We start from the raw sequence: 72,089 nt of genomic DNA, 5'->3' as shown, positions 1-72,089 counted from the left end.
GCAAAAAAAAAAAAAAAAAAAAAAAAAAAAAAAAAAAAAAAAAAAAAAAAAAACTAGTCAGACATGTCCACCCATGGTTGATTATCTCTCAGTATTATTTGGTATCGCCAGCGATCAGTTGTTGGCGAAGTATTATACTTAGTAACAGGGGGTGCATGATATGTTCGCATTTATGCATCAGGCTTATAGTGTATGTTTTTGTGTAAAGGAAATGACTATGTCTAGTCGTAAGCAAGGTATGAATTTGACGTGGAGTGTTGTGATAGCATGGGAGGAGTATATCAAGTTCTAAGAAAGGTGCTGATATTTCTCTTTCCAGAGCCACAGCCGTCAGCAGAGTGTATTTCTGATACTTCACTCATTGTGGAATGTTTTTCATCTGAGACTGCGATCATAACATTTAGTTGTAAGTACAGGGATAAAATATATATGTGACCAGTTTCTTAGGATAAACATTCTACCTGTGGCTGCTCGACCTGCAGTGGGAATGATTCGCGTTTCTTGTTAACAGTAGGAGCTGTCAGACAGGAGGTGCCCGATGGAGTGGAGGAATGTAGATGAATTAATCATGTTTGTCCTCTAGACGACCGAATAGCTAACTAATACTTATTATGTGTTGGATAGCTTTCGTCACTGGACTCTGAAATTTTAGCGAAAGATGACGTTGTGTAGGCAATAGACTCTATCATCCTATGGCATTTTGTTTTCCGAAGGGGTTATTCGGACTCAGTCACAGTTGCTAAAGCAGAACTACAGATACTGGTTCCTTACTTTTTTGTGAGTTACAGTCCCAGACACTGGGCTTGAGATTCTGGTTTCAAACTTCTGGTGAGTTACGACACTATAAGCTCCTCCTGTGGCTTTCATAAACTTTATGCAGTAATACGAAATATTAGATGGGTACATCACATAACTAATGACGAGGTAATGAATAGAATTGGGGAGAAAAGAAATTTTTATCACCACTTGACTAGAAGAGATCGCTTGGTAGGACATGTAGTGAGGCATCAAGGGATCACCAGTTTTGTATTGGATGGCAGAGTGAAGGGTAAAAATTGTGGAGGGAGACCAAGAGATGAATACAAAAAGTAGATTCAGAAGGATGTAGGGTGTAGTTGGTACTGGGAGATGAAGAAGCTTGCACAGGATAGAGTAGCATGGAGTGCTGCATCAAACCAGTCTCTGGGCTGAAGACCACAACAACAACACGAAATGCAGGAAAGCGCCAACTTAAGTGGTATAGGTATACGTATTCAAATACAGAGATATGTATTCAGATGCAATACGGCGCTGCAATCGGCATCGCCTATATCAGACAGCAAGTGTCTGGCGCAGTTGTTCAGTTGTTAGATCGCTTAGTGATGCTACAATGGCAGGTTAGAATTTAAGTGAGTTTGAACGTGGTGTCACAGTCAGCGTATACGGGCGTTGGGACACACCGATCAAGTGGGGAGTTTCCCGTACGACCGTTTCACAAGTGTTCCTTGAATATGAGGAATCCGGCAAAACATCAGATCTCCGACATCGAAGAGGCCAGAAAAAAATACTATAAGAACGGGACCAACGACGACTGAAAAGAATCGTTCATCGTGATAAAAATGCACCCGTTCCGCAAATTTCTGCAGATTTCAGTGCTGGGCATCAACAAGTGTCAGCGTACGAACCGTTCAGCGAAACATCATCGATATGGGCTTTTGGAGCGAAGGCCTACTCGTGCACCCCTGATGACGGCACGACACAAAGCTTTGCGCCTCGCCTCGGCACGTCGAGTCCAGCGTTGTACTGCTGATGACCAGAAACATGTTTCTAGGTTGTACAAGTGTCGTTTCAAATTGAATTGAGCGGATAGACGTGTACGGGCATGGAGACAAACTGATAAACTCATGGACGCTGCATGTCAGCCTGGGACTATTCGAGCTAGTGGAGAGTCTGTTAGTGTGTGGGCCATGTCCAGCTGGAGGGATATTTGACCCCTGATACGTCTCGATACGTTTCTGAAAGTTGAAACTTATGTAATCATCCTCTCTGATTACCTGAATTCATTCACGAAATTACTATGAAATCCAGAACATTAGTTTCTTACAGGCATTGATAAATATCAACGGGGAGAGTTGAAAATGTGGGTCCCGACCGTAATCTACTGCTTACATGGCGGACGCTTTATCCGACTGTGCCACGGAGGGTACGGAGTATAGCCAGACTGCAGGGACTTAACTCTGGGACGCTCTTCGTGAACTACACACTTACAACTTCCTGACCACACACTACTTTTGTAGTGCCACTGCCTATTATACTCATTACTCTCGGCAGTCAATCTACCGATTCACAAAAAAGTTCGGGGAGTGTGAGTGCATCCGCACTGAAGAAGATCTTTGGCCGGTAAGCCTTATCTATGATGGTGGTATCTGTTCTTTCGTACTTGTCCGAAAGAACAGATACCATCTTCATATAGATATTATCCATTAATGTCCATTGAGCATTCCGACGGACTTGGGTAATTCCCGCAGGACAATTGGCACCCCGCACGCTCAGAATTGCTACAGAGTGGCTCCACGAACACTGTCCTGAGTGTAAACTCTTCCGCTGCCCACCAAACTCATCAGACGAGAACATTATTGAGCATAATGGTAGCTGGGATCGACTGTACTGCACGAACTACCAAAGTCCAATGGTATCACCAGCACAAATTTCAGTTCATATCTTCAGCTCTTTGTCCCCATGAATAATCAGCGTTGGTATAATTACCAGCATTTCCACCTGGCCAGGAAAAAGATCCGGGCTCGACTCCCGCCTGTGGCACAAATTTTAATTCATTTCTACCGCTTTCATTACTATCGTAGACAAAGTTGAGACTTAAATATCTCGGGAAAATTTAATTATGATTCGTTATTGAGCATATCTGCGATGCTTTGCTACGTGCTGTTCAGAAGAGATGTCCACCCCCTAGTACTGTTGAGAATTTATGGACAGCCCTGCAGGATTCATGGTTTCAGTTCTCTGCAGCACTACTTCAGACATTAATCGAGTCCACGCCATGTCATATTGCGGCACCTTTGGTGCTCGCAGGGACCCTACACGATATTAGGCAGGTGTACCAGTTTATTGCACCTCAGTGCATGCTCCTGGTATTCAGAATAAATCTGGGCAATCAGCACTTTTCATCACCCGATAGTACTACATCAGCGTTAGGTATTTCAGACTGAGTTTGGGAAATCACAACTTCAAATAATTCGTACGAACTACGGGTACAGTACATACCGGCAGTTTTAGTTAATATTTCCTTGGGCAATGATGTTTACAGCTATACAATAAGTAAATAAATTACGTTGCAGAACCACGACGTGCTCTCTGTACTTACGCATTCTGGGCCACTAATTGTACAACTGATCCCAGGAACCAATTACATTGACTTGTAGAATACATGAATCTTCTGGCAAGAAGAGCTACAAATTCACATCAGTGAGAAAGTCGTCGCTACTAAATAAAGAGACGACTGACAGTCCAGCAGTCTGAAAGGTGACCAGTTAGGCATAGTACTGTGACCACGCTTCTTGTAATTGGAAATGACCCTACTTCAGCGACTTACGGTAAATTGCTACCTGAAGGGGAGCCAGTACTGTGTAACCTCTATAAAGTTCATTCGTCTTTCCGGTAGTGTGATATCTTCGTTTATATCCTAATATTTTCCGCAGCTACTAATCTCAGTGCAGATTCCGCCATATCATGGCCGAAAGTTTATGGGCATTTCTTTTTTTGTGAACCTACTCTTCCCTCAGTTGGAGGAAGATGAGCCAGAGAACTTAATGTAAGATGGTGCACCACCTCACTGGCATAGCAAAGTATGCGATTGGTTGACCTTCACTGGACCCAAGTGCTGGATAGGCCTCAAGGGGCCCAATGACAGGGCTTGCTTTGCATGGCTTCAACGTTCATCCTAACGAAATTCGATTTTTTCTTTTGGGTCTTTATCAAGGATCGTGTGTATGTGTCTCCGCTACCAGCAGACCTCCCTGAATTAAGAAACCGGATTGAATCAGCTGTTGCTACCATCACTGAAGACACACTTATCAACGGCTGGGAAGAACTCGGCTGTAGACTTGATGTGTGCCGTGTGATAAATGGTGCTCACATTGAACATTTATATGGTGCTTGGGAAAACTGTTTGAGTTGCTGTTTCATTTTACATATCATTTATATTTGTAAATTTAATATGATAAATATTACAGAGCGTTATAACCCAGATATTCACTCTGTACTTCTGTCATATATCGGAAGCTGTTAGTGATTTCGGAAAACTAAGTCAATAACAGGTACCAACTCCAACATATCTACATGAGAGTGGCTTTCTGAAAGCAGTTTGATTTTACACAGAATTGCAATACACCATATTTTCCCCCACTCTGTTGGCTATAAAACCCTTCTTCTTTTTATAATCTCCGTTCACTGCAATGGCCTTACATCACCTTAGCTGGACGACTTGTATGCCCGCATGGTAAAACTCTACTAGTCGACGCCGGAGTCAATGTCATGCTGCATTAATACACTCCCATCATCCACGTACTGCTTCCCACGGAGTGTATCCGTCATTGGGACAATCTGAGGGACGTATGAAGCTGTGAGACCCGGGCTGTAGGGTAGATGAAGAAGATCACAGCAGTGATGATTCGTTAGCTCCTCTCGGGTGCAAAGACCTGTTTTTGGCCTTGTTATGGAGAAGTTCTTTCGCAGTTTTGTGGTAAATAACACGCGTAAGTCCTTTCTTCATTTTCTTGAGGTTACAGAAATACAATTCAGAGCGGATCGTTGCACCATGAGGGAGGACATAAAACGAAAGAACCCCTACAGAGCCCCAGAAGACCGGCTGAGGGTGCGGCTTTGAAGTTTTTCTTTGGAGGGGAGATGTGTAGCGCCACTTCATAGATTGCCGTACGAAGTGATGAATCCATATTTCATCGTCTGTGAGAACGCCCAACAGAAAATGGGCCTCGTATGGCGCAAGCAGTACCGAACAGATCGTCCATCGTTGCAGTTTATGGTCATCCGTTAGACGGCGAGGGACTCAGTGGATACACTACTTCGATTACAACAAATGCTGGACGAGAGTGTGAGTACTACTAAGAGAGACATCCACCTCAGCAGCTAGCTGTTTTACTGTGATCTGTCGAAAACCTCGAATGAGAGTGTCCGCACGTTCCAACGTTGCAGGAGTAACAGCTTTGTGCCACCGGCTGGCAAGCAGGCAGGAGATCGGACCGGATTGAGCGACCGTGTTTTCGGTGATGACAGACGCCTAGCCTAACGACTCATCGTTCTTCCGTTCACTGGCAAGCCTCCGTAGACATTCTACAGTTTTCCCAAAAAGACAGTGTGAGCCCTCTCCTCGGAACACATCTCCGTTACAGACGTCATTTTAAAGTCTACATATAGCGCCATCACCTACCGGAATTTCATGAACAGGAGCTGAAGCAGGGATATAGCACGATGTCCCACAACAAATTCTGTGTTATTTTTTTCAACCGAAATTGGGCGGGAAAAGATGTATTATATTGCTGAATGCCACTAGTGCAAATTTCACACTCTTTAACAATTTAGCAATTTTCTGTGTGATACTGCTTTCATTTCGCTTTGTTCAAAAATCCTAATCCATAGAAAGGCACATAGTTACTACACTGATTTTCTGATCCCAGTCTAAATAGTTAAGGTTGCTTATCACGTATGTCAACTTTCAGCTTTTACAATATTCCGCGGTTTCTAATTCACAAGCATTTTTACATACATATAACCTGTGATCAGTAACTGATGACCGAGATGAACAAAGTTTTTGCTCGGTTGACGTGAGTAATGTCAGCATCGTTTTTTGGCGAACAGTGTCTCGTCCAATAGAAGGTCAGCTGGACGTTGGCCGCAAAGAAAATCTTTGCATTCGAATTGGACGAAGACGTTTAGTCGGAAGAAAGAATCAGGTCTACATGGACGGATATTCTGGCTGGCGGTTGTTGCCCATGTGTTATATGTGCAACATTGTAAAATGTTTAGATGTGAGTGAATTCCTAGGGGACCAAACTCATGAGGTCATCGGTCCCTAGGCTTACACACTACGTGCTTGGGTAGCTCAATTGATAGAGCGCTTAACCGCGGAAGGCAATGGTCCAGAATTCGAGTCTCGGTCCGGCACACAGTTTTAATTTGCCAGGAAGTTTCATATCAGCGCACACTCCGCTGCGGAGTGGAAATCTCATTCTGGAAACATTTACGTCATCAAATACTCCTGGCATTGCTGATGCTATGTTTCAGTCAAGGCATAGGTATACAATCTTACGATTGAGTGCATAGGCGTAACTCACTTCTGTGTTTCAAATGAGACAACCGGTGTTCGAAATGATTTCTCTTACTCTTAATTAGTTTTTTTCTGCCTACCTCAGTTTCATTCACTGGTTTCACTGTGTTTCAAACGACATGTTTATTTAAACAACTGTAGTGATTCCGTGAAGCTATATATCCAGACAGGGATTTCCGACACTGGCTCTTGTGTCATATAACAACATAGTTAAGCAAAAAAGTTTTAGCTGCTCTTCCAAAAGAAACAAACAATTGTCATTTTCTTGAAGGATTATAATGATGTGTGATAGACGTCACTGTTACATAGATAAAAAGGGTTCCACTGAATGTAGCTTTTAGTTTTGTTTCCCAGTTACGGAACAAAGGCGAGGAGAAGTACGTCCTGTGATCAATATCAGCGCCGTATAAAGAAGACTCGGTGAAGCGGTGATAAATAGCTTAATTAAAGCAAACAAAAATTGAAACCATTAATCAAGTGCAACGGCCGTTATACTAGACAGGCTATTAAATTAGAGAGGAATTCGAATTCCTGCATTACGCTTTATGTAGGGAAGTGAGAACCATAACAATTATTTATACGCTACCGCAACTCATTGATCCTGTATTCAAAATTCACCGCTTCCAAAATACACAGGATTGGGCATTTTTCTGGGAAAATTTTCATTAGTTGTGAACAATAACTTACAAACGACTGTTTTTTGGACAAACTCTGCAAAAGCATCTTCGATACGTATAAAGGAAAGGCAGGTACGGAAAAAATTCCAGTTTAATAACTTCAAGCAATGATTCATGTTGACCGCTTCATAGATCCACCTTATATTTTAATCATCGGTTCTGACATTAGTCTCACTGCTGTCACCAAGAAATAGGCTTCTAAAACTTGACTTCGCATCATGATCTTTTGATGATTCTCAGTGCAGTGTCAATACAACGAATCTAAGAATTTTCACTTACTAAACTATATACTGGGAAGGAGATATAGAAGTTATTGCTCCGTTCTATAATTATATAGATACCTCGAAAGCTTGTGTACCGTGGATAGCAGATGATCATCGTACTCAACAGGGTTTTGCGAGAACTTTTTCGTCTCTCTTTATTTTTAAGTTGCCCCCTTATTTCCACTGTATTTTTTGTTTGCGCTATATCCACCTGTCACGATTCTAGTAGTGCGTTGCTAGAGCACTAATCTTGTAATTAGATACATTGTTGTTCCTTCTCTTTCTTAAAATCATAACATTACATGACGTCGAGGTCATAACAGGTATAGCTACATTTGTAAACAAAAATGATGGTGAGAATTAGTGAACACAGAATAAAGTCCCCAGTTGCACAATATCAACTTCTATGGTTTTTCCTTGTAAAGATACAGAATGATATACCAACAATAAATCAGTATTTAGTCGAGTTGCTACCTTTCTAGTAGAAGAGATGTGGAGGACATCAAGAAGAAGTTATTAGCAAGCAGTGTATACGACTGGGCTACTTAATCTCCCTGTCGGGTTCAATGAGTGCATTCAGAAGCCAATAAATAAAGTTAAAGAGAAACTAGGCACTGTAGAAGGAATTAAAACTCGTGGTGAGAAGAAAGACAGGTGGTGGCTTGTTGATGATATCGCACTGCCAAGTGAAGGTACGGAACAATTAGAAACGAGATTGTCCGAGTTCGTTTTATTACATGTCATAGCCCGCATCTCGTGATCGTGCGGTAGCGTTCTCGCTTCCAGCGCCCGGGCTCCCGGGTTCGGTTCCCGGCGGGGTCAGGGATTTTCTCTGCCTCGTGATGGCTGGGTGTAGTGTGTTATCCTTAGGTTAGTCAGGTTTAAGTAGTTCTAAGTTCTAGGGGACTGATGACCATAGATGTTAAGTCCCATAGTGCTCAGAGCCATTTGAACCATTACATGTCATAACACTAAAATTAATAAAAGCTAAAACAAACAATTTAGTAGTGAGTAGAAAAAGCTGCGTTGTCTAATGATCGCTTAACAATGAGCGACTGGAAACCGTCGAATCCTTTGGCATGCCTAGGGAATGGAATTACATCAGATGGAAGGTCAAGGAACGATTTTCAAGCCGAATACGCCAGGCCATAGCTGTTTTTAAAAAGAGGAGTTACCCTTCCATATACATCTGAATAGGCAAACATCTCAGTAAAGATATTTGTTTCGAGTGCGCTGCTGTACGGAAGTGGGACATGAACACCCGGAGAAGCAGATGCAGTTCTACCGCAGAATGCTCAAGATTTGCTGTGTAGACTAGAAATCAAATGAAGAGACGCTCCACAGTGTGAAGGAAAAGAGGACATCTCTCTTGAAGCTTATTCAACACAGAATGGAGACAAGTGTCGGCCATCTCCTGAGACATCACAGAACGAGCGTTAGAAGGACAGAACACGAGAAACAGATGGAGACTATAATACATCATCCAGATCATGGAGGATACCAACCGCACCAGTTATCGCTCTTAAGAGGGAAGCCAAAGTGAGGAAGCCGTGACAAGCTGCTGCTAACCACGTTGTTGGTGCAAGACCTAATAAGGAAAAAAATGATGTTTCTCACAATTCGTACTGTACTCTGTAGAAAAATTAATTGCAACTCTCATTTGTGTTACAATATTATGCTGCTAATTGACTTTTGCTATGAAAGAAAATGTTCCTCGAAAGTTATCCGCTATGATTTTCTTCTTGCTATCCACTCATAGTGCCATAACCCTCTCAGGTTCTTCCCGCGCTGGTATTCCGCCCCTGCGATAGCCGTGACTTGCATTTCTCTCGCTCTGGGAAGATGGCGCCCTTGTCGATAGTGTCAAAAGCCGTCAGCGATAACGAGCCGCTCTCGACACGTCATCAGGGGAGCCCCATTAGCCCCACACGAAGCCGTCAGGCAACTCAGTACGCCTTTTCTTCATTAGAGTCACCTTCTGATCCAATGAAAGACTAACCAGTCTGGTGGGAAAACGATTACGCATTCCTTTCATGCCAGCACTGCTAACGTTTCGACGTTGACGCGAAGGGGGCAAAGGAACACATCGATTACTACGAATCGCTGGATGGGATATAATATCTCTACAAAGGGAAGGATTTAGGCGGTTTTCTATCAGACACTGCAGAGTTGCATTAAAGATTATTTACTCCAGGATGTTGTCATGGCACACTGAATATTTGTGAAAGAAAAATTCAAACTTTGATCCCGTATGTTATCATGCTGGAGAAATAAGAGTGCCGTGACGCACTTTCGTGAAAATACAGATCGATTGCTAAATGTTTGACCCTATAAGTATCCTTCGTTATGAGCATAGCGGTTTAATATATCTACTCGTATTCCTTCTGATCTATAGGCTTGTTTACTTATTTATGGAAAGGGGACTTAAAAGAAACACTAGCGTACTACTGCTGTACATTACAAAAATTGTTTTAATGTCTTGCACACGAGTTTCTGTTATCCACAAGATCCTCGGCTAGATCTGCGGGTACATCATCGTGGCATCATAATAAAAGCAAATGCTGTACATGAGCTTTGTTATGCGAAAGCGGATTTCCATGAACGCTGTAATATACACTCCTGGAAATGGAAAAAAGAACACATTGACACCGGTGTGTCAGACCCACCATACTTGCTCCGGACACTGCGAGAGGGCTGTACAAGCAATGATCATACGCAAGGCACAGCGGACACACAGGGAACCGCGGTGTTGGCCGTCGAATGGCGCTAGCTGCGCAGCATTTGTACACCGCCGCCGTCAGTGTCAGCCAGTTTGCCGTGGCATACGGAGCTCCATCGCAGTCTTTAACACTGGTAGCATGCCGCGACAGCGTGGACGTGAACCGTATGTGCAGTTGACGGATTTTGAGCGAGGGCGTATAGTGGGCATGCGGGAGGCCGGGTGGACGTACCGCCGAATTGCTCAACACGTGGGGCGTGAGGTCTCCACAGTACATCGATGTTGTCGCCAGTGGTCGGCGGAAGGTGCACGTGCCCGTCGACCTGGGACCCGACCGCAGTGACGCACGGATGCACGCCAAGACCGTAGGATCCTACGCAGTGCCGTAGGGGACCGCACCGCCACTTCCCAGCAAATTAGGGACACTGTTGCTCCTGCGGTATCGGCGAGGACCATTCGCAACCGTCTCCATGAAGCTGGGCTACGGTCCCGCACACCGTTAGGCCGTCTTCCGCTCACGCCCCAACATCGTGCAGCCCGCCTCCAGTGGTGTCGCGACAGGCGTGAATGGAGGGACGAATGGAGACGTGTCGTCTTCAGCGATGAGAGTCGCTTCTGCCTTGGTGCCAATGATGGTCGTATGCGTGTTTGGCGCCGTGCAGGTGAGCGCCACAATCAGGACTGCATACAACCGAGGCACACAGGTCCAACACCCGGCATCATGGTGTGGGAAGCGATCTCCTACACTGGCCGTACACCTCTGGTGATCGTCGAGGGGAAACTGAATAGTGCACAGTACATCCAAACCGTCATCGAACCCATCGTTCTACCATTCCTAGACCGGAAAGGGAACTTGCTGTTCCAACAGGACAATGCACGTCCGCATGTATCCCGTGCCACCCAACGTGCTCTAGAAGGTGTAAGTCAACTACCCTGGCCAGCAACATCTCCGGATCTGTCCCCATTGAGCATGTTTGGAACTGGATGAAGCGTCGTCTCACGCGGTCTGTACGTGCAGCACGAACGCTGGTCCAACTGAGGCGCCAGGTGGAAATGGAATGGCAAGCCGTTCCACAGGACTACATCCAGCATCTCTACGATCGTCTCCATGGGAGAATAGCAGCCTGCATTGCTGCGAAAGGTGGGTATACACTGTACTAGAGCCGACATTGTGCATGCTCTGTTGCCTGTGTCTATGTGCCTGTGGTTCTGTCAGTGTGACTATGTGATGTATCTGATCCCAGGAATGTGTCAATAAAGTTTCCCCTTCCTGGGACTGAATTCACGGTGGTCTTATTTCAATTTCCAGGAGTGTATTTTAACCCACCAATTTCTCTCTGCCTTAAATCAACGCACTTGTAAAATTACATAGCGAGTTATTTGAACACACAATCATATTAGGCACCTGAATGAGAATTTTTACCACTAAACTATGGACAGCTCTTTTTCTTTGTTTTGTTTTTAAAGGAAGCGTACTAAAGTTAATTTTTGTTGGTTACCGTTATGAAGTATACGATTTTTCTTAACGTAAGATACCGGAATAGCATACATTGATACCGTAAGTTTTTGTGCCAACATGTGTAGTAGCTCTAGACTGTAATGTCATTGTGGATATTTACTTTATTGTTCATTGTTTGTTTATTTATTTGTGTATTTTTTATCATCAGTCCGCTGAGCGGTTTCTTGAAGCCTAGTGCCCATCAGGAGTTTCTCTCCTGAGTCTGCCTCTTCATCGCATTACAGCATTCTGACCCAATATCCTCAACTGTTTGTGGGATGTATTCAGATCTTTTTCTCCAGTTACAGATTTTACACATTACAACTTATTTTAGTACCCAAAAACGTAATAATCGTCCTACCCATTCTTCTTTTCAGTGTCCACCACAAATTTCAGGCGCCGGCGACTCTGTGGATTTTCACCATCCCTCTGTACCTCCACATCTCAAATGCGTCAATTGACCTTTCTTCTGTTTTCCCCTCCAGACCATGGTTCACTTCCGCTCAATTCTGTCTACCAGATGTACATTCTCCGAAATTTCGCCGTCAACTGGAGCTAATATTTGTCACTAGTACATTTATTTTCGACAGAAATACTCTATCGGCTGCTGCTAGCCCGCCTTTATGTCCTTCTTACTTTATCAATCATATGTTATTTTGCTTTCAATTTAGCAGACTTCCTTCGTCGAGGCTGAAGCCCCCAATTTAGATAGCAAGTTTCTTGTTAATCTCCTTTCTGCGTCTCCTCGTTACTTTCATCTGTCTTCGGTTAGCCCTCGGTCTATGATTCGTGATTAGTAATCTTTTCCTTTCTTTCAGTACGTTCTTGTAATTTTCCTCGCCTTCATCAGTGAACCCTATTATTGATATCTCTTCACCATAAATTTTAATCCTACTCCGGACAATATATTTCATTTCCATTATTGCTTTCTTAATAGAAAAATTGAACAGAAAGGGAGAAAGATGTACCTTTGTTTTACGTATTTCTCAATTCGAGCACCTCGTCCTTGGCCTGCAATTGTTCTTTCTTGCTTCTAATACATGTCGTATATAGCCTAATTCTCGGAGAAGTAGGTGTAAAGCTATAGATCTTGTAATGTAGCAGATTTTGCACCTTACATGATGCTAAATCAGTACTAATACATCGAATAATAATTGATAATTGGCCCACCGGTAGAAGAGAATGAACCCAGGAAAGGGAGTTGTGTTTGTCATGTCAGACTAACGATATGGGCTCAGAGGCTGGAACACGCCCGGAACCCCTAAGGAAGGTGTTTATGTCATGTAAAACTAACGGGATGGCCGCGGCCAGACCCCTTTGTCGGCTGGCACTTCAGACCACCAAAGACATTCGGAGAGCTTGGGCCATCACAACGAGAAGAGAGACGGAGCTATGTGCGAAAGAGAGAAACACGATTTCACGCCACAGTAGAAAATTTGCGGAAGACTGTGACGGAATTGGCGCAGAGCGCGTAGAGATACTTGTTAAAAGTTTGGCGGCAACAGTAACCGCGGGAGATTTCTTTGTCGTGGTTGGATACAAACGCGCAGGGAGACATGGAAGTCTGTGTCGTGATTGACTATCAACACGCACGGATCCATACGGAAAAGAACGACATCGTTTGCAAAAACTCTGAAGGGAGACTCTGGGGTCGGCTGTGGAGGACAGCAGTCGCGGGGTCTGGCTGCCCTGCTTGGAGAGCGTGGAGAGAAGTAGGTTGGAGAAGTTACCGGCATTGTGTCCAATGGTTACTTTCCAAGTCTGAATAGTTTAGAGCATACGACTCCACGCACGTAGCATTATCTCTTCCTTTGAGAAGAGAAACAGATTTGTACTAATGTGTGGGGTTCGTATGCAATCTGAAGTGTACCTTTGCTGCCGCGCACTTGAGTCGACCAACTACTCTTGGCATATGTGCAAGTAGCTTTAGAATTGACTAGTGACGGATTCCGCAATTGAACACTTACGTACAGGAGTTTACGGGTGCAAACCACGTCCACGGTGGGGATTAAAGCCAAGGTCGATCACGGGAAAGACGGCATCACGACGTTGGCTCGGCCGACCGTCGTAATTATCACGGATAATTACGGTGATATTACCAATCGTCAGCCAAAGTAGGGCACTGTTATTCTAAATGAGTTCGTATTCCACTAGCTCTTTGACTGGCGCTCTCTGAGTCTGTGTCCGTTCAGGCACAACTGCAATAGTCACTTGCGGGTTCAGTGTTGACTACAGTTGTTAGGAAAAGAGGATACATTGTGCCAATGATAGGCTAGTTAGGTTACCGAGTGTATTGTATTGTCATGTTATGCTAGAAACAATACTTATTCTGTTATGAATAAATCTTAATTTGGTATCAGATGCTAATCACTGCATTATTGATTTCATAGCTAGAAACCACCATATTTTTGTTTAATAATTATAGTGTAATGATACTTTTGATGCAAATGATACGGGGGGCATAACCACACGTTTAAAGAGAGCCAACTTAAGTCAGATAGCAACTCAATGTCGACTAAGACTACCAATACATTTTTTCAATATGTCGATAATTTTACAATATACCCCCGCACGTTGCAATCTTACGTCTATTTTTCTGAGAATGTCCATTTTCATTGTGGAAAGGTTTCTCTGGATCGACAACTACTACGTAAGCGTCTCGGTATTTTAAAATGTTGCTACCAGTGTGAAGCACAAGATCAGAAATGCCTGTCTGGTGCCTTTACTGTGGTGAAGCGAAACTGTTCGTCACTTAAGAAATCCACAATTTTCTTTTCGACTCTTTTGTAAATTATTTTCGCCAAGAATTTTGATGTCTGAGCAGTTAGGCTGATTGTGCGACAGTTATCGCCCTAAGCTGGCGCTGATATTTTCGGAATTATGAAGATTATATTTTTCCGAAAGCCTGGTTCTACGTCTCCAACTTCAGTAGCCAGTTGGTAGACATTTCCGCCAATGGTTTAGGTATTACGAAGGAATGATATCTATGCCTTATTTTGTGCACTAACACAAAAATATGCCCCTACTATGACGACTGTTCCTCTTGTAGATTACCCCTCAGAGCTTCAGGCGGAACAGTCCTGGAATAGAGACTTGCCAGTGTCAGCCGGCCGACACGTGGCTGCGAGGTGTTAACGGCCGGGTGGGGTCTCGCCGTGAAACTTTACAGCGGCCTGTGGCGGTGGGCGGGTCCGTGTAATCACCAGCCCTAACTCCGTCGGTGACCGCACAGTGGCGGCCCCGCCGCCTCCGACGTGTCACACGCAATCACTGTCCACGGCACGCCGGCCCCGCGTGCATTACGGCTTGCTCCGCGCTGCGCCTGTCTCTTGTGCATGTCACGTTTCCCGCCGGGTCTCTGTCAACAAGCTACGGTTGTGCGTGTCAAATGGTTCACAGACAGCTGACGTGGCTCTGCGTACCATTACTTTCGCTTTTCAGTATGACTGACGAAAATTACCAGCTCATTATGACGCAAAGGTAATGAGAAACATCTAGTGAAAGTATTAGCATGCGAAACATTCAACGAAACATCATTGGTACGGGCTTTCGAAGCCTTAGGACCACTCATGTACCCTTGATAACCGCACGACACAAAGCTTTACGCCTCGTCTTTGCCAGCTCAGACGAGTCTCGTTTCAAATTATACCGAGAGGATGGACGTGTAGGGATATGGAGACAACCTCATGAATCCATGGACCCTGCATGTCAGCAGGGGACTGTTCAAGATGGTTGAGGCTATGTAATGCTGTGGGGATTGTGGATTTGGAATGATAGGGGACCCCTGTAAATGTATACGACCCTGACAGGTAAGAGGTACGTAAGTATCCTGTGTAATTATAAATGAAAATCATGTAATAGTGATCAGTTTAGATTCATTGCATAGGGCAAATTAATTCTTTCATTGAAAACAAAATTAATTGAAACTTTAAAAGGAGTGCAATCATATTATGTATGAAAATTCAAACAATTCCATCAGTAATTTATCTGATGAGAAATTTGTTGTTGCTTTTGAACGAAAATTGGTCTTAGAAACTAAATAATAGCTTCTGTATGGGAAATATTATTCTTTTAAAAATAGCTGTAAAATATTATAGGTGAACGTTAGTTCAATAAATCACGTTTTTGCAGATTAAGTGTGGAAGTTAAAATGCCCATCAGATGTGGAGGACAGTATTTGTTACTCAATAACGATGAAACTGTGACAATTCAAATGAGTGCTCATGAAAGTTAATAACAGCAGCTGAACACTGTGTATTTAAGTTACCCTGAGAAATAATTATGGATATATAGAATATTTTTCTTTCAGATAACTTAAATTGAAACAAAATTATGTATTGATTAATGCGAAAAGGTGCAATTCATGAGTTTTCGAAATACTTCAACACATGAAGCAACTTACTAAACCCAGGTACATGCCAAAAGGAAACTCACGACGGCATAAAACCAGAATGCAGCTGTCTAAGATCTCTGATTTTTTATTTATTTCGGATTTTTATACCCACAGCCAAGATATCTAAATACCACTGGAGATACTCTTGCATGTCAGTAACTTCAATAACAGTTTACTGTGCTCTAATACTGATTACTGCGGTTACTTGAATGTAAATTAGTGCACATTAGTCACATAAAAAGTATCTACTACACTTCGGTTCCGTGGTTTCTATGTCAATATAGAATCTTTTCTGGTTGCATTCGCGTGGTCATACAGTTATTTGTCCAGTTACTATGTATCTATTATTTAGAGTTACCATTCTAATTTTAGAATAGACTGGCTGTACGTGACTCATTGATATTTAACTTAAGATGTTTAACGGCGAGTTATAACATAACATATTTTGCTGTATTCCATTGAAAATTCTTGCTCTACAATACAAAGGCACATACATCACATTAGTTCACGTGTTTTCTTCTAAGGAGGCACTGGGTATTTTGTACATTACAGGGAATGTATTTGTAGTCGATTTCGTCCTTCTGCTTAAGCTATACCCTAAAGACTTCATACAGCTGATGGGCTACGAGTAGTGTTTTCAGAACCAGTAATCTCACATGGAATAACATTTTCGGGCTTTATATATATATAGAGAAACAATAACGCAATGCATAACATATCCTTAAAGGCAATATATGATCTACATCACTAAACGTTCGGTAGGTAACCTTGCGAGCCAGTTGACTTCCTATTATGCATATATAGTGTTTCAAAAAAAAAAAAAAAAAACACTGACACCGCTTAGCATGTTGTGCGCGAAGGCAGACTGATCGTTCTTAAGAGATAACCCATATCCGGAAACGAACGGTTTGAGTTCTGGAGAGCGTCGAAGTCTGAGAACGAAAGAAGGTGACGTTTTATTCCAATTTGTTTTGGAGTCTGAACGTGGAAGGAATGCGGACTGAGCTCAATAGCATTCTTGCGCATCCGCTACATTCTTCCACACAGCCCTTGTACGTGTACTACGGCGAACCTTGAGTGGTTTGAGAGTACAGTAGCGTCGTTGACAGCAGTTCGGCATTTACCAGTACACAGCTGCTGTAGTGACGGTCATGATACGTGCTTACAACATAGCAGGTTGCAATAAGAGTGTTGCAAAAATCTATCCGGAACGTTTTCCAAACAGACATACGTCACAACATTCCGTGTTCGAGGCCATCGAGAAACGGCTCAGAGAAGTCGGAATGTTGTACATAGCTATTTTCTGCCTCAGATGTGTCCGTTGTACAGTAAAGCTGCAGCACTATGTGCTTGGTACTTGCGAATACTATCCCCAGTCTGCTGTTTGTGCTCTGGTAACGGCCGAAACGTGATGCCGCTTTACCACGCTCGGCTCGAAAATTAGAACTGGAGGATGATGTGCTGTTAACGTCCGAAGAGGACCCAGCCACCAGTACTATTCCTGTGGAAAATAAGCTACCCACGGATAAAAGTGCCACGTGACGTGTTGTCCATGAACAGAGGCGCCATCCTTACCATCCGCATAAAGTCCACATATTACGGGAGGAGGACTACCCACGACATAGTTTGAGCAGTGATATTTACAACAATCAGCACTCCAGCAACAGTTCTCGAGTTTGGAGTCATTCACGGATGAATGCACGTTTACTAGGGGCATGATATGGAACCAGTCAAATTGGCATGTCTGTCCGGGTGAAAATCGGCATGCCCAGGTAATTCAAAATCACCAAAACACGATCGGTATTAACATCTGCGCCGGCATAATTGGTGTCTGTATCATTGGGCCATATCTACTGCCAAGCAGCCTAACAGGACCGATATGCCTCACACTGATTCGAGATGGTTTGACTACCTTGTTTGATGAAGCATCGCTAAATGTCTCGACGGCCATGTGGCTGCAACACGACGGAGCTCCTACATATTTTGATGTCGATATGCCGATTCACATAAGCTTCGCATGTTATAATCCCCGGACTGGTAGAGGTGGACCAGGTCCGCAGCCAGCACACTGGACAGATGTGATACCTCACGATTATTTTCTGTGGGGTAGTATGAGGAGTATGGTGTATACCACACCTGTAACGTTAACCGAAGACGTTACTGCGGGAGCCTACAGAATAACTAAAATACTTCAAAGACAATCTCATGTACTGGCTCATGTGCGTGATGCACATCACTGCCTACGTAGTTCTGCACTGACGTAGAAGGTATGCCGTACGAAGTCCGTCTTTAAAATTGGCAGGACGATGAGCTACTCACTTTGCGTTTGTTGCCGCACACCCAACTCACACTTCGATGCTCTGCAGTGTCCGAGTCATGCGTTTCCGGATATGGGTTGTATCCTGAAAACCAATCATTGTCCCTTCACGCACAAAGATACTAAGCGTTGTCGCTGTTCATTTGGGACACCCTGTTTATCTCTATTTCAGGGCGTACTTGTGGTTCTTTTGCGTGTGTTGTGTGTGTGTGTGTTCGTGTGTCCGTGTGAGAGAGCGAGAGAGAGAGAGAGAGAGAGAGAGAGAGAGAGAGTGAGTGACATAGTTAAGTGGAAACAGGTGTGTTTAGAACAGAAAGGCAGTAACGAAACCCATAATACAAATGCTCAGGATAGTATTTATATTTTCACCAAGTAAAAGTTTTCTTTTAGTAAGCTAATCTCCACAATATATATTATATATGAGTGCTGCGAATCATTACGTATCAGAGTAGCTTGCACTTTATACTTGGATTGAAGGTCTTGTACGTCAGAGAGTTAAGCATGGCTTTCCCTATCCCTCCTGTGGATTCCCTGCAGCTGTCACCGCAACCCATGTAGCTGTCGCCATCGGTTTCTTTCTTCCCATACTACTCCGTCTCCGACATCTCTTTTTCTCATGGCCGACTACATTCCATCTAAGCATGCAACCTACGGTCTAAATATTCTCCTTCTGTCCTGAAAATGGTACGTCAAGATCTTCTTTGCCCATTTGTTGTCTAGATCGTGTGTCCGCATTAGGCGTGGTTCTGCCTATGATCATGAGTCTATGTAATTTCTCTAATCGTATTTACTATGTGTTCTCATTAAGATAATCTAAACGATAGAACACTTCTAAACCTATCTAATTGATTTTAACTTCCCAGTACGCTCTCAGAACTCGCACCCACAGGTTGTTACAGGCTCTGCAGTACTTCTGTAGAGCACCTCCTTTATTTTCCAATTTAACTTAGAAGAACATGAAAGAGGATTAGCTTGTGTATTGACGTTTTACCATGGGATACTCGTTGCTCTATTTTCTAATCTGTCTTCCGATAGAATGCAACACATTAAATATTTCATATGTTTTGATGTGCTGACACTCTACTATATTGTTTCCTACATTTTCTTCACTCCACAGGTACTCAGTCTTTCGAAAACTTTATTTCAGTCCCCACTTATCAAATTCCTCTAAAAATTTGCTTAGCATAATGCAGATATCATCCATGCTGGCCATCTGAACATCTGCTTACAGAAAGGTGCACAAACATTGATCGTACGTTATCTGCATGTCAAATCCTACACATTTCCGACTCCAAAAGTCCAAAGCTTCTCGGATATACTTCTTAATCAATGTAGACGATAAGCAGCATATCTGTTTTAAACCTTTTGTAATTCTTAGAGTGTGTGACGAAATTTCATTCCCATCTTTGATTACACACTATGAAAACTGGTATAGGTCTTATATACTTCGAACATAAATCTTTTCAGGCTCACTACCCTCTCAGGACTCTAAACAGTTTCTTCAGCGGCAATGTGCCACACGCCTTCTTTAGATATATGAACACTAAATGGTTGCTCAGATTTCTTTAAAGTCAATTTGTCGTTGGTTTTGTGAAAATAAAAACGTTGTCATTACAAAATCTTCCTTGACTTCTCTGTCAACATCCATCAATAATGCCTCTACCTTATCTTTTACTCGTAGGACCCGACCATAGAACCTAGAAATATGGTTTGTAGCACTAACTCTACAATTGTTTCCACGTACCTTCGTACTACATTTATTATGAACTGGACATAGATATGCCAAATTCCATTACACAGATACATCTCCTCCGTCTAACATGCATCTATTAAACAACTTGATCAAATATTCCAAAACATTCAGCCATTGCTTCGCTAATGCTATTGGTAAGTTCCCTGGTGAGGGAGGTTTCCCGTTTTTCAATTCTTTCACAGAAGTTCCAGTTTTTGCCGTTGTTATTGGGCTACATTTGCTATAGATAATTAATTCTGTAAATCCAGTTGTAGGTCGTTATATCCGGCCCTCTCTTCCGATATCAGTGCCTCGAAATGATTTTTCCACTCTCTGATGTCGTTAACTCTTATTTTTGTCCTTTCTTCCACATCCCTTCTCAAACACCTCATGGTTTTTCAGGCTTCTGTAACCTGTTTTCCATGTGTCGGTTACCTTTGCAACCCACCATACCTACCGTCTCACATCTCGTTTCCCACATCTCATTTCTCCTTTTAATAATTTCTTTTAAACGTCTCTTTTCTGTCCTTCTGCTCTCTTACCATCATGCATTTATATTCTTGTTCACTCTATATGTTTTCCGCTATGTTCGCCCTCCACCATATTGGCCTTAAATTTTTTCTACGCTTTGTTGAGCCTACCCTTCATATCCTGCCTTGTGAACGCATCTTTCGATTTGTTGAAATCTGTATTCAGTATTTCCGCCTTCATCAAATAATTGCGGCTTACTTGCCACTCTCGGTATATAAAGAAAATTGACACTTTCATCATTGAGATTATTATAATGTGTTTAACAGTATGTATAATTTCAATGGGAACATTATCTTCCTGAGATTTCCTTCTCTCTGGAGCCGAGCGACCGCTACGATCGCAGGTTCTGATCCTGCCTAGGGCATGAATGTGTGTGATGTCCTTAGGTTGGTTAGGTTTAATTAGTTCTACGTTCTAGCGACTGATGACCTCAGAAGTTAAGTCGCATAGTGCTCAGAGCCATTTGAACCATTCCCTTCTCTCACATGATGACAAGACAAATTTTACTCTAAGCAGGAAGCCGTCGGAGCAACATTCCGGACTTCTGTGTACCTTTAAGTAACTCACACCAAATCGAGAAATTTTCTTTTGTATAATGTAATCGGTTCTCAGATCTCGTGACTGACTCAGCCACGTGTATTTATGTATCCATTTGTGTGGGAAGAAATCGTTTAAACTTTTCCATTGCAGTGGATACATTTACTAGACTTTTGTGATTTTCATTAACGATATGTTCTCCATATCTAAATTCTACTGCATCATCCAACTCTAAACCTCCCCTTTCGTTAAAATCTCCCGTAAGTACTATTTCCTTCTGAGCATTTACTTTTCCTGGGAACTTCTCAAATCCTCATAAAACGCATCTTTGATTTTGCTACCAGCGTCATTTGATGGGATATACACTGCCACAAACATGCGCTCATGTCCATACTTAGAATGGCTTAGACTCATAATTCTTCCATTTATTTGTTCCTAATCCTAAATGCTTCCACATTTTGTGGACCACAACTGACACACCTCTCGTGGCCAATTCCTCTGGAAATGAATATAATTTCCTACCCTTGCATTTCCCTTTCCCTTTACTTCGTTTGTTATCAGCCACACATCAAATTTTAATATTTGGAGCTCGTAGAAAGCTTATTTACCTTGATAATCGGCCGTTGTACATGTTTCCATAAAGAAAGTGCTTTCCTGTAACCATGTTCGTCTCTGTAATGTTCAACCTTCCACCCACGGCTTTTGATAAATATCTAGTTCGGTGCACGCGACTTTTATTAAAGTTGATTGAAATGCAGATTGTTACTAGTATGCATCCTCCTTTCAGCAAATTTTTAGCCTTCTCACGATTTTTAAAATATCATGAAAGTTTCTTATCCTTCTGTTCTGAAATATTCGATGCAGGAGACCTCCGTTCAGAGGTGAGTTTGTTTGATTTTTGGAACGTGTCTTCATCTGTGGACCAGTGAATCACAAGACTGCTATATCACTGTCAGATTTCAGTGCAGTGTGTAGCACAGAGACGCATGGTCAGCATGTGAACAAGGGAGCAAACGTATGTTTTATCAGGCCCCGAGAAAGGGGAGCAGTGTTTGTACAGTGTTAAATGTAGCAGTTAGCATAATTGCCCAGCCTAGGTACTCTCCCGCGCATTTGAAAGGGTGAAATACGTAAATCTGGAATTAATGAATCGAAAGAAGCGGCAAAGAAATTTTTTAAGTATCCGTCACTATTTTTTGTTCAGTCCATCTACATATCCACTGTCTTAGTCGCTATTTTCTCTGCTCATCTTCGACGACAGTTAACGAAGCTACTTCAAGCACGTCCATTTGGTAATTTGCTTGTCAGAAATAGTCGACAACTGCCGCTGGAGTGCGTTGCGACAAAAAAAATCACGTTTAGGACCACATCCCCTGTAGCATACATGCTCGTATATGAAAGTGCACCAAGCAGGTTAATAACAACGGTGGTGTGTTCAATATTGAGAAAAATGTACCGTGTGAAGACAGGTTAAGAGTAACGAAAAATAAGAGCTGGGTGATTCGAAACTGTTACAACTGAACTGGTATATGTGTTTCTGGTCATGAATTGTATATTCACACGAATTTCATTGAAAGTTGTCGTAATGTAAAATTTACATAATGGTCTCAGTTTGTTCACCACAAATTGTTACTCATATCAACCAATGATTAACTGTAGTTAAAGCTCGTAAACATATTATTACTTCCAGTACTATATTCTGCCGATAAGTTATGGTAATTTTCCTGTTGTACACATGCTCCTTGATCATTCTGAACAACCAGAAATTAGTGACGTCAAGTCCGGTGTTTGTGGAGACCAGTGCAAAGGCTCATAGTTACCGAGCCATTCACCGGGAAATATTTAGACAAGATACGCAGGAATAATGGGCACATAATGCGGTGATGCATCATCATGTTAGAAGAATCCCACACCTTGGAAGTGTAGTGGAATGTCATCAATAGCATACTATTGCAACATAGTTAGGTAGATGTATGCTTTCACCGTAAGTCTATCAAACCACTAAGGTCATATTACTCCAGTGGTGGTCACAGTACAGCGAACATGCTCCTCAGGAGAGCATGATCATATTCTCCATTTCCAAGAGGAGTTTTACTGCCCCAGACAGTGGTGTTATTTAGATTAACGAATAAACTTGTGAGAAAGTTGGTCTCGTAGCTGACTGAAATTACCAGTTAACTATCGTTCCTAACAATTATTATTTCAGTTATGATCTGACGGCATTAAGCTCTAACTCGTTCTTTATCCATTGTTTGAGACTGGGTACTTTTAATGTTATATGGTTGCATCACATGGTCGTAATTTAACCGTGATAGCGGAACCACGGTTTCAAAACCGCACTGTTGCAGTTTGCAGAACCCTTTACTGTAAAATACCTACGTTCATTTCAGATCTTCATGATTTTGGATATGCATTTCCTTGCTACTTGCTACTAATATTCCAGTTTCTACAAAATGGTAAATGCCACGAACTGATTAACGGATTGGTGGGGCACTGGCGAATCGATCCTAAAATAAACTTGGTGAGCCTTACACTTAGTAACTGGCCAGCTACATATTTTTCTAAATTTTTATTCTCATTTAAAATGTCAAATTTCCTTAATGTATCTCAAAACTTTTTGAAAGACGAGAGAAGGACGAGAAGTGTGATGAACTCTATTAATCATTCTGAGAAAATCTGATGCATATATACAACAAAGCGCTACCTTGCCAAACATGTAGCATCGTGTTCTGGGCTGCGGAATATCATGGGACAAGATAGGTACGACGGTAGCACGAAACAATCGCCACGGAACGAGAAACACTGCATATTTCACAAACCGTTCTTTCTTCAGAAGAACCTTAAAATTTTTCTGTAAAAGAAGACAGTCGTGGCATTATATTCATCGTGGACAGAATTTTTTGTGATTGTACGATGCGAGAGATACAGAAAGTCATGTAATATATTAGAAGGATTAGTTCTACAGAGCTCAATGGCTGATGTGTCCTTGGGATAATATATAATGCTTTTAAATCAGTGATCGATAGTTCATTTTACAAAACTATCGAACGTGAAAGTTGCCTGGTTTGCAGCTGCAACAGTCTATTCTTTCGGTTAACTTTTTGCTTTCAGTTTCTTTTTTGTTATCAGCTCCTGCAGTGGAAGAATATTTTATTGAAGTCAGATTTTGAATCTAGGGCCCCACATACGAGTTTTGTACTGATAGCTTAACTTTCCATGGGATTATTATTCGTAGTGATGGGACAGCAGAAGGGTTTTAACAACCGATTGCCCAGTCGATAGTGTTCTCGTAAGGGCCTTTTTTTTGTTTCGGTCGACTGAAGCAACAGAATGAAACAAGGCTCTGCGACTATGTCACCTATACCAAAGTTTTTGCTCACCTTTTGAGTTTAATTGTTTTCACTCAATGTGAGACACGTCTCCGACCGTTACGGCAGTTGTAGGAATGTTTAGTCTCTGAGCGAAAGTGATTTCACTTAGATACTTTGCCAGCCTCTTAGGTTACGTCCTAAGTAAGGTTGCTAAGTATTTTAGAGACAAATACTGTATCTCCATTCACGTAGAGCTGAACGAGAATTACAATTTTAAAAATGATGTATTTTCAAAATCTATGTGTTTAAAACAATCTACTAAACGGTAAGAAACAAATACTTTCTACAGTCATGTACAGAGAGGAAAACGTATCAGGCCACTCCTAACCCTCATGTATTCGTGTGAGTGGCAATCTAGAAAAATACAAAGTTCGTCAAACTAGTTAACCATCAAAGGCACAAGTGATGCTAGGCACACAATATTTAAGAACTATACGTTTTTCTGATTTCCAGTTTTGACTCAAACGGTAAAGCAGAAGGCACCAGAAACAACGTGCAACATGAGATTAAAGTGAGTATCTTGTAGCATACGTTGCTTGGATGTACAAGTTTCCAATAGTTATTCAGATTACACATTTTCATAATTTACATTTTAATCATCATTAGAAAGACCTGGTAAAGTTTTCATAATTAACTATGAGGAATTCAGAATACAAAATCTTAACTTCAGTTGATCCCTGTGCGAATGTAAAATTTTAAAGGTTAAATACAATGACGAAGAATAAAAAAAAAAAAACAACGGGATACGAATAAAAAAAAATCGTGTAAGATATATAGCAGATGTAGACATGGTGATTAAGAAACATTTCGTAAGCATTTAATAACAAAATTACATGATACTGTTCCGCAAAAGAATGTAGTCAATCGACAAGTACCACTCTAAAGGTAACGTTTCAAAGACGAGCGAGCTTAGAATATTATACTTGGGCAAGGTTAACAATTAAACCCACAGAACAGGGAAAGCATGCAAATTAACAGCATAAGTAGCGTTATAATCAAAACAGATAAGTAAAATAAGTACTCACCTGATTATAAGAGAACATACCATTTTACTCAGCTGCCGCCTACACAAATGAATGAAAAAATATACCTAATGATCCAGTGTCTTCAAGCGCACCAAAGCGACCTGTGAAAATCAATATGAGTAAGTGGACACAGACAGGATACGATATCTTACGTGTACAGTCCACTCACGATAATGATTGTAAGAACTGACGATAACATAATAAACTATATTAATACAGAATGAGATTTTCACTCTGCAGCGGAGTGTGCGCTGATATGAAACTTCCTGGAAGATTAAAACTGTGTGCCCGACCGAGACTCGAACTCGGGACCTATGCCTTTCGCGGGCAAGTGCTCTACCAACTGAGCTACCGAAGCACGACTCACGACCGGTACTCACAGCTTTACTTCTGCCAGTATCCGTCTCCTACCTTCCAAACTTTACAGAAGCTCTTCTGTGAAACATGCAGAACTAGCACTCCTGAGAGAAAGGATACTGTGGAGACATGGCTTAGCCACAGCCTGGGGGATGTTTCCAGAATGAGATTTTCACTCTGCATCGGAGTGTGCGCTGATATGAAACTTCCTGGCAGATTAAAACTGTGTGCCCGACCAAGACTCGAACTCAGGACCTTTGCCTTTCGCGGGCAAGTGCTCTACCAATGAGCTACCGACGCACGACTCACGACCGGTACTCAAAGGCAAAGGCAAAGACAAAGGTCCCGAGTTCGAGCCATGTCTCCACAGTATCCTTTCTTTCAGGAGTGCTAGTTCTGCATGTTTCGCAGAAGAGCTTCTGTAAAGTTTGGAAGGTAGGAGACGGATACTGGCAGAAGTAAAGCTGTGAGTACCGGTCGTGAGTCGTGCTTCGATAGCTCATATGTTAGAGCACTTGCCCGCGAAAGGCAAAGGTCCTGAGTTCGAGTCTCGGTCGGGCACACAGTTTTAATCTGCCAGGAAGTTTCGTTTTATATTAATACACTTGCCAGTTGCACGAGCTTGCATAACTCATAACTTAAAGGGCGTATAAAGAAGTTGAAAACCAGATGAAGCAGATTTTACTAGCGAAATTTTGATACATAAATAGCAGCGATGGACATTCCCGACACAGGTCGTAACAACTGCTCTGTAGAAGCACTAAACCACATAGGAGAATATGAACACATCGAGATAGTACGCACAAACAGCGCCAAATACCAGATTATGTGAGTCCATTTTTATAAAGGATGGTCGAGGGACTTCGGCTGATCAGTATAAAAGGTCAAATTAAAACGCCGCTAGCTATCTATATTTCCATTTTTAATTTATTTAGGCGACCAGATTCGACGTCAAACTGCGCCATTTTCAGGCCGTCTTATCGCCGCGTAGAAAGCATCCAACCTCCGGCGCAGTCCAAGTAGTTGCCAGCATTGGGTAACTTGTGTCCGTACACTTCTTTTTACAACGCGATGCCCTGGCTCATCAGGCAGCGGGCGCACGATTGTGCACCAGCCGCCGACTCGCAAGACGGTGTGGTGCCGCCGAAAACATGCAGAGCAGGACCGCAGCTGTCGATATTCGGTATGCGCGAGTGATAAATGACCCATTACTTTTTTATTTAAATTTACTGAAGCTCCATCTCTTCTCTCTGGTCTGTACCAGTCACCGATATTTCTGTTCCACTAGCATTTTTACTGTCACTTCTGGGAATTAATCCTTTTTTGGCGAGAAGTATATTTTTATCATTTGTTAATTTTAATTCAGTTTCATTAATTAATTCAGTTTTACATTATAAATCATTCCTGTAGATACTGCTTGTCGCATTTGTCGCTCTGATGTTTTGTCTCGATCTCTTTTTAAACTGTCATACGAATCGTTCAGGTGCCACGCCACTGAGCATTTCGACAGTCTAATCCAGGCACAAAGGTAATTTGAATAAAATCTCTGTTTTCAAGCAGCGTCAATTCAAATGAATATCTCGAGTTCTCGATAGGCGGCTTGGTCGTTCAGTGTACGGGAGACCAATGCACAATGGACCAAGCACAATGAACGACGATACTTTTCAACATCTTTATCTACAAGATTGGTATTTATGTTTTTAATTAGTTTTAATTAGTTGCTCACTCTCCTCATTTCTGTTACTTCTCATTACTTTCGTCTTTATTCGATCTATTCTCAGCCCTTATTCTATACTCATTACACTGTCCATTTCATTCAGCAGATCATGTAATTCTTCTTCAGTTTCACTCAAGATAGCAATGTCATCTCCGAATCTTATCATTTATATCGTTTCATTTTGAATTTTAATTTCCCTCCGGAAGCTTTCTTTTATTTCCACCATTGTTTCTTCGATGTACAGACTGAACAGTAGGGGAGAGAGAAAACCTCTTACACCGTTTTTAATCCGAGCACTTCGTTCATGTTGGTTCACTCTTATTATTCCTTTTTGGCTCTTGTGCATATCGTATATTACCCACCTCTCCCTGCAGCTTACCTCTATTTTTCTTTGAATTTCGAACAACTTGCACCATTTTACACTGTCGAACGCTTTTTCCACGTCGACACATCCTATGAACGTGTCTTGATTATTCTTTAATTTTGCTTCCGTTATCAGCCGCTACGTCAGAATTGCCTCTCTGATGCCTTTGACTTCCATAAAGACAAACTGATCGTCATCTAACACTTCCTAAATTTTCGTTTCCAAACTTCAGTATTGTCAACAACTTATATAACAGAGCTATTATACTGATTGTGCCGTAATTATCGCTCCTTTCAGCTCCCTCAGTCTTCGGGATCGTGTGGATGACATTTCTCCGAAAGTCAGATGATATGTCGCCAACGTATTACAAACCACGCACTAATATGAATAACCGTTTTATTCCAACTTTCCCCGATAACTTTAGAAATTCTGATGGAATGTTGTCTATCCCTTCACCCTTATTTGATACTAACTCCTCCAAACCTCTCTTCAATTCTGATTCTAATACTTGATTCCCTGTCTCTTCTATATAGACTCCTATTCCTTCTTCTCTTATATGAGACAAATCTCCCCCTCATAGAGACCTTGAATGTACGCTTTGCACGTAAGCTCTGTCTCCTCTTTATGTAAAAGTTTAATTCCCGTTGCACTCTTAATGTTACCACCCTAGCTTTTAATTTCACAGAAGGTTGTTTTGACTACTCTACATGCTGAGTCAGTCTTTCCAACAATAATTTCTTCTTCGATTTCTTCACATTTTTGATGCAGCCATTTCTTCTTAGCTTCCTGGCTCTTTCTGTTTATTCCATTCCTCAGCGACTTCAATTTCTGTGTGCCTGAATATCCCTGAACATTTCTGATTTTCCTTCTTTCATCGATCATCTAAAGTATTTCTTTTGTTACCCATAGTTTCTTCGCAGTTATCGACTTTGTACCTGTCATTCTTGCCAACTTCTGTGACTGCCCATTTTAGAAATGTCTATTCTTTTTCAACTGCACTGCCTACTGAGCTATTCCGTATTGCTGTATCTACAGCCATAGGTAACTTCAAGAGTATCTCGTCATTCCTTAGTACTTACGTATCCCAGTTCCTTGCATGTTTATTCTTCCTGACTAATGCTTTAAACATGAGCCTACTCTTCACCGCTACTGCATTGTGATCTGACTGTGTATATGCTTCTAGGTACGCCTTACAATCTGGGTTCTGATTTAGACATCTCTGTCTGACCATGATGTCATCTAATTGAAATCTTCCCGTATCACCCGGCCTTTTCCAAGAATACCTTCTCCTCTGGTGATTCTTGAACACATTATTTGCTATTACTAACTGTAATTTATTACAGAACTAAATACCTTGTCCAGCGTCCATATTGTCTTGTATTTCTTGTACTCCTGCCTCTACAACTGCGTTCCAGTCCCCCATAACTATTAGATTTTCATCTCGCTTTACATACTGTTTTATCCTTTCAATATTCTCATATACGTTGTCTTTCTCTTCATCCTCGGCTACTATCGTTGTTTTGTTGGTTTGCTGTTAATTCTGATCACAAAAACCCTCTCAGTGAACTGTTCACATTTACACACACTCCGTCCTACCTTCCTATTCATGGCGAATCCTACCTCCGGTATACTACTTTCAGATGCTGTTGATATTACCCTATACTTATGTGACTAAAAATCCTTGTCTTCTTTCCATATCATTTCTCTGACCTGTACTATATCTATATTGAGCCTTTGCATTTCATTTTCAGATTTTATAGCTTCTCCACATCATTCAAGCTTCTGAAATTCGACGGATCGACTCGTAAAATGTTATCCTTTCGTTGATTATTGAATCTTTTTCTCGTTGTCACCTCCACCTTGGCAGTCAGCTCCCGGAGACCCGAATGAGCAACTGTTCCGGAATCTTTTTCCAATTGAGAGATCATCATGCCACTTTTTCAATTACAGGCCTCATGTTCCGTGGATAAACTTTATGTGTCTTTAATTCAGTGGATTCTATTGCCCTTTGCATCGCCATACCGTTGATCATTTCTGATTCTTCCGCCTTTACGGACAGGTTTCCAGCGCAAGGGCAAGAGAGTGCCATGAACCTCAATCAACTCGTCTGGTGTCTTTGGCTAGGCCGCTGGCAAAGTAAAGGTGACTTCTTATGCCGGAAGATTTCGGCCGCCAGTGTTGATTACTAATAAAAATTTAAGCGGTGGCGCGTTTCGAAACCGGGACCGAAGACTTTTAACTAATAATCAAAGACGCTACCCTACAACATGGGTCCTAAATCCTGGAAAAGAATTCAGTAGCTTCGCTCAGGACCGGACACGTAACGATTCAAGATCCATTATATAAAACAGCTTCAAACTTTAGAAATGAAGTTAATAATTTATTTTAAAGAAAAGTTATTTTTTGTCCCGCTTATCAATGCTTATAACGTCAAATCAGCTGAACGATGTGTCGTAAAATGACATAATTCGGCAGGTACAGACAGAATCTACTGTAAATACTGCCTGAAAAGTGCGTTGTAAATAGAAATAGCAGTAAATATGTCGGCGATTCTAACGTCGTGCCTGATGCTTAACATTTACTTCGCTCTATTTTAGGCAACAGCTACTTTTTCACCGATCTCAGAGTGTATGAAGTGCTATGACATAGCTTAGTACGTGCATTCAGCGATATATATAATTCAATAGCGCCTGCAAAATGTGTTACTAATAGAGCATGTAGTAAAGAAGTCATAAATTAAAACGGCACGCATTATGCTTAAGATTTACTGCACGAACAGTGAAAATGTAAACGATAACACTTTTCCCTGTCATCAGGTTGTGACTGGGGTCAGCGTAGAAAAGTTTTAGAAATGACTGAAATTATCTTCAAAGTTTGCTGGAGCTCTCTAAGTGCTCTCTTCGTCTCAGATAACGGACTGATGCATTCGTGGTAACTTGCGCATACTGAGCAACGGTGCTTCTAGATATTTAGGTATATACACACATAGTTTCTAACTTGAATAATTGTTTGTTATGTTAAAACTTTACGTAGAATTATACCACTGAATGAGATCATGACAACGTTTAAAAAGTTTAAATTCTGTCAACAATTACATGACATATTTAGAATCAATTTTTGTTGCCCCTGGAAGCCGTCAGTTGGGTAACCGCAACAGAGGTGTTAAACAAGGAACCACGAAACGTGTTAATTCGTTACTAATACGGATGCGTCAGACAGCGACCACCGTTATCATTCGGTTGTGTCCACAGACTGGCTTCCTTCGAAAGAATGAGTTAACAGTCCAATAGATACTCAAAGCCAGTATTGCAAGACACGCCGAACATGTACAAGTCATGTGTAGACGGCTTTTCATCCAGCGGCAGAACGGGTGAAGCTGCGCTTTCAGCAGAGGCTTTATCCGTCGAGAAGAAACAGGAATCGTTCTATTTTCCCGTATGCGCAGTGGAAGACCTGTATGCGCACTTGTGCAGGCAGCAGCATTTCCAGTAGGTTTTATGCTTGGTATTGTTTCCATTTGTGGTCAGCAGACGAGAACTCTTGCGGACTCCTTTGACAACTGCGCCAATTATTCTACAAATTTTTCAGTAAGTAATTTTTTGAACGGCCTTGCCGCAGTGTTACACTGGCTCCCGTTACATCAACGAAGTTCAGAGCTGTCGGACGGGACTAGCACTAGGATGGGTGACCATTCGGTCTGCCAAGCGCTGTTGACAAGCGAGGTGCACTCAGGCCTTGTGAGGCAAACTGAGGATCTAGTTGATTGAGAAGTAGCGGCTCCGGTCTCGGAAACTGATATACGGCAGGGAGAGCGGTGTGCTGCTCTCCCATATCCGCATCGATTGACGCCTATGGAATGAGGATGAAACGGCGGATGGTCGGTACCGTTGGGTCTTCATGGCCTGTTCGGGAGGAGTTCAGTTTTAAGTTTTTATACAAATAAACTACTGAAACGAATGGGAATTCTCTTTTTGTATTGCCGTTCAGAAAATCTGTAGCTCTGGTGCCAAATTTTTATTAGAAATGTTATGAAACAAAGAAACACGTTCATTGAGGCATACAGTAGAGAAAGGTGGAAAGATGTCTGTATGATCCTCTAGTTACGCTGTACCATAATGAGGTGCGTCTACAAAAGTTCGATTCTGAGTTTATATGTTCACATAAATGTGCATATAATTTACCTTCGATAATTGTCACCTTAGTTGGTGAGAGTATTGCATGCGTATGATTTCACTGCTCCTTTTTGTATTATTTCAGCTTGCCGGGAAAGACCGTGTTGAGAGAACAGTCAGAACTATTGTGCCGGATGTGACCAGTGAGGACTTTACGGTCGCACTGTTCAGAAATACTGTGTAACTTGGGCGAATACAGTCATGTACGACCGGCGAAACACATCCATCCTGACGAAGTTCCTAAATTCTTGTGGATCTTGGTGCCTTAACTCCTTCATTAACAGGGAGTATAAGTTCCCACTATCATACTTTCTTTCCAGTCAGGGTCCAACAGAAGTCTTCCTCCTGCCATTACAGCAACGTTCTGTCCTTTCCCTAGCGACTGAGGCGGACATAGTCACGGCAAATGGTGCATGATAATATCGTCCTCCTTGTCTAAAATAATGTGGAACGTAAGCAAAGATAATAATTTACTTGTTCCAGCAAGAACATAAAAGGAACACTTCAGTCAGTAGTGCTCTATAATCAAAACGTAAGTTTCTTCTAGCCGAATAAGACGACAATAATTGCTTAATAAATATGTAGGGTGATTTAAGAACATATGAAAATATTTTAATATCTTATTCTACATGTACAACTGAGGAAGAAAGTTCAGATAAACGTAGGGTCGTAAGTGTTTACTTACGGAGTTGCGGCTAATATAAGATTTTGCCGGAAATTTAGCAACTACGGTAATATGAAGCCATCGCAAAACTGTAAGACGCTAAACTAAAGCACGATTTCCATTTCTTTTGTTGCTATTGATGTGGTGAATCTAATAAAAACATGTCCCAGACGTGTATCTGCGGTAGGTGGAAAACGTGATCTACTTTTACCTCGTACAGTGTTGCGATGGCTTCATATTAGAGAAGTTGCTAAATTACAGGCCAAATCTTTTTTTAGTGGTAACTCCGTAACTAAACAATAGCGGACCTACGTTTATATGAACTTTTTGAACTTTTTTTAGTTTTATTTTTAGAATAACATATTAACATATTTGCATACCTTCCTGAATGACCCTGTATAAAGAGACTTATTACATGTTTCGATATTAGTAAATAGCAATTTTACAAAACTATTAGATTTCACATTCAACGCAGATGACGTAAAGAAGCCCGCAGTTCCAAATATGTACACACCAGGTGCCCTGTTACAGACTTACGAGACGTGTTTTTTAAGTAAGTAGCGTTTTGAAATTAAAAAAAGATGTACTAAGATATCCCAATAATTTAGTTTTTACATGAAATCCTGTAGCTTATTCTACTTTTCTATGTAATTTCCGTCAATATTGAGGCACTTCTCAAAGCGTTGTGCCAGTTTTTGAATACCCTCCTCATAGACGTCTGCCGCCTGACTTGTTAACCACTGCATCACCAATGTTTTGACGTCGTCATCGTCTTGAAAACACTGACCTACAGTTTCCCATTGAAAAGATGTGATGAGATCTTTGGTCTGATTCGCCACATGCGGACGGGCATTGTCTTGCAGCAAAACGATGCCCTTGCTGAACTTCCATGGACTGTTGCTTATTTCTGGTGTAGCGTAGGCTACCAATATTTTATCACCCGTAACAATTTGGCTTAAGAAATCATCACCGTCGTTGTGGTACCGCTCAAGGAAAGTCCAGGCACTGCCTAAACGTTTCGTTTTGAGCTCATCCGTCAATATTTTTGGTACCCAACGTGCGCACAATTTTCGGTAATTCAAGGGCTCGGTTACAATGCTATACACAACATTAGGAAAGTCATCCCGCAACGAGGAAATGGTAAAGCGCCTGTTTTCTCTCAACTCATTGTCCACTTTCTGCACCAAACTTTCATTAATGGCCGAAGGACGCCCACTTCGTTGTTCATCATGCATATTTGTGCGGCCATCTTTAAATGCTCTCACCCACTTCCTTACAATTCCATTACTCATAATGTTTACTCCTTAAACAGCACAGATCTCACGATGAAATGAAATGTAGTGTGACGAGGGCCTCCCGGCGGGTAGACCGTTCGCCTGGTGCAAGTCTTTCGATTTGACGCCGCTTCGGCGACTTGCGCGTCGATGGGGATGAAATGATGATGATTAGGACAACACAACGCCCAGTCCCTGAGAGGAGAAAATCTCCGACCCAGCCGGGAATCGAACTGGGGCCCTTTGGATTGACAGTCTGTCGCGCAGACCACTCAGCTACTGGGGACGGACAGATCTCACGATGAATATCGATCGCTTTTAGGTCTTTAGCACTAAGAAATCTTATAACAGCCCTTTCATCACAGTCAGCGGGACTCACGATTATCGGAGGCATCTTAAACATTCACACAACGTAAACAAGGAAGAATCAGACTCTAATGCGTAGATGAAGGTACAGGCTTTCATGGAAAAGTAAAATTATTGAGATATCTCAGCACGTCTATTTTTTAAATTTCAAAACGGTACTTAGTTAAAAAAACACGCCTCCTACATACATGTTAGCTATGACGTGTAACAGGGCTGGCTAAAACGTTGGCAGCTCCATACTTGTATTTCTGGGGCGCTGGTGCAGACTTGATTACGATAGGCGTGTCGTACAAAACCGGCATAAAACTACAACCAACTGCATCCTCTGATTGCATTCGGCTGCTTCCATAGACTAGTTTCACTCAAAAGACTCAATCGATGCGCAAAACTATGAAACCTCCCCTTAGAAAAATTGTACAGGACTGTTCTTAAACTGACACACAATATTTTTTGCGCAACGCAATCTGACTTTCAAAAATCTCTACAAAAAAATGGCCCTGACTAACATTAACCTATACGTTTCACAAATCGCTTACCTCACAAAAATCTTGGTTACTCGAACTACTGCAACACAGCGGGCGCCACTACCGCCAGCTAAATAAAAGATTCAAACTACTGAAGACACTAACTACTGACAGGCATAGTTAGCAAATGAAATATTTTGATAGAGAACAAACAATGTATTTACCTTAATAGTCATAATAAATATATATATATATATATATATATATAGCAGTCCATGACATCCAGTATTACAAATTAGAAAACTCCGCCGCCTCTCTCCTCACATCCACCACCGCTGGCGGCTCACCTCCAACTGCCAACGCTACGCGCTGTTAACATCCAGCTGCCCAACACTACAATGGCAGACAACAATGCGAACTAGCCACAGACTGCACACAGCACAGCCAGTGATCTTCATACAGAGCGCTACGTGGCGTTACCTAAAAGAAAATCTAAACAGCCTACTTACAAAACTAAGTACACCGAATGAGTTAATTGTTTCCCAACAAACGGGTAACTCGGTAGTTTCCATTCAGTTGTCCCCATCACTACATGTACGATTCGCCTCAATGCACTGAAAAAAAAAGTTTGTGAACCGTTGCAAACAATGGCAATGAACGCCTGATGCCTTGATGGGGGGCGAACGGCCGGGCAGCAGCCATCACCGGCACGGCGCCGCAGTAGAGCAGCGGCGCGCCACCTGCAATCTGGACGAAGGCGTGGGGATCACGCGCGGGCAGTAAACAGCGAGCCGCCGCCGCAGCAGGCATTGTGCGCCCCGCTTAACGAGGCCCGGCGTCAGCCCCTGGGGGCGTGTGGGGGCGTGGGGGCGGGAGCTGGCGGCCGCGGCGGCCGTGTTCTGCGGCCTGCCGGCGCCCGGCCGCCCAACCCCACTCTGCCTGCCTGCCGGAGCACCGTACTTACCGCTAAACCAGTGCGCCAGTAACTGCAGTGTTCGCAGCTAGCGCACGGCTCAAATCGGGCAGCAGCCGCATATGAAATAGGAGGGGCATACTGCAGGCAGCTACGAGGCTAGTTCCGAGAATTACGATTTTCAGGTTACACTGTTAGGCGGTAAGTAGCGACTTCAAGACAATACAGGAGCTATATTTATCCATTTCGAGATGCATGGAGGCAGTTTTGAATTTTTTTGTGTTGTGTTTTTGGCTTTCCGTACTTTTGTCCACCCGCTGTGCATGCGAACTAACCACTTTGCCTCCCCACATGGCTGTATCGCAAATACTTGCAGCTGTCAGTGGCCGACGTTTGCTGTCGGTTGCTGATACGATGAAAACACGAGGTGACAATATCCCGGCGAGTCCCTCGTAGTGTCGCGTGGCTATTGATGGACAGCCGACAGTTTTTACCTGTTTGTATTACGGCTTTAGCAAGTGGAGAGAGATGCTAATAGTAGTTAGTCTCCTGTTTCTCATTTCCTGGCTAAGCACCCCCAGGTAAAATTGCTATCCAAGTGACTGAAGCAGGTTTATTGTTCTCACCGAGGCGGTCACCCGCCGGCTCCTAGTATACATGGGTGGAATCTGTTGACTGCAGAAGTTATGTTCAAATCATATGGGACTTAACTGCTAAGGTCATCAGTCCATCAGCTTACACACTACTTAACCCAAAATTATCCTAAGGACAAACACACACACCCATGCCTGAAGGAGGACTCAAACCTCCGCCGGGACCAGCCGCAAAGGCCATGACTGCAGCGCCTGAGACCGCTCGGCTAATCCCGCGCGTCCTGCAGAAGTTATATCGCAGAGTCACCGTCCAGGGCGCGTAGGACGGAATGCAGTAATATATTTATACAAGTATAGCACCAATAGAAACACCATTCGACACACGGTGGGAAATGAGGATAATACAAAGAGATTGTAAACACTGCAGTCTAAACTGGGGTAAGACGCAAATTCAGAAAACTGTATATCTAATAACTGTTACACCTGTATAAGGCAAAGTCAGAACGCAGTTTGGAAAACATAGTGAGAACCACTTAGTACGAAGAGTGAAAATGTTGTGGTTGGCAGGAGAGCCAACCCGTACCTAAAGGAGGCCGAAATGCACGCGTTTTAGCTCACGCAGGCTGGCGTGACGTCTGGAACATGACAAGGGAATTAGAATTGAGAAAAACGGTCGTAGCTGGTGGAATACTTAACTTTAATCCATTAATGGAGAACGTCGCTCTTTATGGCACATGATTCACAATATCAATACTACGGATACTGGCGCCTTGCTAGGTCGTAGCAAATAACGTAGCTGAAGGCTATGCTAACTATCGTCTCGGCAAATGAGAGCGTAGAAGTCAGTGAACCATCGCTAGCAAAGTCAGCTGTACAACTGGGGCGAGTGCTAGGAAGTCTCTCTAGACCTGCCGTGTGGCGGCGCTCGGTCTGAAATCACTGATAGTGGCGACACGCGGGTCCGACGTATACTACCGGACCGCGGCCGATTTAAAGGCTACCATCTAGCAAGTGTGGTGTCTGGCGGTGACACCACAGAAAATCCCGTGACAGAATCACAAGTCAATTCTCTGATCATCTCAGAATGAATTCCGTCTCCCACTTCAACTACTCTCCGAAAGAACCAGTATGACCAGAATGAAAATCCACCGTGAGCTCAAAGTTATCTCTAGGCTGCCACTGTAAGCCATTTTGTTTAGTGTCTTTCCTTTATTTTTCAGGGCACTAAATTTTCTTTCATATCCTCTTGTCATAGATGGACTGAGTTTGCAGTGTTGAAAAGCTGTTTTTTACACTTTCCTTCCATGTATTCATACACATGTCGATAGGCACTTGCCTGTCTCAAAAATCTGTTGTCATTTATCCATCTATTATGGTAAGGAATCTCTGGGAGGAAAGTCGAATTAAGGCGGGATTGAGCCAATAGGAAGCTTGTCAGCAGAATCTGCTTGTACTGCGTGGCTGGCAGGAAAAGTGCCACTGTTCTCCCCATGCTCTTACCTTCCGGTTCTGCTTTGTCAGCGACGTGCCGACTGTAAGTCGTACGACAGTCATTTGTCTTGTAATAGTGAACATATTCCCTCGACTTCGTTGTCTATTACGAAGAGATGGATGGTGACCTCCGAGCTTGTGCGTATTTATGTGGCTGTACGTTGTCTGGAAAAGTTTGTTGATAATTCCTATGGAACGTCATAAGCGAGTGACTGCGTGTGAGATCGCTCTCCAAGTTTTTATATATTTTTAGGTTTCAGATACATATTTTAACTGTTTTTGTGATATAATTTAATATATAAGTGACTTTGGAATTCTGACATTGCCCTCACAGTATATATTTTCTTTAATGTCGTTTGTTGCTAGCAATATTAGCCTATTCCCAAGAGTTAGCAACTTTCACTTAGTTAATACTAGGCAGAAATCCAATCTGCATGTGGAATGCACTTCCTTTTTTTTAAAGGGTGTAATAGTTTATTATATTTGATTTGTTGTTCATTTTGTTCTTAGTTTGTTCTTGTGTAGTTATTTGGATTCTAAACGCAGGTTACCTGCCCATTTTTTTGTTATCTTTTTTTTTATTTATATATGTATCAATGTGCGAACAGTCATAGTTAATCAAGCCTGGAAAACTAAAACAGAATGAAGACACCATCGAAGATATTAAACGTAAATAACATGAAAAGAACGCTACCACGTCGTAGTTAGGCTTCCTAGCGTCTGCGCCCACTGATAAAGATTGTTCAATATATGCTCGTTTGCAGTTCGTTCTCACCTCATCTGCCACTGCCTGGAACATTCCAGCTGCACGGCGGGCTGTGAAAGGCACTCCATAGGTAGTTTGCGAAGCATTGTCGATACAGAACGGAGTGCAGTAATCTGCTGCATCCATTTTCAATAAGCTACCATAAGAACTAAAAAATCTTAGCAGTAGCCCAAACTCTTTTAAGCCTAAACTGAAGAGTTTCCTCACGGCTCACTCCTTCTATTATGTCAATGAGATCCTGGAAGAGCTAAAAAATTAAGCAAACTCCTGTGTTATATTGTTGATTTTTTTAAATTTAAATTTACGACTAGTCACCTGAATATGTTTTTTTTTTTTTTGTATTTCATTTTGCCTGTTTCTAATTTCGTGTTATAATTTGATGTATTGACACGTTCCATGAGCATGGAGACTTCACCTTAATTTGGTCCCACGTAACAATAAATAAATGAATAAGTAAATAAATAAATAAGAACCAAACTGCTGAGGTCATCGGTCCGTAGGCTTACACACCTCTTAATCTAACTTAACTAAATTACGCTAAGGACAACACACGCAACCATGCCTGAGGGAGGTCTCGAAACTCCGACGGGGTGAGCCGTGCAATTTGTCTGGTCTTCAGAGTATACAGAAATATATTTCTTCCTACGAGACATCATTGCAGTGGACGTTAAAATGAGAATCTTATGATATTTGTCTGTGCACTCAAAGTTTCTGAACACTAAGGGTCAATATACATTTTTATTTTAATCATCAAAGCTTTCAGTTTCCTTGGATTATTGCTCTTCTATTCACAATATAACATTTCGGGAGCAAATGTTAATACATAAGGTCTACTGTCTACGGATTCCGAGGTAAAGACGCATCGCCCGTCGATTTCGGCTTGTATGTTATATATCAGCTCTTGTGTTCTGTCATTGTGTATTATAACAAATGTGAACATTATTTGTGATTCTTACTATTTTAATTTCATTCCACGTGGTCTGTGTTCAAGTTATTCTCCCATGTGTTCAATACCTTCATATGCCCGACCGTAACAACTACATTCTTATATTTAACAAATCCATTTCATGTGCATCTAAGATTGTGAGGTAATAAGCTGCCTTAAGCTGAGACGAGAGTTTTACATTATAAAATTTTCAGCTATACAGATAAGTTTGTGATAGTGCTGGACTTCGAGACACGAACCAACGAAGGCAGAGACATCGCGATTGCTTATGATGTCATACTAGCCAAATTCTTCAAATTTACTATGTGCTGTTGCATACTGAGAGCTAAAAACGTTTTCATCACTGGAATTTCATCTATAAGATGGAATTCATACACATTTATAGTGAGTAGCGCATGAGGTCTGTGGTAAGCATTACAGCTGCAGTCTTGTATTGGTTTACTCTTGTAGAACTAATCTCTAATTCTTTTCTTGCGTGCCTGGAAGAATACGCATTACTGACGCTCTACAGCTGTACGAATTACTTCGAAATTTATCCCCGGATAACGAATACCTTGGCATTGGCTGTATTAGGTACAGATGCACTACCTGTTAACGACATATGAAAATTTGTACTGCACCGGGTCTCGAACCCGTATTTCACCCTTATCGCGAGCGGTAGCCTTCAGCAATTTGAGTATCCGTGCGCGCTCCATGGACCAACATACTCCTTCATGTGTCCTATTCGATAGCTTGGTAGCCTGAGACGAAGGTCTCCGCGACGTTGTGCCTCATATAACAGTAGTCTGGAATGGCTACAGCAACAGGTAAACCAATCGATTGTATTATTGGTGGCAAATTTGTTATAGACGAAAAAAACTGCAAAGACTTTGAAAATTTTCAGGAGTTTTTCAAAATAAAGACCAATCTAAACTTTACACCGTGAAACAGAAGTAGTAATAACTACAGGAAAAGATAAGAGCGAATGATACATATAGAGGACTTCAAAACTTAAATGACAGATTATTATGGTGGGCCAAGCAACTTTTATTGAATGTTGCACACATGACACTCTTTATCAACCTAGTCACAATGTTTCTGCCGCCAATCGTTGGAACCTGATTCTTTAGTTCCTCCCAGCGTCTTAGCTGATCGAAGAGCCTGCGGATGTACTACCGGTCCGTAGTGTTCAACGCTGGACATTATGAATCGTCAGACCCGCGGGCTGCTCGAACAGTGGTCACAACATTCTGCCAATCGTTTATTTCCTCGACAGCAGAAATGAGGGAGGCCATGGAGCCATTCGACAATCTCTTTTTGAAAGCCATCATCATAGGAAAATCTGCAGTTACTCGGAATCACTTCCTCAATTGCCTCGGCATTGTCCTCTGTGGTCTGTGGACTTTGGTAAGATTGTTCGTGCCATTTAACTAGGGATGGACCCGACATTGCATTTGGTTGTAGTTGTTTCAGAATTTGTCGGTGAATCTGTGTGATATTTAGATGTTTAGCCCACAAGAATCGTACTGTCCCACGTACTTCAACTCTGGATTACATTTCCAGCTGCTGTGGCATTTCATCCCCACACTGTGGCGCGACTGTCATTCGTACTGAAGCAGAACTGTGTCTGTAAAGAAATGGAAACATATACTCTCCTTTGACAACGCGCCACGCTTGTAGCGTAGGTGTCGTACCATGGGACGACATGTGTAACTTCTTGAAATCCTGTCATTTGTGTTTTGGTGGCGGGGCTATGAAAGCGCGTGTGGAGTTATCCTACGACAGCTCAGTCGTTACAACACTTGCGCGCCAAAGGCAAAGGTCAGACGTTGGAGTCCCCGTCCAGCACACAGATTGGAAGTTTCAAATCAGCGCACGCAAAGTGAAAATTCATTCTGGAATAAAAGTCCTACGATGTCGCTAAGTCACTTCTCTTCAGTATCCTTTCTCCGAAGAGTGTTAGACCCGCAAGGTATGCAGGAATATTAGTGTAACGTTTGGAATACGGAAAATGAGATACTGGCAGACCTAATGCTGTCAGGGAAGGTTGCGATTCATGCTTGGTTACCATTTTAGGTAACCGCAAAAGGGAAAGGTCCCATATTCGAGTTCAACTGCGGCACATTAGTTTGCATCAGTGTGCATCTGCCAACAAATTTCAGATCAGCAAACATGCCTCTTGAGAGTCACAATACGTTCTGGAACTGTTGACATGTAACGGAACGACTCATTGGAGCACATACACACATCTTATAGAAAATGTAGAACACAGTTCTACTGCCAGTCACTCCAAAGTCGCGCCAAAGTCATATTTCGCTCTCCCCGTTCCGCCCGCGGTTCGCGCGAGGGGAAAAGCGACTGTCTGAACGCCTCAAGTACGAGCCCTTATTTCCCTTACCTTTGAATGATGATCATTACGTGATTTGAAATATGGTGATCATAATATATGCTCTACATCTTCGGTTAAGATTGGATTTCGGAATTTAGCGAGCAGCCCCTTCTGTTAAGCGCATCAGCTACCTGCAAGTGTGTCCCACTTCAAACTTTCTATGAAATTTGTAACGCTCTCGCGATGGCTGAATGTTTCAGTCACGAATCTTGCCACTCTTCTTTGGACCTTCTCAATCTCTTGAATCAGACCCAACTAGTAAGGGTCCCATACAGACGAACAGTAATCTAAGACTGGACGAACTAACGTATTGTAAGCTATTTCCTTTGTTGAAAGACTGCATCGCTTCAGGATTCTACCAATAAACCCCAATCTACAGTTTGCCTTACCCGTTACATGTGTAATCTGATCATTCCATTTGAGATCATTTCGAATAGTCTCACCCAGATACTTGAATGATGTTATCGCTTCCAAAGACTGATCATTTATTTTGTACTCATACATTAATGGGGATTTTCACCTTGTTATACGCAGTAGGTTACACTTACTAATATAGAGAGATAACTGCCAGTCATTACACTACGCATTTATTTTCTGCAAATCCTCAATCATTTGTTCACAACTTTCGTGTGCTTCTACTTTCCTGTAGACTACAGCATCATCGGCAAACAGTCTAAGGCCGCTGTCAAAACCATCAACCAGATCGTTTACGTAGATCGTAAAAAGCAGAGGACCTATTACGCAGCCCTGGGGCACACCTGAAGTGACTCTTGTTTCCGTTGAAGTTACCCCGTTCAGGATAGACCGTAAGCACGCACTTTTTGTAGCAAGCGACAGTGCGGAACAGAGTCGAACGCCTTTCGAAAGTCGAGGAATATGGCATCAGCCTGGGAGCCGGTATGTAGAGCCTGTTGTATATCATGCGCAAAGAGGGCCAGCTGTGTCTCGCATGACCGCTGTTTCCTGAAACCGTGCTGGTTTCTGCATATGAACTTCTCACCAATTTACTCATAATTCACGGTCGCTACTGTTTCTGGCCGCTTATAGTTTTGCAGCATTATGAATTATTCCGCATGAATGGACTCGTTGTCGATATCCTACTGGTTTGTGATTTATGTTTTGTCTTTTCTTTAAAGAGAGGGGAGCAGCAGTAGTCATTCTCACGCATTTTAGAACCGAAGAGCTAAAAGGTCACGTTGTCCACTGTTCTTTTATTCTGCACACATGTTCCTTGTAGTTGTTTAGAAATTTGCTCTGCTATGCGTTATTTATCGCACATTCTTCCACCAATTTGTTCCGTTGTTTGTTAACTCTTTAGTCTTTTGTTTCAAATTTTATGATGAAGAATGTTCCATGACCAAGCAGCTTCGGTTCGCATAGGCTACGGAACCTGCTAATGAATAAGTAAGTGAGGTTTCCTGTCATGGTCAGGGTGGAGACAAGCTATCTACGTAAAATCCGTTTCGCAATGTTTTAACAATCATCAGTCCTCAGATCAATTATAAAATGAGATCAGATTCTAATCATGAGGTTGCATGCAGCCAAGGCATACATCACTGTTGTTAACTGGTACTATGATACGGCTGCAAGATTGTTCCCTGTCCTGTATTGGCCACATTAAACCTTTTGCTATTAAATGGGACACAGTTCCGTACAGTGTATATGGCGTTCGGCAGTGTTTGCGTATGAAAGGTGTTTGTACGTAACGTTCCATCGATTTGTAACATACCAAACCCACCTGTGGCCACTTCGGTGTACGAGCATGAGCTGCAACGATTGAAATGTGTTTTTATCCAAACTTGTGATTAGAATTTCCACTAATTTTATGAATCAATCTAATGATGGCTGATTTCTCATTCGAAACTAGTAATTAATTATCGTTGAAATACTGCTACCTGGACTATTCATGTATTTTAGCCTGTATAAAAAAATCTTTAAGGTTTAAAACAAGTAAGTCAGAATTCCTGTGAAAGTCAGTCTTTGTAGAGTTTCGGAAACACGTTTTTTATTTGGACTGAGAAAACTAATATAACACTCTCTGAACTGGTCTTAATGTTTGAGGTGCGAAGGGCGGATTGTCTGATTACTAAGGAGAATAATAAACAGTTTTACATGTCACAGAATGCATCCCCACTGAACTGCGGTTTATTGAAATAGCTATCTACACCGACCATTTCCTAAATCTGCCAAAAAAGGAAAAGAGGAACAATGGAACTCTTAATAAAGTACAATATTACTTTATGAGGACTCCGTTGGTAGGGCGTGGGAAGTGACGGCTAAATGCCTCACGGTCCCTCACGTGAGTAACAACCAGTGGAGCACTAGCGAATTAATTGGACACCTCTGAAATGTAACAACGACTATCGTTTCTCGCTACATCTCCAATTTAGGAACGTCAAGAGCTAGTGTCCAATAATATACAAATTTTTCATTTGACAAAAGTTACCTCTCAATTAGGGCTATCCAAGAAGGACACAGCTTCTGGAATAAATTGTTTGCCATCTTACGAAAAATTTTTCAATGATTGAGAGAAGGATGGTAGCTATCCAGAAACCGGGAAGATTGTTGTCCTGTTGAAACGTATTTTTATCCCGTTTCCGAATGCACCTGTTATGCGATCCGGTTTGGTATTAGAGCAGCTAAAAAGTCTACTTCAATCAGGTATGCTTGGATAAAATAAAAGGCATAGAAATGCATATTATCAACTTTCAGGAATTCTGTCCGTCCTCCCCCCCCTCCCAGTAAGTAGTTTCTATCAAAATACCTGATTCACGTTCTATCTGTCAAAGGTAAGCGTAGCTCAAAACACACCATAAATTAGTTTATTTGTCAGTCATCATGCACAATAAGATATTAAAATAGCATCCCACAGAATTATTATTAATGTAAGCTACACTTTACTCAGGTGAATCTGCAGAAAAATAAACGTCGAAACAGTATTATACATTTTTCATTAAAATATGCCATACAAGCAACTAAGATGTATACAGTCCTTCACAGTCGTTTTTTTTACTATTGATTCTCTTGCCCCAGAAATAGAGTGGTCTGTTCGAAAAGCGACCATTCAGAGCAACAACGATTATTCAGGCGAGTATGAGAATATGTGATAGTGAGGCAGAGACAATCAGGTCTTGTGAAATACGACTTAGGAGCGGACGGAGTTCCAAGGTACTCTCCTGCACTCGGGGTTGGAAACTGTCCCAGGCGGAAGAATCAGCAATGATGAACGGCATGAGGATACAGAACATCTCTGCATTAAAGATACACAGTGTTTGTCGATAGGACTTGAGCCCTGTGGACTGAAAAAGTGTCATGATGATCTCTCCACTGGCAACAGATTCCGGACTACTCACCTATTCGGATCTCCGGAAGGTGATTGCCAAGTGGAAGGTGATCATGAGACAATGACCGAATAATCGGCGAAAGGGTATGGTTCTTGAGTCGGTGGAACATCAGAAATTTAAACATGGGAAGGAAGATAGAAAACTGGGAAAAGGAAATGTTAAGGCACAATATAGATTTGGGGTGGGTCTGTGAAGTGAAGTGGAAAGATGGCAATGATTGCTGGGCAGACGATTATACTGCAATATCAAGAGCAGGTAATATCAACAGCAGCAGAAAATGGTATAACATAAGTAGGATTCGTAATGAACAGGATGGTAGGGCCGAATCGACACCAAACCAACATGGGCAAAACTTATTCAAGAACACAGAGCGACATCGCAAGTCGAAGGTGAAGAGACAGAGTATATGAGTACACTGAACGGATAGTAACAAAGTCCATAAAGAGAGATGAAAAACCAAAAGTCAATCAGAATTCAGTAGTCAAGAAAGCAGTAGAAGAAACGGTTACTAGGGAATATGGGTTTTGTGTAAGAATCACGGCAGGAGGAGGTAGGAAAGACTGCTATATTGGAAGATTCTAGTGACATTAATTATGGCCGAGTAGTGAGTTTAAAATCGAATATGGGATTGTTACGTATACCTGGGAGCAGATGTACACTCAGAACATAATTTAGGAATGATGAAGAGTTGGCTGAAGTTAAACAAACCAGTAAGGTAGAATAGGTATTCAAAGACCTGGAATGCGAAAGTCTAATGAATGAAGAGAGACCGTTGAAGTTGTTTGCTGCTGGGAAATAAAGGATAATGAACATTTCAGTAGGAAGCTCAGTCAATGAGGAATGAACCAATCACAAAAGTAGGAAAGGAAAACGTATCTACAAGGAAAATAATTTCGAAGAAACCATGAATAACACAAGGAACACTTCAAATCGTAGACGCTAGAAGGAAATACAAAAACGTGCAGGGAAATGAAGGAATACAAAAATACCAATCACTTAGGAACGAAATAAATAGGAAGTACAGAGAAGGTAAGGCGAAATGGGTAGACGAAATATGTGGAGATATTGAGAAGAAAATGATTATCAGATGGACTGACTCAGCACATAGATAAATCAAAATCAATTTCGTAAAATTAAAAGCAAGGTCGGTAACATTAACTGTGCTATGGGAATTCCAGTGTTAAATACAAGAGAGAGAGGGAGCGAATAGTTCTCCGTGAAGGGGAGGACACACCTGATGACATTTTAGAAGAAGAAACAGGAGTCGACAGGGAAGAATGGTGCATTGAGTACTAGAAAGAGAATTTAAAGTATCTTTGGAAAACTGAAGATCAAATTAGGCAGGAGTGATAGATAGCATTCCACAGAATTTTTTAAACTTTAAGGGAAGTGGCAACAAAACGACTATTCACGTTAGTATGTAGAATGTATGACATTCGGAACAAAATCATGCAAAAACCAGGAAGTGCGAGAATTATCGAACAACCAGAAGAACGGCTCATGCACCTAAGCTGCTGACAAGAGCCGCATACAGCAGAATGGAAAAGAAAATTGATCATCTTTCAGATGACGCTCAGTTGGGCTTTATGAAAGGTAAAGGCATCAGACAGACATTTCTGACGTTGCGGCGGACAAGAGAAGGGAAACTGAAGAAAAATCAAGACACGTCATAAGATTGGTCGACACTGTAAAATGGCGCAAGTCGTTAGAAATTCCGAGAAAAGTAGGACGAAGCTGTAGGCATAGAACTGAAATGTACAAAATGTATCAGACCCAAGAGGGAACATTAAGCTCTGAAGACAAAGAACGATGTGCTAGGGTTAAAAAGGCTCTAAGACAGGGCTATATCTTCCTGTTCTACCGTTAAATCAGCACATCGAAAAGACAACGACAGATATAAAAGAAAGGTTCAAGAGTAGTATCAAATTTCAAGGTGAAAGGATATCTATGATAAGATCCGACGATGACGGTAAGATCGTCAGTTAGGGTAAAGAAGTCTTACAGAACCTGTTGAATCGAATGATCAGTCTAATCAGAACAGATTATTGACTGATGATCAGTCAGAGAAAGACTAAAGTAATAAGAAGTAGTAGAAATGAGAATTTGGAAGCACACATGCTGAATAATGGAAAGATGGAGACGTACAGATCATTATGGAAAGAGATACAGTTCTTTTCACTCTGTAACATTTAAATCTTGACAGTATTGTCCCAAAGTGTTTCCATTACTGGATGAATTTCCTATATAACAGTTTCTGGACAGGAATTACAGCATCTCTGCTTAAAATGAGCCAAACATCTAGTGAAATACCGCTTTGGATTATTAATGATTGAGAAAATGCCAGTAACTAAGTGCTATGATGATTTTACAACTTAAGTAAAGTTCCTGGAGAGAATTCTAAAGCTTCTCGTTGTGTATTTGTGTCACTAAGTATGTTGAGAACAGGCAAGCCACATAGTATTTTAGCAAATATTTGATCCAATCACTAAAGCAAGAGGAAAATTTACTAGAGTTGCTCATGTTTAGTAAGAACCTTATTACATACACACGTCTACAAACACACAACGTTTATCATGTTCATCTGCTTTATGGTTAAGTACAATCGTTATTGTTGAAGCACGTAGGTATATCTGAACACTGCTGCTTTCTTTGAGTATGTTAAGTAGAAAATTTATGCAATATTACTCAGGAAATTAAAAAAAAACTATATCATGTTATTAAATGTTAGTGTATTGCGTTAGCAGCTCACCCATACCACCAGATGTGGCAGCTTTTAGAAACAATTATTTATACCCGTCCCTCAGACGAGTCATACGTGTGTGGAGTAAATGAAATTACCGATTTTGAAAATATGATTTGATTAGAAAGTTTCTGAACACTACTTCCATAAAACCTGAATTAACCTAGAAAATTTCGTAAGTTACGTATGATTGTATAGAGTGTAGCGTAACGATAGTATGTTGTTTGTGTGTTTTGTTTGGTCTCCAGAATTTGCACTCTTTTTAGCCATCGAGAACACATGTTTACAAAAAATATGTAACTGCACGGAGAAAATACGTAAATACATGTTTACAGAACTGAAAGCTCATGCTGGCAGTTTTCTTCCACGACCAAAGTTTAACAAATAAAATGATAATCAGACTGCACATAATTATGCAGTCATTTCACATTATTTGTTAAATTAAATAAGAGATTAAGACAAACCGAAAGTTTGAGTCTTGCAAATATTTCCCTATACTCTTAAGAAAATTGAAAATTATCTGAAATAGGTGAAGTTCCTTAGAAACCTAAAGGTAAAACGCTGACTGAGACGGAGATAACCCATACTCATCAAAGTTCACGAAAATTCTGATTGTTCATTGCCAAAATCGGAACACAAAAATAAAATGTGATTTACACAGGCTTCCGACTCGAAATCACACTCACATGCATGGGAATGGTAACAGTTCATGTAACAAAGACGTAAAGGAAACGAGGAATGATTCGAGCAGAGTCGAATGATTGTAAAAATAGAGGTTGCAACGCCACATAACATCCACCTTTCCTTCGTTAGGACACATTCCAAGTATCAAGCTCTTGCTATATTGGCGAGTCTTGGCTTCACGTAAGTGGTCTATATACGGTAATTTCAAATCGAGAACTGTTCCTGTAGTTGCAGCTTGCTTCGCTAACATATCAAATTCCTCATTATAGCGGATGAAAGCCTGGAACTGTATCCACAGGGGATTGCTTTTCTGCCTCCTCAGTTTATAGCGAATACAGTCCAGTACCAAATCCAAAATATAAAGGTTGGTTGTTGTATTCCCACTCGATGCGGAATACTTTTAAAAACACTTCGGGAGTCAACATGATAAATATTTCCAAGAATAAAGTTGAAGACACGAACTTAATCGCTACCAAAATGGCCACAGTCTCCGCCATAAAAATTGAAGCATTTTTGCATTTTGTATGTTTTACTGAGATCAAGATGAGGGCACAGAAAACCACATCCAATATGCTGTTCTTGTGGAATTTTGGATCCAATAGTACATTGTTGTTGTTGTTGTTATGGTCTTCAGTCCGCAGATTTTGTTGATGCAGCTTTCCATATTAGTCTGTCTTGTCCGAGCCTCCTAATCTCCGAATAACTACTGCAACCTACATCCTTCTGATTCTTCTTCCTGTAGTCATCTCTCGGCCTCCCTCTACTATTTTTACTTACCATACTTCTCTTCAAAACTGAATTGGTGATCCCTTGATGTCTTATAATATGTCCTACAAACTGATCGCTTCTTTTTGTCAATTTATGACACGAATTTCCTGTCTTCCGAATTCTATTCAGTACTCAATACTAGTAACGTGATCTACCCATCTAATCTTGAATGTTCTTCTGTAGCATCACATTTCAGAAACTTTTCTTCCTGTCTAAAGAGTTTATCGTCCATGTTTCACTTCTATACATTGCTACGTTCCAGAAAAATACATTCAGATGAGATTTCCTAACACTTAAACCTACATATAGTGTTAATAAATTTCTCTTCTTATGAAACACCATTGCCAGCCTACATTTTATATTATCTCCACTTCGACCATCGTCTGTTGTTTTGCTGCCCAAAAAACGAAATTCATCTACTGCTTGAAGTGTCTCGTTGTCCGCCCCCGGTAGCTGAGTGGTGAAAGCGTCTGCTCTGTTCCTCAAATGGACTTTCCATATACTCAGAGAACTTCCGCAATATATAACCGAAAAGCTCTTTGTGGCTGTGACACTCGATAGCCTGCAAGCAAAGATTAATGCTCGTCTGCAATATGTGAAGAACTTTTTCCTCGAAGCAGGTTATCTTCGTGACGAAATCAGAAGCAACAAATGTATCACAGCGCCCGACATCATACTTGAAAGGAAGTTAAATGAGGGCAGAAACAAAATTGAAACGAAATTCCGAAATTGTGATTGGAAATCAGTATGGCAGAACATCAACTATGCCGGGCTATCTACAGACGCTATTTCCGCATGGTACAAAACAGTTAACAATGTCATCAACACCAAAGAGAGACTATATGGGACCGGTTTAAACCAGACACACCTTTGTGGAAAATGCAATCTGGTGGATACACTCATCCCCAGATTCACCTGTGGTGGCAATGTGCATAACTGGAATTGGATATGGCAACAAATCGCCTTTCTGACCAGATCCTCTACGAAATATATAACGCCATCGCTCCTCCTGAGACCAGACATCACATACTTTCCGAAATTAAAAACCAAAGCCATTAGCTGGTTACTGGGAAAATATGTTAGTTATGTCATCCACAAACTTGGGTCGCACAACGAGATAGAATTCCCCGTTTACATGAAGCGTGAATATGCAAAAATCAGCACGTATCGCAACCACAAGAAGCACTACGGCAACATGCTGAAGATCATTTTAGAAAGAATGGGTGTTGGTTAAATATGTGGAACCACAACATCACCTTGAATGAGAACGAACAGAAGAAAATTAACAGTCACTAGGTTTCTTATTATTATTTACTATTGCCTTGCTTTCGGAACTTCTACGTTACACGAATAGTTTTATTTTTTTTTTCCAAAATATTTTGTTCAAAATTACTCGTGTTTGACTTCCAAAGTATTTGTGTGATTCAAGAAGAATGGTTAAGTTTTTATCCATGTTCTGTTTCTACTCAGGGAAGAGGTTTCTTTGTCTTTCTTACATCGGAGAATGGGAATTTTGTGTTAATTTTCTGCACACTTAGTGCTATGACCAAACAGGGGACATGAAAAAAAGGGGTGGGAGGGGCACTGGTAGTGCCGTGAAGAGACCCCACTGCTAGTGCGGCGTGTACCACGCCTTGACCATCCTAAATATAAAATTAAAAATAAAAATTAAAAAACACTAACAAATTTAAAAAATAAAAGTGATTAAAAATTGGATTGCCTGAAAAAAGGATGGATAGAGAATCTGCAAAAAAAAAAGACGGTAGAGCACTTGCCCGCGAAAGGCGAAGGTCCCGATTTCGAGCCTCGGACCGGCACACAGTTAAAAAAAATAGTGGTCAGGGACACAGACCATCACTCCTAAGGGCCCGGGTTCGATTCCCAGCTGGATTGGAGATTTTCTCCGCTCAGGGGCTGGGTGTTGTCATAATCATCATCATTTTATCCACATCGACGCTCAAGTCGCCGAAGTGGCGTCAAATCGAAAGACTCGCACCAGGCGAACAGTCTACCCAAAGGGAGGCCCTCGTCACACCTTTATTAGTTTCTCGTTTCCTAATCTGATTCCCTTGGCATCATAAGATTTAATTCTATTGCATTTCATTATTCTCTGTTTTCTTTTCTTGATTTTCATCTTATATCCTTCTTTCAAGACAATGTTCATTCCATTCCACTGCTCTTCCCAATCCTTTGTTGTCTCTAACAGAATTACGATCTCATAGGAAAACCTCAAAATGTTTTTTTCCATTTCCTCGAACTTTAATCCCCACTTAAAATATTTCTTTGGTTTCCTTTACTGCCTGTTCAATGTACTGATTGATTAATATCGGGGATGGGCTAAAACCCTGTCTCACTACTGCTTCACTTTCGTGATCCTCGATTAATTGCCATATGATTTCTGTACATGCTGTAAACAGCCTTTCGCTCCCTGTACTTTACCCTCCTAACTCCAGAATTTCCAAGAGAGTATTCCTGAGTGGCCGAGGGGTTCTAGACGCTACAGTCTGGAACCACGCGACCACTACGGTTGCAGGTTCGAATCCTGCCTCGGGCATTAATGTGTGAGATGTTTGGGTTAGTTAGGTTTAAGTAGTTCCAAGTTCTAGGGGACTGATGGCCTCAGAAGTTAAGTCCCATAGTGCTCAGAGCCAGTATTCCATTCAATACTATAAAAAGCCTTACCAAGTCTACAAATGCCAAAAATGTGGGTTTGCCTTTACTTAACCTATATTCTCAAATTTGTCGAAGGGTCAATATTGCCTCGCGTCTTCCTACATGTCCCGAGAATCCGATCTGGTCCTCCCCGAGATGGCTTCTACTAGGTTTCCATTCTTGTGTGAAGAATTCGTGTCATTATTTGCAACCATGACTGATAGTTAACGTGGAAGAATTTTGATGTGACTGGCTCTTCCAAGGCTCTCTGTAGCAGTCTCCTGGGGTCTTTTTCGACTAAGACATTTAAAAGCTCTGTCAAATTTTCCTTATAGTGTCATAACTTCCATATTATCATCATCTGCTTCCATTTCCCTTGTTGTAATAATTCTTTCAAGAACATCTTCCTGTATAGATCACCTTTCAGTTTTCCCTTCTTTACTTAGGATCGGTTCTTCCCTCTGAGCTCTTGATATTCATGCAGCTACTTCTCTATCTTCCAAAGGCCTCTTTAATTTTCCTCTATGCAGTATCTAAATATTCCATAGTGAAATGTGTTTCTCAATCCTTACATTTGTCCTCTAGCCATTCCTGCTTAGCCACTTTGCACTTCCTGCCAATCTCATCGATCTCATTTTTCAGATGTCAGTATTCCCCTTTGCCTGCTTCACTTGTTGCACCGTTATATTTTCTTCTTTCATCACTGAAATTAAAATCTCTTGTGTTACCCAAGGATTTCTACTTGGCATTGATTTTTATCTATTTCATCCTCCATTGCATCCACTGTTTCCTCTTGTAATTCTACCCATTCGTCTACTACTGCATTATTTTCTCCTGTTCTACTCAATAGTGGCTAAAGCTTTTCACTGAAAATGTCGGCAACATCTAGTTGCTTCAATGTACGGAGGACCCATCTTCTTAATTTCCTACGGTTTTCCAGTTTTAATCTACAATTCTTCAATAAACTATGGTCAGGGTTCTCATATACCCCTGGAAATGTTTTAAATTTTATATTTGGATCTTACATATATGTATTAACATTACATAATCTGAAATCTTCTGGTGTCTCCAGGTCTCTTCTGCATAAACAACCTTCTTTTGTGATTCTTAAGCCAACAGTTAGCGATTTTCACATTATGCTCAGTGCAAAACTTTATCAGAAGGCTCTCTCTTTCATTTCTTACTCCCACTCAATATTCACCTACTATTTTTCCTTCTTTTCCTTTTCCTACTACCGAATTCCAGTACCCCGTGTTACTAAATATCCGTCTGAATCACTTTCATCATGTGCGGAGCTATTTGGCATATAATCTTGTACTACTGTGGTTTGTGTGGGCTACGTGTCTATCTTGTCTACAATAATGTATGAATTATGGTGTTCATAGTAGATTACCCACATTCCTATTTCCTTGTTCATCATTAATCCTACTCCTTTCTTTGCCTTATTTCACTGTATGCTTATAAGCCTGTATTCACGCTATCAGAACTCCTGCACCTCCTTCCACCGAATTTCACTAATCCTCACCATATTTGTCTTTAACTGATCCATTTCCAATCTTAAATTTTCTAACCCACCTGACCGGAAAACAGAGCTGACATTCCACACTCAGATCTGTAGAATGAAAATTTTGTTTCTCCCGATGAAGACAGCTTCCTGAGGAACCTCCACCTGGAGATCCAGATATGGTAATATTTTACCTACGGAATATTTTAAGCAATGGGACGTCACTATTATTTAACCATACAGTTGAGCTAGAAGGGTGGCACTGTAGTGTTTGGTACTGGGCCAATGTAACAACTCGTACTGATAATTGAAGAAGAGAACGGCCTAGCCTTGTAGCTTCTGCACTGTATTTGATTGGAGAGTCTGGGAGGACCCAAACAGAGCCGTCAATGGCCTGATGTCCGTAACTAGAGAAGAGCAGTGGGCATACAGGTACTGATGGGAGTGCGTGACCCCATAAACGGTAGCCAACACCTCCTTTAGAAGTTGGCTGTAGCTATGTAAGTCTTTGACTCAAACGCAATTGGCATGTCATTGGAGCCCATTCGGTGTCACAGTACTGCACTAATGGTACAAGATAAGCCATCTGCTGCTAGAATGACAAGCTTACAGGGGCTGATGTAGAACAAATGCCGATCTCTTGGTGGTGCGTCTTTCAACTGCTGGGAAGCGGTCTGATGTCAGGCGTACAATACGAATCGAATGCCCTTGAGCCATAACCGATTTAGAGGTGCCGCGATCTGAGCAGCATTCGGAATAAAACGAATGTAATAAGTTAGCTTCTCCATTAATTTTTTTTTGTCATCACTCTACTGACTGGTATGATGCGGCCCGCCACGAATTCCTTTCCTGTGCTAATCTCTTCATCTCAGAGTAGCACTTGCAACTTACAGCCTCAATTATTTACTTGACGTATTCCAATCTCTGTCTTCCTCTACAGTTTTTGCCCTCTACAGCTCCCTCTGGTACCATGGAAGTCATTCCCTCATGTCTTAGCAGATGTCCTATCATCCTGTCCCTTCTCCTTATCAGTGTTTTCCACACATTCCTTTCCTCTCCGATTCTGCGTAGAACCTCCTCATTCCTTACCTTATCAGTCCACTTAATTTTCAACATTCGTCTATAGCAACAAATCTCAAATGCTTCGATGCTCTTCTGTTACGGTTTTCCCACAGTCCATGTTTCACTACCATACAATGCTGTACTCCAGACGTACCTCCTCAGAAATTTGTTCCTCAAATTAAGACCCGTATTTGATATTAGTAGACTTCTCTTGGCCAGAAATGCCTTTTTGGCCATAGCGAGTCTGCTTTGGATGTCCTCCTTGCTCCGTCCGTCATTGGATATTTTACTGCCTAGGTAGCAGAATTCCTTAACTTCATTGACTTCTTGACCATCAATCCTGATGTTAAGTTTCTCGCTGTTCTCATTTCTACTACTTCTCATTACCTTCGTCTTTCTCCGATTTACTCTCAAACCATACTGTGTTCTCATTAGACTGTTCATTCCGTTCAGCAAATCATTTAATTCTTCTTCACTTTCACTCAGGATAGCAATGTCATTAGCGAATCGTATCATTGATATCCTTTCACCTTGTATTTTAATTCCACTCCTGAACCTTTCTTTTATTTCCATCATTGCTTCCTCGATGTACAGACTGAAGAGTATTGGCGAAAGGCTACAGCCTTGTCTTACTCCCTTCTTAATACGAGCACTTCGTTCTTGATCGACCACTCTTATTATTCCCTCTTGGTTGTTGTACATATTGTATATGACCCGTCTCTCCCTATAGCTTACCCCTACTTTATTCAGAAACTTGAACAGCTTGCACCATTTTATATTGTCGAACGCTTTTTCCAGGTCGACAAATCCTATGAATGTGTCTTGATTTTTCTTTAGCCTTGCTTCCATTATTAGCCTTAACGTCAGAATTGCCTCTGTAGTGCCTTTACTTTTCCTAAAGCCAAACTGCTTGTCACCTAGCGCATTCTCAGTTATCTTTTCCATTCTTCTGTATATTATTCTTGTAAGCAGCTTCGATGCATGACCTGTTAAGCTGATTGTGCCATAATTCTCGCACTTGTCAGCTCTTGCCGTCTTCGGAATTGTGTGGATGATGCTTTTCCGAAAGTCAGATGGTATGTCACCAGACTCATATACTCTACACAACAACGCGAATAGTCGTTTTGTTGCCACTTCCCCTAATGATTTTAGCAATTCTGATGGAATATTATCTATCCCTTCTGCGTTAATTGACCGCAAGTCCTCCAAAGCTCTTTTAAATTCCGATTCTAATACTGGATCCCCTATCCCTTCTAAATCGACTTCAGTTTCTTCTTCTATCACATCAGAAATATCTTCACCCTCATAGAGGCTTTCAGTGTATTCTTTCCACCTATTTGCTCTCTCCTGTGCATTTAACAGTGGAATTCCCGTTGCACTATTAATGTTACCACCGTTGCTTTTTTTAATGTCACCAAAGGTTGTTTTGACTTTCCTGTATGCTGAGTCTGTCCTTCCGACAGTCATATCTTTTTCGAAGTCTTCACATTTTTCCTGTAGCCATTTCGTCTTATCTTCTCTTCACTTTCTATTTATTTCATTCCTCAGCGACTTGTATTTCTGTATTCCTGATTTTCCCGGAACACGTTTGTACTTCCTCCTTTCATCAAACAGCTGAGGTATTTCTTCTGTTACCCATGGTTTCTTTGCAGCTACCTTCTTTGTACCTATGTTTTCCTTTCCAACTTCTGTGATGGCACATTTTAGAGACGTCCATTCCTCTTCAACTGTGTTGCCTACTGCGCTATTCCTTATTGCTGTATCTATAGCGTTAGAGAACTTCAAACGTATCTCCTCATTCCTTAGAACTTCCGTATGCCACTTCGTAGCGTATTGATTCTTCCTGACTTATGTCTTGAACTTCAGCCTACTCCTCATCACTACTATATTGTCAGCTGAGCCTATATCTGCTCCTGGGTACGCCTTACAATCCAGTATCTGATTTCTGAATCTCTGTCTGACCATGATGTAATCTAATTGAAATCTTCCCGTATCTGCCGGCCTTTTCCAAGTATACCTCCTCCTCTTGTGATTCTTGGACAGGGTATTCGCTATTACTAGCTGAAACTTGTTACAGACCTCAATTAGTCTTTCTCCTCTTTCATTCCTTGTCCCAAGCCCATATTCTCCTGTAAACTTTTCTTCTACTCCTTCCCCTACAACTGCATTCCAGTCGCCCATGACTACTAGATTTTCGTCCCCCTTTACATACTGCATTACCCTTTCAATATGCTCACACACTTTCTCTATCTGTTCATCTTCAGCTTGCGACGTCGGCATGTATACCTGAACTATCGTTGTCGGTGTTGGTCTGCTGTCGACTCTGATTAGAACAACCCGGTCACTGAACTGTTCACAGTAACACACCCTCTGCCCTACCTTCCTATTCATGACGAATCCTACACCTGTTATACCATTTTCTGCTGCTGTTGATAGTACACGATGCTCATCTGACCAGAAATCCTTGTCTTCCTTCCACTTCACTGACCCCTACTATATCTAGATTGAGACTTTGCATTTCCCTTTTCAGATTTTCTAGTTTCCCTACGACGTTCAAGCTTCTGACATTCCACGCCCCGACTCGTAGAACATTATCCTTTCGTTGGTTATTCAATCTTTTTCTCATGGTAACCTCCCCCTTGGCAGTCATCTCCCGGAGATCCGAATGGGGGACTATTCCGGAATCTTTTGACAATAGAGAGATCATTATGACACTTCTTCAACTACAGGCCACATGTCCTGCGGATACACGTTACGTGTCTTTAATGCAGTGGTTTCCTTTGCCTTCTGCATTCTCATGTCGTTGATCATTGCTGATTCTTCCGCCTTTAGGGGCAATTTCCCACCCCTAGGACAAGAGAGTGACCTGAACGTCTATCCGCTCCTCTGCACTCTTTGACAAGGCCGTTGGCAGAATGAGGCTGACTTCTTATGCCGGAAGTCTTCGGCCGCCAATGCTGATTATTTATCAAAATTTAGACAGTGGCGGGGATCAAACCCGGGACCGAAGACGTTTCGATTATGAATTAAAGACGCTACCCCTAGACCACGGGTACATTAGTTTCTTCATTATAGCCTGGAATATTTTGTTTTGCATTAGTTGGCAGGGAAAAGTCGCGAACGGTCGCTAAGTACGACGTTGACGAATGGATGCCGTGCGCATTATGCATGTACCAGAGATACTATATTTCAGTTAAGAAGACGGTTCACTTAGAACACAGCACGTCAATCCCACTTTGGATAGCACCTGAAACAACGCCTCTAAATTAACGAAGTGTCCTGCTGGCATAAGACGAGAGACCACTATATTATCTAAATAGAACGAGAAGGTTCTTGTGACATCAGTTGCTCAATGTACCTTTGAAAAAGAGCAGGGGCGGAAGTGTTACCGATGGTAACCTCTGAAACTGGAATAACTGCTCGTTTGTGCTGACCACAGATTTCTTCTTTCACTCTTCAAATAATGCAGTTGCAGGTAGGCCTCCTGAGTATCAATTTCTGTGAAGAAATGACCCTGACGTAATCTGTCTATCAAATCCTCAGGGTTGGGTAAAGGAAAGAAACCCACAACATTTTGTGGATTGACAATTAATATTAAGTGCGTACAGAGTCGCAACTCATCCAACAGTACAGTGTGGCCTACGAGGGGGGCACCCATTGGCTGGCCGACACTGGTTTGATGACATGACTGTCCTTCAAGCGCTGAGACTTTTCGGCAACCCGATCCCGTAACGCACAAGGGACATTAGAGGCACGAAAAAGCTTGTTCTGCCACATGCGCCTCAAACCCTTGGGCCTTGCGTTAACCACCACTGAGCAGAGAATTTTACTGGTCACATAATGCATTAATATTGGCTAGAAACCCAAGATAATTAATTTGTAACGCCTTCTGATGAACTACGTGGTTGCTGGAAGGGACGCGAGAGTTGGCCCCTGAACTGCCTCACTACTGCCAGCAGATATTGCATTGCTTGAAAATCAAACTCAGTTACCTCGATAATGTCCTGTGACTCAATAATTAGCAGTGCTGTACTGAGGTCAGCATTTGGATGCGTTAGCATGGCAGCACAAATATGGGAGTCAGACACATTCTGAATACTCGCATCTCTCGTCGTAATGTCACAGTAATTTAACCCACACGAACATTGGAAGTGACATTGTCTTCTGCAGAAGACCTTCTGTGAGGTTTGGAAGGTAGTAGACGAGGTACTGGCAGAACTGAAGCTGTGAGAACGGGTGGTGAGCCGTGCTTAGGTAGCTCGGATGGTAGAGCACTTACCCGTCAAAGTTCCCAAGTTCGAAACTCGGTCCGGCACTCAGTTTTAATTTGCCAGGAGGTTTCATATCAGCGCACACTCCACTGCAGGGTTAAAATCTCATTCTTATCTCGTGGATAAGTTTGTCCTTTCTGTTCAGTAGCAGTACTCTACAGCTGCCGTTATATTTTCCACTGTAGTTACAAAATAAAGGTAGATGCTTTTGAACGTACAACGCTGAGGAATTGCTCTTCCAGTCTGCGGTGGAGAATCCTTCCGACAATGCTGTGTCTCAGTGATATTAGAAACGCTTCTCTAAATTCTGAAAGGATGGAGACAGGACTCTGCTGAGAGTACGAGTTGTGAACGGTACAACAAGTGCGATTACACTGTCAGTTAGTTAATTAATTAATCTCCAGTTTACTGGGCAGTTGCGTCATTCACTACCCCATTTGGATACAGGGCTAATTGCAACTGTGCCGACTATCCCAGCTTGGTCCTCGACCGACCGCCACTCCCAGCCAGCACCACCTATCCACTATCCTTTTCCATGTCCTCCATGCTCACGGCTTCGAGAATCTCGCAGGAAGGTCGGGCGTAAGTGAGCACCCGCATTGAATGAGGTGGATTTATCGCCTATCGAGGCGAATCAGTTACATGAATGTGTGGTGTCTGTCCTTTTGGACATGTGTAAAAGAACAGACACCGCACATTAATACAATACAATAAGAAAAGAATATGACATTCTTTACCTCACATCTCCTTGTAATGAATACTCTCTACATGTAATTGTTGTCAAGACTTTTTCATGAAGTCTGGATCGTCATGTGTTCTCTTGAAGCTTGTTTGACACTTCATGTCTCACAGAACGTCACTAGACTGCGTCAGTACCATGCTGAATGAGAGTCTTAGAGGAGAATGTTACGCTCTGTGAAAATTAATGAATTCGGGTTTGTAAATGTATTTCGCATAAGTAATTATATTTACGAAAATTTGAAACGGTTTTTCTTTTGTTTCGAGGCGTCGAAGCGGGGAATCTGTACACCTTGCCTCTTGTCAAACTGCACACAACAAAAATGCTATAGGAGTGATAACAGACTCACCAAAAAGTAATATATTTGTCAAAAAGACAATACTTGTAACCTAGACACTATCTGTGTTGAACTAACTAGTAAAACAAAAATACGTTAGCCTTCTTTGCTCATTACCAGGTGCCAGTCATAGATTCAGAGGGTGACTTGCAAGCATGTGTAACATACAAGGCATACCGAATAATATAATGTTGTGATGAATCTGCAAGAGGGAAGCCTCAAGCCTAAAAAAGGGAACGTTTTGCATCCCACCTGGAAAGCGGCGCGTGGGTCTGCTCCTGAAAATTTAAAGGTTGGTCGAAGGAAGAAAGCGAGTAGGAGCAGGTTAGGAAAAACAAGTAAGTAAGTAAAAAGGGTTTACTGGTGTATGAATATATACAGATGAGCACGTAGGTGCGAAGCCTTAGGCACGTCGTAAGTAGTGCGAAGTCTCTATACGATGCGAAGCAGAAGCGAAGTGTCCCCGCCGTTTGCTGTATATGAACTAGGCGAAGGTGGAGCGGTGCTCGTAGAGCTGCTCCGCGTCGGCTGGAGGGCACTGTGGTCGGCGAAGATCTTCCGCTCTTGTAGTGCCAACCTACGCTGTGGCACCGGAACTATCGATACCAAAGAAGGAAAATGCTTTCGCTAAATATCGATTTGTACTTTCGCGCTAGTAGTTGAACAGTTAAAAAAAAAGTATGTGTTTAGTCGAATTGCGGATGAGAGAAGTGCATTAACTGTAGTGAAACTGTATTTCTGGTATAATAGTGTATTAATACTTGTTTGTTGTGTAATTTGAAACGATAAATTGTTGACTGGAAACGATATCGAAATGCTGGTGGTGAAATCATGATTGGGTGACAATAGTTTGGACGTCCATTCCTCATCACGAACGTGAAAGTAGGTGACTTGCCTCTCTGCACAGTAGGATAGGCGAAGATCTGTGACACACTGGATGACATGGTCAAATGACGGTGCGGACGAAAGTGCTTCGATGCAGCTCGCATTGTTGAACATGGTGCTCCACACCAGAGCCCCTAAGTGTTCCTATATTGACTCAACGACATCGTCAATTACGATTGCAGTGTGCACGGGTTCATCGAAATTTGGCCGATAACCAATGGTAAGGTGTCGCTCGGTCTACTGAATCACGTTTCTCGTTGCACCAGGGCGTTGGTCATATCAGGATACGCCGCCATCCACGCGATTATCTGCTCGATCCTCGCACTGTACCACGAACGCAGCCCAGTGGAGACAGTATTATACCATAGAGGACATTCGCTTGTGCTTCTATGGGACGAGTGGTAGAATCGAAGGCACCGTGACCGCCGTGGTTTACTTAAGCATTCTTTCGGCCCACATGCATTCATCTATGCTTGATGTCTTCCCTGGTGAAGATGACGTCTTACAGTAAGGTACCTGATGGTGGCAAGGCCACAGTCGTGATGTAGTAGTTTGATGAGAATGTCAGTGAGCGCACATTGATATATTGACCACCAGGTTCACCTAATTTGAACCCAGTGGATCAGGTAATAGGCGTTATGGGGCGTCAGCTCCGAGCCCAAAGATCATCGGTCCATAATTTACAGTAATGTTGTGACATCTTGAGCCATGCTATCCCGGAATCGTCCCAAGGATTTAGCGAATCAATGCCAAGCAAAACTATTACTGTAATACATTCTTAAAGTGGACGAACTCACTATTAAGCGTGGGTTACAGTTTTAGGCATATTAGTGTATATTTCAGCCTCAAATCCAAAAATGGTATCTTATTTCTTTTCAAGAGATCATCAGGTTATGTGAATACATTAGGTAGTCAACAGGTTCCACAGCCATGATAAACTACGTTAAAAACAGTGGTAATTCTTCAGTTTTTTTTATTATGTAACGTACTGAATCCGTTTGATGTTAATAGAATTCTAAACTGATTAGTATACCGTTTCTTTCAACTGAGACTGGAACACAAAACAAACAAAATTTAATAGACGTTTACTGTGTTTCTTTAAGGCATTGTGCATAGTCTGATAAATCCATTTGTATCACTGTGCCTGCCGTATACGATATTTGTATTTGTTACTCATTAAAATTTAGTGTTCAACTATAATTAAAGGATAATTAAGAAGTTCAGTTTATATTAACTACCTTCAGTTTTTGAGATTTAACGCAAGCATCATTCACCTAAAAGTTGTCCGTTTTGGGGTAGAAACAAACCGAAAACAATAGAAAGCAGCGTCAGCAAAAGAAAAATATATACAGACTGCTAAAACAGCAACGTAAAATTACACAAAACGGAAGTATTCTGGAAGAATACTTCCGTTAAGACGTGAAATACCAGACAGAAATGCAACTAAATGAGTAAATGCATTAGTAAGCGTTTTAGGAAATATATGTGAGAAGACTTTAAAATCAGAATGCATATCAACATAGCTAAAGCTGTTCAGTTTATGGAAATGAGACACGTAGCTTCAGGCAACAAGGAAAGGTTAGAAACATCAGGTATGGAATTCTTGTAACATACTAAAGGGGTGTGCTTGGATGATGAATTAACTGGAAGGAAGATAGAACGCCATTATAAGAGGAAGAAAATAATCAAGGAATCAAAGGAAAAGACAACAATAACGAACCATTAAGGACATCGGGATCGATTTTAGGAGGTTAACAATGGTAATGAACAGTCCTCTACGAAATACCATCAGAAGGTTAGTAATTATTGCCATGGAGAAATTTCTGAAATGGTCTTAAGTTGAGTGAAATGATATTGTTCAGGTAGTAACGAGACAGTGGTGATCGAAGTATTGGTCAGCTGAAACAGTCTTCTAGTAAATAGAGGCTATAGTTAAAAGTGTCGTATATCACATTTTTTTAGTATAAACAATATGCTCTTTTCTTCGAAAGCAAAAATTTTGCAAATTGTGACTGTGGAGTCCTTACTATGTCTTTTAAATGAACTCTTTTATACCATACTTGTGGTCTGGTGCTGTACCAGATGTGTACCTTATGCGTCATGACTGATCTATCACTGTGAAACTATAATATAAACAAGCTCTGTTTACCGGAGTTCTTCACCCTAAGAACTAATAACGTCCTAATACGTAGATTAAATTTGTGACTTGTAACAACCAATGAAATATGGTGAGTGCACAGAAGCTTTCGTTTTCAAGGAGACTATGAGGAGATGAAGCAATGCTGCAAATAACTTTAGTAAATTGACAAGAAGTGAAGTTCCGGAACGGAAATTTGCAGAGACGGTGTATTAGGCGAGAAATTTGGGGTCATCACCCCGTCGCTCTTGCGTCCACGTCTTCGACGTTCCGTTGATCCGTATGATGGATTTCCTGTCATTTTGGATGCAAGTATGAGCGACGGCAAGGTTAGGAGGGCGAATATGATGGGGAAAGCTCCGTCCGATCAGGCCCTAGGAGAGCCGAAGGTAAAAGCTCTGGCGGTTTCGGCGAGAAGCGAGGAGCTGGGGCCTGACACAACAAGCGTCCACCACCTCGGGGGCTTTGCTGGCAGCCCTGAGCCGGTGGGTGGGTTGTAGGGGTAGGGGGTGTTGGGGGTGTCGGGGGCAGGGGAACCGAGAGGCGACTGCCACTGCTGCGAAACTCAATTTCGGAAACATGGTCCTCCTGGGACGGCTTCCGACCTGGGCTTTGTCCGCCCTGTAACGAAATTCGTGCCAGCGGGTAGCAGGCATTGTAACAACCCCCGTCGGCAGTACCCCACCCCTTGCGAGCTGCTGGTACTGCCCACTGCTGCCGCCGACGTCGCAGCTGCGCTGGTCACTCGTCGGGAACAGTCAAGGTCACTCACTGAATTAAAGGAGCTACCAGTCGCGATGCCACTATGAGGCACCTACATATATTACAATTTGAGCTATTCCTGTACCATGAGCAGCTTACAGAGAATCAAGAAGCCACAATTATGTTGTAGTACCTTCACTGTAAATAAGAGAAAGAAAATAATTAACCATTTCGAATTTAAAGTATCATATTGATGCGACTTAAGCGGGGACTTTCAAGAAAAACACTCAGTTTAAAAATGCACCAAGTTCACGTTTTTGAAGATATGGTGATGAAAATTTATACCAGGCTGTATATAAAAGCAACACATTTACTCTTCAGTTCCTTAGGTTGCATTTATTTATCTCTATCGTGGAACTCAAAATTTTATTTTTAGATAATATTATATGTACGTATTCCTCAGAAACTATTCAAGACATTTACACACAATTTTCTCTCTTTAACATCTTTACTTATATTAAGCTTCTCTCCCGTGTTTTTTTCGATTTATCGATAGAAGAATTTTAATAATTTGTTCATCATTTCTCACTAAGCATAATATAGAAGTCGTGCAAAATCAGCAAGCACATCTCAGGTTGCACTCAGACTTTCAAAAATCGTCTCTTGAAAAAACATTTATTTTGTTAATAGGATGAAGTGCACAAAATTTGAGAGCACTAGCTGTGATAGAGTCTGAAAAAGAGGTACATAATCTTTAAAAAACATAAATTTCAGAAAATGCAGTTTAATGCTCAACCTAACGTTTCTTCTTATGTCACCAGATTTTAACTCCGAGACCTCTTTCACTTCAAGGATTCTCTTCTGATTTCTTGTTCTCAGCTTTCTTCGCTTTACCAGATCTTCAACTAACTTTACAGCTGCAGAGAGGCGCTGTGAATCTATTTTTCTCAAGATGTCTTAACGCTCTTTCGCTCCAATACCTACATCTTCCCTACGTTTGCATGATTAAATTGAATAACTGTATATAAGTTGCAATTCTGAAAACTGTAGCAGATGAAAATTTGGCAAAACTATATTTGCTTCTTTATAAACGCAGCAGCTGGTTTGTTATTGTTTCCAATACACGGAACAGAGTCATAGATCTATAAAACAAAAATTGACGTCACAGTCTTCTAGATGCATCCTGTGCAAGTTTGCTTGAAAGGCATCTATGTAATCGTCGTTCATCAAGCCAGTTTCTTCAAAAAGTAGTCGTCGCTTGGAAGTCGTGTCTCATATTTAGTTATTATTCAAGCATTTCGAATGTGATTTCATCACTGAAGCCTTGGGAACTTATTGTCCATGAGTTCTAACCATAAATAGAAAATAATCTAGAAATATAGACGTTTTCAGTCAATTTCATGAATGTCTCCCCTTCCCTTAAACGGTTTCACATTAAAAACACATGGTACGTCGTACACAGATTTATAAATTACGATCTCCAATTACGTCTCTCTTTCTGTATGTAACGGGTAATCTCAGGAACTACGGTAGAGATTTTGATACAGTTTTCAATAACAGAAAGAGTGATCGATGAGGAAAGTCTGTGAAAATAATTTGAAATCATAGTAATGAGGAGTATGTAATATACAGAGTGATCGGCTGCCCCTACCTATGTAGTTTTATCCAACACTCAGTGTTACATCTCTCCTCCAAAAACCTCCAAGCACGATATTTTCATACTGTTTCGCTAGCTACTCGCATGCTATTAGTCCTATAGAAAAAAATGAGCGGGACCTTTTCGTACGAAATGCAATGTGAGGTTTTTTGCTGGGATATGTTTTCGCTACAGGCCACAGTTTTCGAGTTATTCAGTAAAATCGCGCAAAAATGATCTTCAAATACACCCTCACCAGTCTTTTGTGATCTTCATTCGTTGCCCATGTTATGCCACTGGCTTAGTCGAGCACTTAAAAATAGTGAAAATGACATTTTTATAAAGTTTTGCTAACAATTTTATGAATATTAGCAGCATAAAATAAACAATCACATGGCTGTGTTAGTCAGGAGTTTTGACTATGAAGACCGCCTCCTTAGCTGAGGTGTCAGAACGTCTGGATACGGTTCAGCATGCCCGAGTTCGATTTTCCGCCGTGTCGGAGATTTTTCTCCGTTCGGGGACTGAGTGTTATGTTGTCCTCAACATCATTTCATCATCATCGACAGGTAGGTCACCCAATGTGGTGTCAACTAAAAAGGCTTGCAACGCGGCAGCTCAACTTACCCAGGTGGGAAATCCTGGCTATAATGCTATACGATCATATCATTTCATTTACGGTGACCATACAAAGTCAAGGGTATGATTTTGTTGCTGAAATACCAGAACACCACGCAACGGAGAAGACATTATACAACAACCAGGGCCAAGTCACTTGGAAACCCGAAAGAATGAGAAACACTGCAAGTAGTCTATCTTCAACGGGGTTACTAACTATAAATGAGGGTAGCAGTTTTCTGTTGAATGATAAAAACTTTGGAGATATAATTCAATTTTTTTTTATCAGGAACAGGAAGCAAGGTTCTAAAGAGTAAACATTACTTTCTTATTGACCATTCAAATGCTGTAGGAAGCGATTTCATGAAATACACACTATTCATGCAGTCCTTAGAATTTCAAATCATGAAACCAAAAAAAAAAATTATCCGATGGCCTTTCTATTCTTATCAAACAACAGAGAGAGAAACGGATCCATCTCTGCGTAATGGTGTCGGTAATGTAATGGGATAGAATTCTAAAAACGTCACCGTTGATTTCGAATCAGAGTCTAACCTGCCCCTTTGTAATCGCGCTACTGGGTTGAGATATGATTGACCGTGATCGCATATGCCTAACAAAAGTGTACAGTAAGTAAGGCTGTCGTTACCGAAGGAAAATAGCAGCGGTTAGTTAGAGGAAAGTGTACAACAGACTCTTCTGAAGGAAGAATCTATTGTAACCTTAAGCTTAATAATGTTGATAATTTTGAAATGTGTGGTATATAGTGCCATCGCTCATGAACCGCACAGGGGGATAAATGGTACCAAATAATATTTACTACAGAAATCACTGATAATGCAAATAAAACACCGATTAGCTAGATAAAGAAAGAGATAATTAAACGGTCGCCAGCCCGCTCGGGCAATGAATCTTCTGAATCTTAAGAAAGGTAATGGCAAAGATATTCAGGCATCACTGGCGAGGCAACAGAAGATTTTCTCGCTTTTCCACAGCACAAATGTGCTCGAGAAAGTAAATGATCCGGAAGCGCTGAGTTTTTAGTTACTTATTCTGAAATATTGAATTTTTAAAGTAAAGTTAAATGAAGTTGCTGGTTAAGTAAGTGACTGGCTTAACTTCAACTCTGTAGGGTAAAAAAGATTTTCAGTTACCTCAATGTCACTTAAGGGTAAATTAGGAAATGGGCCAGCATTTTGCTTTTCATTATTGAAAGACTGAATTGAATTTACTTTTAGCAAATGAGTAACGGATATTACATCTACTTTTAAAATAACAGTAAAGTATATACCAAGCTAAATACAGAGTGTATGAAATTGTGCACTCTTAACTTGTGATGTATTTTTAGTTATTTATTTTGCCAGCTAAATTTTATATTACTTTAAGTAAATGAAGCTAATACTAAAATTTGCAAATTAGTTTAGCCCTGTTATGGGATACAAGAATGAACAGTTACTGAGGCAAAAAATGTAGACTGAAACTGCTCATTAGTTAACACACAAAGGTGGCAGTGAACAGTTAATCAATTTTCATATTCTTACGATACTTGGTGATTGCATGGAAATGAAAAGGGACCGTGCCTGGTAACAATGTCTGAAGACAATGACAACACAGGTCCTACAAGTCATAACTATGGCAAATTATTATTCATACTTTGAAAAAGAAGCGTAACTAGGTAAAGCCTCTACAGTCCTATATCTTTCAGTTAATAGTCTTACGAAGTGATAGGGGTGCGGACGACGAAGAATGTAGCCGACGACAATGATAAGCTGCTGATGTTGCTGTCGCTGCAATCTGAGTATCCCGAGTCGTCTTCAGAGCCACGGATAATTACGGGACAGGCAATAGCTACAACTGCAACACCTGTCCACTCCTACCGTGCTCTCAATACTCGCGGGTTAACGAATCAGGCGCGTCTACACTGGTGTGAACACAGCAGTACATTACGTCGGAGGGAGCACCCAACAAACACATTTGCACTCTTCCGTGACCCGCACTTTTTTGCTTCCTCTCTGCTCGCAACGCATCCAGGCATCCAGGGGTCACCAATTTAGCATTGGAGGGCAGCGTGGAGGGTAAGAATCGTAGAGGGAGACCAAGAGATGAATACAATAAACAGATTCAAAAGGACGTATGTTGCAATAGGCACTGGGAGATGCAGAAGCTTGCACAGGATAGAGTAGCACGGAGAGTTGCATCAAACAATCTCTGAACTGAGAACCACAACAAAATTCATACATTTAATAAAGTTCCTATCTATTACCCACAATTTACATTATTTTCATTATAATTACAATCAATTAATACAGTCAGAAGTAAATATACTGTTACATCTATTAGTTGTTTAATATAGTTTCTGTAATACAGCTTACAGCTTTAGAATCTGAACTACAGTACACGTTTTCCACATATATTAAACGCAGAAAATTTTTGGATGGTATAGAAAATATTTTATCTGAATTTTCGGTGCTATAATCTGAAACTTCTGCGCTCAAGGTCACAGCCTTTGAAGTGCATTTCTGTCATCTCCATATGAAAATATCTCTATAAAGCGAAGCACTAATTTTGCGGCTTACCTGATATTGCAGAGAAAATGAAGCAGTAATGCAGCACATTCCCAAGTGGGCCACTCTGGCATTCCTGCGAGTTGAAAATGTTTGACATGATTGGCTCGAGATACGGCAGCATTCCGGAAAGTGACGCCACCGAATTTTTGATGTAAAAGCTCTTCAAGCTTTTTAAATAGAACAAAAGTTATTGAGTTTCTATATTTTTATTCATCATATCTACACATATGTTACTCAACGTAGTCACGCTGGAGACGTACACATTTCTCCCAACGAGAGACGAATTTGTCAATACTGTCACGTAGAATGTCTATTGATGGAGCCACAATTTCGCTTCTGCTTCTACCACATCATGATTACCAAACTGAAATCCTCGAAGGAGTTCCTTATGTTTTAGAAACTGAAGAACGTCTGATGGGGCCCAGTGTGGGCTGTATAGAGGATGATCTGTGACAGTGAATACAAGATGCTGGATTGTTGCAGACGTCATAACAGTTGTGTGTGGTCTGGCACTGTTACGATAAGACAGACAGTGTTCGATGTGTGGACGAGCCCTCTGAATTCGAAACTCGTTTACAGCACGCTGCTTCTTACGCAAGAGCATAGTTACGACGTAGACCGCAATGTTATGTGGTACAATTCTGTGCCATATAGCGGCAACCGTGAAGAATAACGATGTATAATTTTAATAAAGTTTGTTTTATTTAAAAATCTCTAAGAGTTACCTCATAAAAAAATTCGAGGCATAACTTTGCCGCAGGCCCTCTTCTCTACTATTAATCGTTTCAGGCTTAATTTATTTAATTGGCTTTGGGAGCAATGCTACAGAGGGGCCGGTATGAAGCAAGGAAAGTGTTAAACAGAACAGCCGCAGCAACTCCAGAGCGTAGCCGGCCGCTGTGACCGAACGGTTCTAGGCGCTTCAGTCCGGAACCGCGCAGCTGCGACGGTCACAGGTTAGAATCCTGCCTCGGGCATGGATGTGTGTGATGTCCTTACCTTAGTTAGGTTTCAGTAGTTTTAAGTGTAGGGGACTAATGACATCAGATGTTAAGTCCCATAGTGCTGAGAGCCATTTGATTATCCAGAGCGCATCGAAACTTAACCACAATCTAGATATTTATATGTATATACTGCGTATATGATAAATTAAAGTCACCCGCCAATTTTGTTCTGTCTATATGTGAAGGGTAATCTGAGACACGTCTCTGTGGTTTTCAATAAGGTTTTCATTAATAGAAAGATTGATTCACTCGGAAGGTTTGTGTATACAATTTATCACCCCTACGTTAAAGAACTCGTCCGGCTGTAGATACTTTGTGCTAACAGCGCTAAGCTGGCGCTGGTCTCTAGTACGTAGTTTGAAATGTGGTACAATGATGGTGGAAAACAGGATAAATTTATGACTACCCCTGTCGAGATGCCACCATTATTATATTGATACTAGCAGTTCGTGTACTTGATTTTAAAATTATTCTTATAGTGTACAGCGGAAACTAGTGACAATATCATTTACGTCCACTTTTCGTTACTATATGAGGAAAGACGTTTCTATTCTTCAATTAACAAAATTAATCTTCCAGTGGCTTACATGTATGTACGTTTCACGTCCTAAAGATACGGTACGTCATATGACTAGCGTGTTATTCCTGTTCCTCATGTAGGATGCCTCATAGACTTGGAAACGTCTCTTCTCAGCTGGCGAATGTCACACGATCCTTGTGGCCAGTAACTCTGAAATTTCCGTTCCAAGACATTTCCCCACACGTTACTTGTACCTTCAGCAAGATAATGCTTCTCTTCACGGTTCCGGTTGAAGGAATACACTACAGACAATAGGGTACTTTTTGATCTTCATCTCCCCTGACCCCAATCCTGTTGCTCATTCAAGGGTAGTCGTGGATACGATTTATGCTTGCCTTGCAGCGAATTTCCGTCCAGTCTCTGAACTGTGAGCAGTGGTCATTCTGTACATTAGTATGAGCCGTAGACATATTAAGTCCCTCTTACGACCAGGTTTCAACAGTGTCAGAGTGCAAGTATCTGTTTCATACTACAAGTGCCTAATACAGTTGCCCATGTGCAATGCACTTAGGTAGGATGTTGCACGATCGTTAGTTGTTCGCTAATTCATTTCAATCACGTGTGGATCTAGGGAGGAATTACAGCATAAATACCTCCATATATGACTTAAATCGGTTATCTTATCTTACAACGCCTATACCAGAAATACGAAACCAGTAATAGAATTTTTTGATCCCTACCTCCGAAACTAGTCACATGATGTTGTCCCAATGGACTGTCGCAAAGAATCATCATCCTCGAACCATCGTTTGCTGTTTCATGCCTTGACCGTTTTTACTAGACTTTCTTATGGAATACATCGATATTACAAACTGGAAGAGCACCCGTTTCGATTTCCTCGACGTATCTCGACAGGGAAACTTGATAAGGGCCCCGAATAACGTGAACCTTCTGTAGTCAAACAGGTGATTATTTACAAGAATGTTCAGGAAAATAAAAACACCCTAGACGGTTATAGATAGAACGTTCTTATTCACAGAACATTACATAAGTATTTCCGCCGAAATTATTATCATTTGAACCATGTCCGCCCGCGGGTTTAAGACCAACATCGACATCGCTAGGCAGCATCACCTACCGGTTAAATGTACCTGCGGCTCTCGTTGTCGCTAAAAATCGAAGTAATGAGTCAGTGAGACTTGAGCAGATGCAGGATGCCTGGCAGAGGTATGCGCGAAATTACCGTCAAATCAGTGAGTTTGAAAATGGGAGCATTATTGTCATGAGAGAATGTGATGCATCCATCGGGGAATCTTCTGATCGTGTGGGACTCAGTGCTTCAGCAGTGCAATGGGTGTATGCAGAAATATTCACGAAAGGCCGTAGGATGTTGTAAGGTGTCAGGCAAATCCAAAACCTTCCATGAAAACCCTGACATGATAAGCAAATCCAGTAGTATGTCACATAGGTCCGAATAAATCGTGAAATTAAATTAACCAAAGTAATACGAGTAACGAGTGAGTAAATGGAATACCACAACCTAACACAAGAATGCCTAAATGCATGTCATACCTTCCCACCATGAGACAGACGCAGTTCTGAGGGGAGAAACGAGAACAGAAGCCGAGAGCAGAACCGTGTTAAGCTGGAAGACCCTTCGATAAGGGACGGACACCCACGTTGCCAGCTAACCGCTAGGACCATTCCCCAGCCCATGTTAAAACTTACAGCCCTCCAGAAGAACAGTATAGATCTTACGATACCACTAAAAGAGCCACCCCAGCCGCAAGTTTTAGCGTGAGACTTTTCCTCATCTGTGTTACGTCAAGACCACACCCCAGCACATGTTAAAAGATGGAGCCCTCCAGAAGAACAGTATAGATCTTACAATAACACTAAAAGGACAACACCAACTGCAAGGTTTAGCGTGAGACTTTTTCGCGTCTCTCTTACGTTGCAAACTTTAAAAAACATTGCCCCACCACGAAAATTATATCGTTTCTCATTGGATAGACAGAATATTTGTAGGCGGAGCTTAAGGTTAACATTGAGACCCTGACTGGT

The sequence above is a fragment of the Schistocerca gregaria genome, chromosome 6, assembly GCF_023897955.1.
Source record: "Schistocerca gregaria isolate iqSchGreg1 chromosome 6, iqSchGreg1.2, whole genome shotgun sequence".
Lineage (NCBI taxonomy): Eukaryota > Metazoa > Arthropoda > Insecta > Orthoptera > Acrididae > Schistocerca > Schistocerca gregaria.
Note: the sequence above shows the minus strand (reverse complement) of the source record.